This window comes from Bidens hawaiensis, unplaced genomic scaffold (assembly GCF_021521415.1).
Source record: "Bidens hawaiensis isolate Kalapana, Puna unplaced genomic scaffold, B.hawaiensis_p1.1 tig00035875_1, whole genome shotgun sequence".
Taxonomy (NCBI): Eukaryota; Viridiplantae; Streptophyta; class Magnoliopsida; order Asterales; family Asteraceae; genus Bidens; species Bidens hawaiensis.
This window is the reverse complement of record NW_027496236.1, coordinates 51,388-112,335: the sequence shown is the minus strand read 5'-3', so window position 1 is coordinate 112,335 and position 60,948 is coordinate 51,388. Positions and strand designations below refer to the sequence as shown.

The window sequence follows — 60,948 nt, the reverse complement described above, 5'->3', positions numbered from 1 at the left end:
TTAGCATTCAAGAATTTGCACATAATCATGTAAAGCATATAACACCAAATCGAGCATTTATTTAAGTAAACATATACAATAAGTGTTGTGGTTTAAGACTCAAGTATAAATCATTTGAATTTGAATAAGTATGCAATGCCACCCCCAAAACGAAAGATGGAAAACGGGGGATGAAAACGTACTCACATTAACAAGTAACTTGAAAGATAGTGTCGTGAATAATCGGAGAGATCGGATTAACGAGCAAGACCTATATTAAACGGGTCTTGTGTTAGTAGGTAGTCTTGGAAGGGTTTAAAATAAAATACATGACAAATAAAGTAAATAAATAAAGTTTAGGATTTAAAATGTAAATATTTGAGAAAATAAAGAAACGAGTTTTGTAAAATAAGTTTACTCGAAACCGGGTCTCGGTATTCTATTCATTAGTTTTTTTTTTCTTTTTTTACTCAACCTATGTTAAGTAATAATGTGGGTTAAAATGCAATATTGCAAAACCCTTGGTTATAAGAATACCAAAACGAGGTTTAAACGAGTGTTCGGGCTTGTCGGTTTGAGACTTGATAATTGACCAAGCTCAAAGTTAACTTTCCAAAATAATAAATGTTATGAGATAACTCAATAAAATCAAAATAGACTTAACCAAGTATGTAGTTCTATTGTGAATAACCTTAACGTTCGTTAAGCGAGTATACGACTTTATCGGTCCGAACTTGTTATAAGATCAAGTTGGTTACCGACATGCCAAGTATGTTTAGAAATTAACTAAAATTGATTTAAAATATAATCTTGAAGAAATATATGAGTTTTGGTGGCTAAAAACACACTTGTGTGTCTTAAGCGAGTGAACTCGGTTTAGTTCGGTTTTTGGTTCGGTCCTTGACTCGGAATAAGACCGAGGATGGTTACCACATACCCAATTACCATGGAACTTGTAAAATAACTTATAAATAATAATACTCAAGTTTTACATTCAAAAAGTTAACAATAAAGCTTTTAAACGAAAGTTCGGTTTTTGGTTCGGTTCTCAACTCGGGATGAAACCGAGGCTAGTCACCACATACCCAATACCATGGAACTTGGAAAATATGAACAATAAACTAAAATATGCAGAAGTTAAGCAAGTATAACAAGTTATATGGTTAGATTTGTTAAATATATAAACAAGGACTACAAAGTCCTCCATGTAACCTTGCCTTACTAACCCGACATTTCAACCGGTCGAGACCGGAGAAATGAAAGACCGAAGGTAAACAAGGAGTATATATTATATATATGTTGTAACATCAAGCTTTAAGTATCGAGAAGTTAGTTAAAATGAAATATTAGCTTAGTTTGACCTTGAGAGTCAAACTATGAAGAACAACCTTAGAATTCAAGAATTTGAGAGAGAAATGAGAAAATGAGCAAGCATAAATGAAGAAGATGGGTGTGTATATATAGGGTAAATTGAATGAGTCTTTCATAAAGGGTGTTTCATGAAAATGGGTTGGTTATAGAACCAAGAAAGCACAAACTACAAATGGGTCTTTCAAGTTTTCATTTTGGTAGTTTTAGTCCATGAAGTTCGTTTTTGAGCGTTTTCGGGGCATTTTAAGAACCGAAAAGGGTGTTTTTTTTTTGAGATCCGACAACTATAAAACAAATATATAACATAAAATTCATCATTTTGATAATATCGAAAGGTTCGGGATACAAAATGGGTCGGGTTTACATTAAGAATACAAGTATAAATAACCCGAAATTGACAAATGTCACAACCAACATAGGTGGAGGTGTAACTGCCCAATAACCCGTTACATGTGAGGGGTACCCGAAGGCGCCCATAGTGGCCTTACACAAATTATAAATTATTCATAGAGAAGAAAAATAAAATGTTAGAGCATTGATATCCCATACTTTATAAATACTATATCTTTATATTTAAGTAGACACTCAAATTCGCATCTCCATCCTGTTATCTAGTTTATAAACGAGCTTTTTAGAATGGACTTTAACCCTTTATTTTTGGAGGACTGCTATATTCATCCTCTATAAAAATTTTATGAAAAATAATAAAATAAGTGTTTGCAAATGTTGTAGATATATAGATGAAAAATAAGACGTGGCAATTGACAAGTTTTTTTTAAAAATATATAGAATTTAGAAAAAAAAATATGATTTTTTTTATTAAATTTTATAGACAAGAACAAATAAAGCCAATGAGTTTTTGTTCAATTGATATTGGAAGGGATGAAACCCCCAAAGTCGTAAGTTAAAATCTGATCCTAACCAGATTGTACCATCATGGGGGCGGATTTTCCCCAAAATAAAGGATAGTAAGCTTAAACTACCCTGACGAAAAATGAAAAAAAAAAAAAAAAACGAGAAAACAAAGTGTGAAAATGTTTATATATATTCAACATTGAGAGGTCACCTAACACCTCCGTGACCGTTCATATCTTTCAATAATTAGGTTACATATCTTAATCCACAAAACAAACAAGTTATTGTTTTTGAAATTGAAAGTGGTTAAAAATCGAAATGAAGCAGCCGATGATGCCGAATCATCCCATGATGTCTTCTTCGTTTCCTCCTACAAACATCACCACCGATCAGATCCAAAAGGTTTCCTTTTTATATTCTATTTCTTCTAATTCGTCTTTCATTTTGACGTTTACCCCCTTATATTTTTGTTTGATTATTATTTAAACTAGTTAGAATTCCAATTTCTGAGTTGAACCAGTTGTTGTTTGCTGCTAGAACCCTAATTTTAAGATATTGTGACTGACCCATTATCAGTTTGTGATATATAGGTTGCATTTTTTACCCATTTACTTACAAACGGGTCGGGTCGGGTCGATTTGGGTTTTGTTTTCTACTAAATGGGTTTAATTATTTTTTTTTCTTTCCTGACATTTTATCTGGTTTTGTAAATATAATAAGATTTGTTTTTCTTGGTATTTGAGGTAATTAAACAATTGAATTTTAAGGAGAAAGGAAATACATTCTTGCAATAGGGGTTTTGCACTTTTATTAATACAATAGTAAAATGCAAGGGGTGTTCATGGTTCGGTTTTGAAGGTTTTTAGGTCAAAATACGAGTCAAACCGTTAGTAAAGGATTTTTGATTATTGAAACTTAAAGCATAGTTGTCAAAGGGGCAAGGTGCACTCAAGGTGTTAGGGTGAGAGCCTTTAGCCTAGGCACAAGGTGCTTAAAAAGTGAGGCCCCGGGATAAGCAAGGTGCATAGCATAAACGTATTATTAGTTGGGGTTTTTGACATGTTTTAGGCTTGTTTAGGGCTAATTTAGGCTGGTTCAAAGCCATTTTTGAATCTTTCAGACTAGTTTGTTCAGGAACATAATATAAAGATAAGTATGTTGATAATGAATATTGTAAGGAACATAAATAAAGATAATTTTATTAACTCTTGCTGTGAGTAGCGAGTACATAAAATGAAGATTAAATCTCTGAATCACATAAAAGAGTCACATAGATTTATGAGATCATTACTCACGATTAATACTTGTCGTATGAAGATTGAGAATTTAACATACGAACAATAAATGTTTAAAACATATCTAACATAGAAACCAACTTCTTTGTAATAATACCCAAGTAAATTGCAGGGTTATGAGTTAAAACAATATTGATTACCTAGAAACTAGTGCAAAAATTACCACGACCCTGACGAACAACATATTCCTAGTTTGAATTACCGGAAACAATTTTGATTAGCCTAGCTTGAATCAAGCTTAACCAGGCTAAGTAAAACTGTTTAAAGCTATTTTTATGTTACTAGTTTAAATTTACCGGAAACAGTTTTAGTTAGCCTAGCTGAGCTTGATTCAAGCTTGGGCTAATCAACTGGTTTCCGGTTATTCAATCTAGGAATATGTTATGTTTATGGTGGTGATTTGTAATCAAAGTTGTTTCAAACCATAAACATTTAATTCACTTGGGAAGTATTACCAAGAAGTTGGTTTTTATGTTTAATTTCATTCAAACCTTTAATGCTTGTAAGTTAAATGCTCCAGATTCGTCTTACAAATATTAATAGTGAGTCCTGTTCGTGTAAATATTTATGATGCTTTTAGTCATGAATTAATCTTTATATTATGTGTTCACAAGTCACAACAAGAGGTAATGAATTAATCGTTATAGTATGTTTCTTGCAATGCTACTTTTCAACAAATATCTCTGCATTTTCAGTTGTTTCTATACCTGCATATGCATTCTGATGCAAATCAACAGCTTATGCGTGACCACCATGACATCATCTTTAATGTTTCTTAAATCTTATCAAATGATCCTTTCTTATATGTTACATATTGATACATCGTTATTGTTCTAAATCCATATTTGTTTACAGTTTCTTGACGAGAACAAGCAGTTAATTTTAGCAATAATGACCAACCAAAACCTTGGAAAGCTTGCTGAATGTGCCCAGTGAGTAGAACTCTACAATCACACTACTAAATATTTATATATCATGCACCCAGTGTTTTAAACATCTAAAATAAATTTGGTATATATGTTATAGGTATCAGGCTCTATTGCAGAAGAATTTGATGTATCTGGCAGCCATTGCTGATGCTCAACCACCTACACCAACACCTGCACCGGCAATCTCATCTCAGGTCCCTTTCTATAATTATCTAAGGGAGAATTACATATATACCCTTACAAACTTGTGAAATATCATATATACCCAATCTAAGTTATTGAATATTAAAGCCATATATGCCCTTCAGAAACCGATTGAAATATCATATTTATCAATTTTGTTAACATCGTTCAAAAACGACTATTTTACATTTTTACTTTTATCTTTTGTAAAAACTTTGAAGTTTCATGTTTACTAATTTTTAACCTAAAAGTTAAAGAAAGAATTATAAAAGGAAGTAGAAAGGTTAAAAAAGTTTGTTTTAAATAAAATAAAAAATTTGCATAGTTTTGAGAGAAATGTCGTTGATTGGTAAATATAAAAGGCTGAAAATGGGTATATATGGAATTTGTAATCTTTAGAGGAATAAGTGTCAAATATAATTTTTATAATTGTTTTTACAAAATGGGTTAATATGATACTTTGAACTGGTTTTAAAGGAAATGTGGGATAAACTATTATATTTACTCATTATTGTTTCATTAAAAACAATGCAAAAGTGACTATTTTAGCTTATTTTTCTAAGACTAACCTGAAATTTTAGAAAAGGATTATAAAAAGGTAAAAACTTCAAAAATGACTTGTTTTAATAGAATAGATAAATTTCATAGTTTGAGAACAATATTGTTGATAGGTGAATATAAAATTTTGAGGTTAAATACTTGAAAATGGGTGTATATGATTTTTTTAAACTGTAGGGGAATAGGGGTAAAATGGTCATTCTTATATGGGTAAATGTGATATTTTAACTAGTTTTAAGAGTATATTTATAAAGCTGATATTTCACAAGTTTTTAAGGGTATATATATGGAATTCTCCCCTTGTATAAATGTGTGTTTAGATTTTCATGTTTGGAGTTGCGATTATGAATTTTCATACACTATGCAGATGGGCCCACTTGGACACGCTGGTATCCCGCAACAAGCAGGATTTTTCATGCAGCAGCATCCTCAGGCAGCTGTCATGGCTCAACAACCTTCTAGTTTTCCACAACAAATGCCAGCCATGCAGTTTAATAGCCCACAAGTTATCCCACCTCAGATGGGCATTAGGCCCGGTGGGCCAAGCGGTGTGCCGCCAAACTCAGCCGCTAGTGATATCTGGAGAGGAGGTATGCAAGACGGTGCTGCCGCCGACGGTGGTGCTGGTAAAGATGGTCATGGTGCTACCGCTGGTGGATCAGACGAAGCAAAGTAATAAAACCGAGTGGGTTGTTAGTCGAATGGGTGTGGATAGATGGTCGGTCCCTTACGGTAGGACTAGAAGCTTAATATGTGACATTATGTTTGTGTGTGTGTTGTGTTCTTTAGAAATAACTAGTTTTGTGTTTGTTTTTATAGAATTAGTGAGATTTTAATGAAAGACTGCATGACACTTTCATGTCCTTCTAAGCTAATAATACTATGCAAGGCAATTGTGGTAAATTGGTCTTTTCTTGTTCCGTTTACATATACCATATGAAATGATTTATTAGTGTGTAAACAAGTTGAGTTAAGCCAAGTTCGAACTCGTTTAAGCTTGAACTGAAGCTTGGCTTATTTTGGGTTGTCAGATTTAGACGTATCGATTTGGACTTGGCTAATTGTCAATTATGTGATGGGACGTATAAAAATGCTATCACTTATTTATAGAGTGTTCGATCGCAAATCAGATTTGGTCTTTAATTAGCTCATGGTGCAAAGTTCCACCTAGTTTCGATGCGGGATCTTCTTACTTTACACACTCGGTTCCGCTTTGCAACCCAAAGAAAAAGGTTCTTGAAGGCATTATGGTGACTTGTTGGAATATCAGGAAGTTGATAGATGGTGCTATATTCGAAAATATAAGTCGATGGTGGTTTCCAAAATAATAGAGGATACCAAGTCTTTGGATAAAAAATAGGTTGCCTTTTAAAACTATATGTTGGAAAGATTGGTGTAATTTCTCTTTATAAGTTTGTTGGTTCTAGCTTTTCGCTAGTTTTGTCATTTTAATGAAAGTTAATGTTTGAAAAGAAATTGACTTGTTAGATTCTGATAAAAGAATTATATAAATTTATGACTATCAGTCACAAACCGTTAACACGCAAAGTTAAGCGTTTTGGTGTTTGCTTCAAGCACTAAAGAAAAAAAAAGATAAGACTGTGTAGTGGAGATGCTTTAACCAACAAAATAACATTCTCGTATCACTATCATTAGGCGGAGGAGAATTCACTAACTAATTTTTTCCTCGTACACCCAAAATGGTTTGGAAACGTCCTCTCTATCCTCATGGGTAGAGGCACCTACATCACACCTCCCGGATCCCTGCCAATGGCTTTTACTATTTGTGGACTTTATTAGGTCCTCTTGTATTCAACCGAAATGATTTTTTTCTAAATAACATTATTTTTTAGAGAAAATTATAATTTGTACCCTCATACTTCATGGGCAGGTGCACTTTGTAGGTTTAATTCTTGATTGAGTTGTACCCTCGTGGTTCTCGGGCACATAAAAGCATGCCCTTCCGTCAGTTGACCGTACGCAAACCAGCCGATGACAAGGGTAAAACGATAATTCTCTCTAACTAATAATAATAATAACAAGTGTATTACCCGGCGCGTTGCACCGGGACAGGTCGGTAAAACTCGGACGGTAGTAAAATTCAACCGTTGTCGGTCCTTGTTTTGAGACGGTAAGTCGATGCGAATTCAGTCAGTTTTGGTTAAGTGCATTATGGTACCAAAACTAAAACAAACAATATAAAAACCGAGGTGGAGCAATGGGGTGACGTCAATCACTAAAACATGGGTGTTGGTAGAACCGAGCGTTGAGGCGATGGGTCTACGCAAATTTGGCCGGTCCCCGTCACGTTCGTTACGGTACCGAAACTAAAACAAAACGATAAAAACAAAATTTGAATTCGGTCGGTTTTTATTATGTTCGTTACGGTACCGAAACTAAAACAAAATCGGATGATCGAATTCGGTCGGTGTCACTTAACAACACAACCATCCAGCCCACATCAAAGTTAATGTTGAAAGAGAACCATTCTCACATACAAAGAAAAAACATAAAAACAAACTTAAGAAAAAAAAAAACTAAAATGAGACACCCAATATTTGCACCATCAAAGATTTGAACTTGGTCCCAAAAAGACCAAACACTTAACCTTATCAACACAACAATCCAACGAACACCAAGAGTTACGCAAAAAGACAAAACCTTTACAATATATACAAAAACAAAATTAACATACTTTATGGCACCAAAGTTCTCATTTATACTAATTAGATAATGATAATAATAATAATAATATTTAATTCTCAATGCATTATTTCAGAAAAAAAAATTAATTATCAAGATTTGAGTGGATTTAAGAACCAAATGAATATAAGAATATATCCCAATTTATAACCAAGAAATTTAAAAAATAAAAATAAAGAAACAATAAATGAGAAGATGATTGGAATTCGTCGTTGTGGTTGCAAATTTTGAAGATGATTTTGGTGAAAAAATAGGTGGATTTGGATTTGATAAAATCTATTAAAGGATAAGGTGGTCTTTTTCTCTCTTGAATCAGAATTGATTTTCTCTATTTTTTTAATAATTAAATACGAAATGGGCATTTATTTATATATAAAGAAATTGTCGGCGTCAACAGTCGTTAAATGTAAGTCATGGTTATCCTGAAGCAAAATTCCAATCAGTGAATTATTGGTTTACTTTGACCGGAGCTGTGGATGATGACTCTGTTCATCAAGCAGCAACTTGTTCGAATCTAACTTCAAGCTGGTAACAAACAAACAATCTCATCTTTACTTTATATTAACTTTTAAAACCTTTCCAAAAAACACAATCATCATAACTTGTGCCTTGTCCATTCAACCTATATATAATATATAGTACAATCTTACCATCACCATGCTCTTTCTGAATTCATTTTGTTACTTCTTGTGGATTTTCGCTTTTGAGGAAGTTTGTTTTCAGTAGAATTCGGTGTACGACAGCTTATTTATTTATAATCAGTTTGTTCTTATAATAACAACCAAATATTTTACTTACCTTAGTAGGTGCTTTCATTCATAGTTTTTAAGGGAGGCAGCATGGACATTGTTTCAAGTAGCCTAACGGCTATATCGTTGCTATGGACGCCTATCGAGGCATGCTTCTTTTATTCAAGAAAATTGGAAGAGAGAGTAAGAACACTACGGTGTGAGATGGAAAGACTAACCAGTAAAGAAAATGATTTCAAAGCGGAAATAAATAGTGCCGTGGTAAACCAAAGAAAGAAACTAAGAAGTGAGATGCAATTGTGGCTTGAAAATGTTGAGAAGCTTGTAGCTGAAGTTAAGCAAATGGAGACGGAAATCGAGAAATGTATGAAAGGATGCTTCCCTAATTATCTTTCGCGATACAGATTAGGTAAAATGATGGTGAAGAGAATTAATGATATGAGTAAGCTTCATGCTGAAGGCGTATTTCCAAACGGACTGTTTATTGATTCTTCTCAAGATTCCGGGAGAATCTTACCAACAAGTGGATTGGTGGGTGATAAAACTTTTAATAGAGTTTCGAAGGCGATTTGGAAACTATTGACCGATACGAATACTAGTATGATCGGTGTTCATGGTATGGGGGGTGTTGGCAAGACGTCTGTCATGATGCATATTTATAACCAGCTAATTGAATGCAAGATTTTTGATCGGGTCGTTTGGGTGAATGTTTCAAAAACTTACAATGTGGAGAAATTGCAGCTAGATATCGCAGACGCAACAAACTTGGAGCTGTCAAAAGATGAAAATGTGATATGGAGATCAACGCGGTTGCTTGAGCATTTGAAAGGAAAAAAGTTTGTTCTCATCTTAGATGACATATGGCATAAGTTTTCCATAGAAGAGGTAGGTATCCCACAGCCAGGCATAGACAATGGTTGCAAGGTTGTATTTGTAACTCGCCTTATGGAAGTTTGTCGTGGAATGGAAACTCAACGGGAAGTTAAAGTCGACCTGTTGACCAAGAACGAAGCATGGGATTTATTCACCACCAAATCAGGTCCAATTCAGAGTGATGAAATAGAACCCATTGCAAAGGCGGTGTGTGAAAACTGTGGTGGATTGCCACTTGCGATTATCACAGTGGGTCGGGCCATGAGGAAAATTAAAGATAAAAGATTATGGAAGAATGCACTGGAAGAATTACAAACCTCAACATCAGAACTTGTTGGCATGGAAGACGACGTGTTTGACCGTCTCAAGTTTAGCTATCTTCACTTAAAAGATGACCATATCAAAGCTTGTTTTCTGTATTGTGCTTTGTATCCCGAGGACCATAAAATTGATGCTGCAGAACTTATAGAGTACTGGATGGCAGAGGATTTGATAGCTGAAGTGGGAGACCGAGAGAAAGAGATCAACAAAGGGTACATGGTGCTTGAAATGCTTAAAGACGCTTGCTTGTTGGAAGACATCGGGTCAGATTATGTCAAGATGCATGATTTAGTTAGGGATATGGCTATCCGGATCGCTAGAGAGGGGCCGAGGTTGATAAATAAATCCGCAATGAAACTGAACCGATTGGCACGGGAATGGATCGAAAATGTTGAGTGGGTTTCTGCAATGGATAACAATATTACTATCCTACCGGATTATCCAAACTGTCAAAAACTGTCAACTTTGCTTCTTCAGCAGAACCCTCTTCCTGAACTCATTCCCGATTCATTCTTTATGCAGATGCAGTCTCTTAAAGTACTTGATCTCTCTAAAACTGATATCCGTTCATTACCGGAGTCAGTCTCGACTTTATGTAGCCTGCGTGCACTCCTTTTAAGCTTTAGTAAGTTAAAGGAGATTCCTTCACTAACTATGTTAACGGATCTTAGAGTGTTGGACTTGTCGCATAGTCTTTTGAGAAAGCTACCAAACGATATAGGCGAGTTGAAAAATCTAAGGCGTTTTGATTTATCATACACTGAGAAACTGAAGGCATTCCCATACCGCGATGTCCTAAAGCTTTCTTGTCTAGAGAACTTTTCTATGTTTAGAAGCAAATGGAGATGGTCATCGGCTAGGGGAGTTGGATTTGATCAAATTTCAAGCTTAACCAGTCTTGGCCTTTCTTTCGAGGACCGAACCAGCTTCATAGAGTATGTGAGATCTAAGCACTGGCAAGATTTGCAAAGTTATCATCTTGGTATCGGTCAGCTATCCATTTTTCTACCCATTTCTAAGGGAACGCGCAGTATTGAAATTCAAGGTTATGATCTTGTTTTCCAAGATGCGGCAATTGAGTTTCCAGACAACATCCAGCAGTTGGCTCTACACGGTTGCCATGATATTACATCTATATCAAAGTTATCTGACACAATGAACTTGGAAAATCTGAGACAATGTTACCTCTCAAACTGCAAACGTATAGAATTCATAACAACTTCTGGTAACCGTTTTCCAAGTCTTGAGCTGCTAGTCCTACGAAAGCTACCCAAATTGAAGGCCGTATCTGACGGCATTGCAGAAAGTCAGATTTTCACAAAGCTAAGAAGGCTTGAAATCCATAGCTGCAATAGCATGCAATATTTGTTTTCATCTGGTATGCTGCAAGACTTGCAGAACCTTGAAGAAATTGAAGTATGGAACTCAAGCTTGATCCAAGAGATGATAGAGGACAAAATCGGACTCTTTTCAACTGTTGTACTTCCAAAGCTACGTCGTTTGTCATTTTCCGCATTACCAGAACTAAAATGCATCACAAAAGGGATTCTGATCTGTGATTCCCTTGAAACACTTGAGGTATGGGATTGTGAGAAATTGAGGGCTCTTCCATTCTCCGTTAACTATTTTCCGTCAACTCTTGAGCACATTAAGGGAAGCAGAAGTTGGTGGGATGCGTTGGAATGGGATGAAACTGGTTGCAAGAATTTTCTCCAACCATTTTTTGGCCAAGGTACATAAAGCAAACACTTATGTATCATGGGCATTTCTTTTGGACCAGTCAGGCTCCTGCAGATGACATATGTAAGCCAACTTCCTGATATTATGAAGATCCCACTTACACGTGATTCTCCGCCCTTCGCTTGCACATGTGTCGGGCGTATCCGACTAGATGTATGAATTGCCATAGTTATTCATGCTTTAATGGATGAAAACGACGTTTTTGATCACTAATCATGTTACATTTGTTTTTCAAGTCAGATTATCAATAAACACTTTGTTATCGCAAAAGGAAAACCGACTCAAAAACTCATTACAATAATTTTATATTGATCACTCATCCAAAACCTCTACCCAAGCCCCATATTTATACATCTAGCCTTAATTTTGTGAACACAATATTACCACGCTTATCCTATTACAATTAGAAACTAAACCAACTTGCCAATTTAGGTCCTTCCTTATTCACCGGCTTGTGAATAAGGTCTGGGATTACCCACAGTTTTACATGCCCAGTTTCCACAAAACAACAAACTGGAAGAGAAAGATGGGTTTCAAGATTAAAGAACAAGAAGCAAGTCAAACCAAAGGCCATGGGCTCTCATATAGAAAAAATATCAACTTGTTCATTAGCTTTTGCACATATAAAATATGCATAAACAAGTATTTAAGATCCGCTCAGCATCGGGCACATAATCATATCCGTAATCTGGGTAAACCCATTACAGTAGATTAAAAAACCCATTACAGTATATCCGGAAATCACGAAAACGTTAGGTTGTAAAAACGCATGTGTTAAATTAAAAAATGAAAGTAATCTTTAAAAGTTGTTTAACGAAAAGCTAAACCGAGCTCAAGCTCGACTCAGGAGTAACTATGTAAAACGATTTTTATTTAACCCAGTGGATCAAAAACTAGGCAACATACTTCAAATCATTTAGTAATTTTAAAAAATCATTTAGACGATTTTTATTTAAACATTCATAATCATAGCTAATGCAATATAGTAATTCACTAATAGATATTAAGATACTTTGTAATCAAACATTAATATTTATTTAATCCAGTGGATCAAAACTAGCCAACATACTTCAATTCATAATGTAGCAAGATCAAACGTGACCAAGCCGAAGGAAACAACACTTATGAACTAGCCAACATACTTCAATAGACACTAAAACCAAACACCAACCAAATTAAAATATAAATTGAAACGAAACTAAATTGAAAAAAAAAAAACTAAAACTAAACCAAAACCGAAAACCTAAATAAAACCAAATACCAATACAACTAAAAGTCTAAAACAAAAATTGAAATGAAATTGAAAAACTAAAACCGAACCAAAAACAAAACCGTAAAACCCGAAACGAAAAACTGAATAAAGTTAAACCCACCTAAAAGGAAACTAAAAAAAATCAAACAGAAACGAAACGAATTAATAAAAACTAAAACCGAACAAAAACCAAAAAACCAAAATAAAACCAAAATAAAAAATAACTATCATGAAACTTTGGAAAGAATAACCCAAACTCATTAAGTAACACATGCATTATTAATAGTATATAGTAGATTAGAATATGTTGAATGTAATTAATTTAGATGTAATTTAATATAATTTTAAATTATTTTATTAAAAATTTTATAAGAATGCATATCATTTATGAAAAAAGTTATTGATTTTAATAGTATAGTAAATAGATTTCATATATCATTCAAGAATACTAAACGTTACCTAAAATACATTATATTTCCATTGTTAGGAAAGGAAAACAAACGTTCGCAATCATAGCTAATGTATAAAATAGTATACTTCATTAATAGATCGTAAGGCATTAAATAAACAAAACACCAACATTTGTTATTCAACTTAGTACATAAAAGCCAACATGCTTCGATTCACTCCAGATGATCAACAATTATGCTAGGAAACAAATAGCCAATAAATAAACCACAATGTAACAAGATCAAATGTTAACAAATTAACACACAAAAGGAAAAAAAACAAACTTGAACTGGATTATGATCCAGCCATTAGTATCGATAGTTTCGATTACGATGCAAACCGTGATTTTCTACCAGTATGGTATCAACCATCATTTGATGAAGCTTCATCTGATTCCGTAGCTTGAACATTTCCAGTTGAAACGCCTCCGACAACTTGGCGGGAACACACTTAACATGCATCCCATAATCACAGCCGGACGTACAATAATACATGCAATCGCGCCACTACAAAGATCACATGTAAACGCCAAGAATGGATTCGCATGGAGTAATTTAAGTTCGTGTGCGTGGTCTTCCCGGCGTGCAATTTCTGGCAATGACGCGCATTCTAAATGCGCATCATAGTCACAAATATCACAATGGTACAATGCGCCGTTGGGATCACATCCAGTACCACACACATCACATATACGCACGCCTTTAGCCTGAGGTGCCTTTGGGAAATGTTTCAATGGGTGGTTCGGGTGTGATTTGAGTTTAATTTGATTTGGTGGAGGGTTTGGGTTCGGGCTCGGCTTAGGGTTTAGGGTATTGTAAGCACAATGGATGTGGAGATCAAAATCACAATTGGAACAACAAAAACAAAACCCCAAACCGGTTTTGTTACACGAGCTACAAATAAAAGAGCCCGATGTGTATGTCGGGGATGGGAATAAGGAGAGAGGGTGATCGGGGTGCAACGGATGGGTCAGTGATCGTGATGCATTGAAACATCGGTCGTGAAGGAAGAATTTGCATTTGCGACATGCGTAGACCGCGGTGCCGGTACAAGGAAAGTTGCAGCCTGTACAAGTGAGTTGTGCAGCTTCTAAGCTTTTGTGGAAAGAAAGAGTGTGTGGGTGGCTAAAGTGTTTGTGGCCTTCCATATTTGTTAAGTCGAAAAATGGCAATAATCACAATTTATAAGTTGTATATAACCAAAAGATAACATTAAAAAATCATTCAGTTGCAAAGTCGGCGAAGACTTTGTTTGTGTGTCCACCTCCACGCTCCACCGGTGTCGCACTATAGTTCATAAAAGTCAAACTCAAATAAGAACTAGCTTGTAAAATAACTAGGGAATATAGCCTTTAAACTTTATAAAATTAAACACAACGAAAAGCCAAATATGAGATTAATCATTAACCAAATTTCTGTACCTTTACTTCTCCGCTTTCACCTTGCAAAGCTCTTGGTAGATCGACGAAACAACATCCATCTCAAGTTTAACTTTCAGTCCCTAAAAGAGACGTATTAAGGATTGAAATCGAGTAGTACCAGGAACTAATTCTCAGTCCTTAAAGCAATTCATTAGAGACTGGTTTGATATGGAATCATGAACCACAAAACGTATTAGGGACTATATTGTTTTGTTTAGAGGACTGATTTTTAGTCCTTAAAAATCATACATTAGCGACTGAAATATTATAGTCTCCGAGACTAATTTATAGTCTCTGAAGAAATGTTTTAGGGACTGAAAGGACGTGGTATCGGGGAATATATTGAGGACTGAAAGTTTATGTTTCAGAGACTGACTTTTGGTTCTTGTTTGTGTCACACAACGGGACTGACTTTCAGTCGCTAAAGCTAGTATCAAGTACTAGGCATCCATCAATGGTTGGGGACTAGCAAATCGGTCGCCGATAACCATTAGGTACTGATTAGGGAGCATCAAAGACTAATTTTTCAGTCTCAAATAGTAATCTTTTTTGTAGTGCCCCCCCCCCCCCCCCCAAGTTAAAGATATGTGGGGTGGTGATCAGCGACGATCCAGGAATTTTTTTCAGATGGTGCACTACTTTTCGATGTTTCAATTCATATAATCGGATATAACTATTTTGGGTTGGTTTAATGGTTTGGGTCGGTTCATCACATAATAAAAATACGATAAAATAATAAAAAAAAGACATCAGCATTCGAAATTAAAAACACATAATATAAATACAATGGTCTTTACGAATTAAAAAAAATACTTATACTTACTACGACTACGAGTCTTCATCTTTTGAATACATAATATATATATAGAATCGTTCGGCCAGATGCCAGGACAATCGAAGGAAGGAGGCGTGGCGTTTGCGTAATCATGGTGGAGAGGGGAGAGGGGCAGAAAGCGGCGTTTATAATTGTATCTTTGTTTAAGACTTTTGGTTTATAAAACTATAAAAAGCTGCATAGGAAAAAAATTAATTTAAAAACGGATTGAACTATAAAAGGCTGCATAGAAAAAAAAAATTAAAAACAATTGTGTAAAACAGAGTTGAACCATTGACCTTCATTTAACCAACTCGGAGACTTATCAACTAGACCAGCAACTTATATTATAATTAAGATGACTTATTTCTAATTTACAAAGTGGTTTACTCTATTATTTTCTATATACCAATACACTATTATTTCAAAACTCGGGTGATTTCTAAAAACCACCCATTTACTAGTTTGATCCGACCATGATGGTGATGATGGATTCGACTGGGATGGGACTTGTTGAAGTCTTTCCTTAATGTACATCAACCACACCTTCCCCTAGTTATGCAACAATCAAAAACTCCCAAGGATGATTATGACAATCTATCAGAACTTTACAACCAACTGAATCTCAACTATTGATGAGAAGACTTTTTTAGTGGCCTATCGGAAGACAATTTTCGAATCAGATGGTCCATAGGAAAGAGAGTACGAGGAGTCTTTAGGAGTGTAACCACATTCTTTTCACAAAAAGAACATGGTCACGTCTGAAAGTTAAAGTTGTGATTTGTAGGACGTTTGTTGTGGTACGTTTTGGCCTAATAGGTTTCATGCCCTTTCCCCAAACTCTCTAGGTAAGCAACTGGGTCCCGCGTCTGATTGGGATTTATACGCATTGCTTATCCTTAGGTTTTAATAACCTTGGTGTCAAGAGTTCGGAAGACATGCACGTCTCCCTTCCAGTTACTACATACCTGCCACGTGAATCTATCTTTATGAAGAAGAAATATCGAAAACCGAAAATCGTTTGTTGAAAATACTTGAATCATTTGCTTTAGGCATGAGCATTGGAATTTGTGTGTGAATAAGTGTACATGCGACGTTATAAATATTATAAATATATACTTGAAACATATGAACAATCTTAAAAGATGCGAGCACATAGCACATAGGGTATACACGCAGTTGGAGCCCTAAAAAATAAACTATAACTATACTAGGTCGTTACGTCTAACCACCTATCTTATAGTTATGGCTTTGATACCGATCTACAACACCTCGGCTTTAAGCGGAATACGCACGGGTGCAACGTACAAATCACTTATAAGCTCGTAACACTATTAATAGTGACAATATATTTATTTTATTCCATAATTTCGCAAGTACACTAACAATTCAATAATAAGACAAATAACATTTGTCAACCTGCAGCACGTTTTTTTGTCCTTGCACTTCATTGTATCAACCTGCAGCACGTTTAAAATAATAACATTTGTCAACAACACATGCTGGTGAGCTTTCATAAGTTTTGCGTGTATATATATATATATATATAGGATCAGGATCATGTGAGAACTTTTTGGGAATTGAGAACTATGAGAATAATTTTGAACCACACAAAACCCGAAAATAAAAAAAATCATAAAACAAAAAAAAACACAAAAATAAAAAAAAAGTAAAAAAAACCAAAATTCTTATTTATCATCCCGCTTTCTAAAAAAACGAAAAAATAAATTTCTCGGTTTAGCGAAATTATATATATATATACACATATGTTTTTTATACACATATTTATAATTTAAGGTAAATGATAATGTACATATGTGAACATTACGTAAACTAGAGATTAAATTAAAGTATACATATGTGTATAAGTATAATACGAATTAAAAAAAACTTTATTTTCGGTTTTATTTATTTGTTTATTTATTTATATATTATTATTATTTTTTTAATGAAACCGGAATGAATATATAAGAATTTTGGTTTTACTTTTTTAAAATTTTTGTGTTTTTTTGTTTTATAATTTTTAAATATTTTTGTAGAGATTTTTTTTAGTGGTACAAAATAGTTCTCAATTTGCCAAGGGTTCTCTTAGGATCCTTACCCTATTTATATATATATTATATGAAACCTTGCTCGATTCACTTGTCATATGTAACATATTTAAACATAAAGTAAACAGAGTGCAACCAAGAATAGCACCCCAACCTAGGGGAATGATAATGATACCACCATTCTCTATAACCGAAGTCGAAGGATAAGTAGCGCAGGTACGTCCCGTCGGACCCTCCCACTTTGATGTTTGGTGTTTGATGTACCAACCATAAAGCGATAAATACATTGCACATTATTCACGTATAGTCATCATAAATAATATGAAAGAAATAGTATTAACATGTATGACATAGTTGCGAATCGGTTTGTAAACAAGATCAGGAAATAACGTGAAAACATGGTAACGTGCTACACCCCAAACACTACAAAAAAACAGGTATTTGTTACGGCCAAATTTGTAGCAAATCCGTAGCTAACTGGGTGTTAGCTACGGACTTGCTACGGATTAGGTCCGTAGTACAAGTCCCGCAGCTAACTCATTTGCTATGGATTTTTGCTACAGAATCCGATGTTTGCTACGATTTTAGCTACCAAAAGAAAGGTCGCTATTTTAGCTACATTAGCCACGGATTTTGCTACAAAATTGTTGGCTACGCATTTTTAGCTATGAATTGTTAGGTACGGAATTTTTGCTACGAATTTATAACTGCGTAATTTTGCTACGGATTTTTAGTTACGGAGTTTGCTATCGAGTTTCAGCTACAACTTTAGCTATGAATTTCATCTAAAGATTTGCTATGGTTTTTGCTATGAATTTAGCTACAAATTTTAGATGTTTTTTGCTACAAATGTAGCTACAAAAATTCGCAAATTTCGCTACAGATTATGTACGATTTTGGTTACATATTTAGCTATACATTTTGTGTATTTTTCTGAAAGTTTTCCTGTTTTTATTTTTTTTTCCTACTTTTGTCATGTAAGCATTATATTCAAAATTTATAAAACATCAAAACAAAGTTAAATATCCAAACCAAATAACATAAAATATCCAAATGTACTACAAGAACAATCTAAATCATCCAAAAAGTAACACAATAAAAACTGAAATTTTCTTGTCTTAACTTGGTGGAATGTTTTGTAGCTGATTTTGTGACAATAAGTGAAGTTCTCATTCATTTCAGCAAACAATCTTGCATTTTCTTCAATTTTCTCCAACATAGCCTGCTTTTCTATTTTTCCTCGTTCTAGCTCCGCTATTTTTTCCCTTTCTAACTCAGCTATTTTTTCCTCCAACTTTTGCACCTGTAATTGAATTAAATCCATTAATCACTCTTAAGAACACATAAGCGTTCAATGTTTTATACAAAATAAAAAAAGCTTCTCGTACATAAAAAATGTACTAGTTTGTAAATGCATGTAACCAGTTTGTAAGCAAGCAATTTTGTTTAATATTAAAACTAATATAAGTTATATAATCCTCTATGTTGTGGCCCGATTTTACGTCCGGTTTCCAATATAAACCGCAAACAAAACAGTTCATCACGGTGTAAAGTTTTTAACAACACAGTGAAACCCATGTACTCGTCCCATAAAATGTGTTTCAAAACCTGGACCAACACATGTGTAATTGGTCCAGTTTCGGATTGTACTCGGTGCATGCTCCTAATTAGAGCGAAAAGAAAACAAAATCTATGTATTGTAATAGAGAATACAAACCTTATTGTTTCTGCCCGATGGAAAGGAATTACCGGTACTCGGCATTGATGGTGCACCTGTCAACACACCATAAGGGTCGGTGACATTGCTAGTCCCATATAGCTGACGCTTTTTCTTCCCCCCTGCAATGCTTGACCATAATTCCATATCAAATTCTGGATGTAAGCTAGTGTCTTCTCCATACTTCTTTACAACCAGTTTGTTATATGATTCCTACAATGAGAACATTAAAATTAGTACATTAATTTTATAAAAATCAAGCAGTTAAAACATGCATTTACAAAATAATGAAACTTACATAAGCTTCACCAGCCCTTGGGTCTACCCAATCTACATTTTTCTCTTGAATAATATCTTCCACGTCATCAGCTTCTTCTAAATCCACATCTACCAACTCGCTATGAAGTGGTAACTTATCCAGGGGTCTTGACCCTTTTCTTTGCATGTGTTTGTAACCAAAATTCACCAAACTTAGCCCGCCGCTTCAACGTGTTGTCCTACGAAGTACGTATTTATAAGTTAGTAAGAATACACTATTGGTGATGTATTAAATAAGCATGTGTGTGTATATATTTCGAATTATAACATGTTAAACCAAACCGTTAGTAACAGTTCAATTTCAGTTTTTGATGTTTAAAAACCGTTACTAACAGACCGTGAACATACCTAATATTAAAGATTTATAATTAGCATTTCTTGCCATATCTTTTCTAACCGTAACAAAGCTCTTTGAGCCAACAGTATGTCTACCACCTGTTTCCTTCTCTCTGTTTTTGCTGTTTTGAGAAGAATTGTCTTGCCATGAGCTGGTATTCCAAACCTTAATTAGTTCTTTGCAAGAATCTCGACTAATCCATTGTGGCTTAAACGGAATAGTGACACTCCAATCTTTCCCAACTTTTATACCCTTCTGAAGCGCACAGGTCTTAGCAAATTTCCGATCCTTACCCAACAAATTAGGAAACTTTCCCTTAATGCACCTCTCCCAGCAAGAGTGAATTGAGTCTTTTTCCGCAGCTTCCCACCGGTAGTATTTCTAAAAAGAGAAAACAACTGATCATTAATGTGTATACTCTTTATTAAGTTATATGCATTATTATAATATACACAAATGCAAATAGTCGGTCCAACAGTTTCGGTGACCTAAAGCAAATAAAAAATCCGATGCCTTTTTTTGAAAAATATATTGCTCATACTTTACAAATTCTTATTTCTTCTACTTCACATTCAAATGATAAATAAGTTAAATATAGAAACAGAATCAAAATTAGTTCCCATTTTATATAATGTTGAATTTTGATCATCTAAACTTAAAACTGTAACACCGTGAAAATACCCCATCTAATTTTGGGCCAAAAATGTCAAACAAAGGATTGAAAATGAAAATTTTGGGTTTTTAGACCCATCGCTCTACGCGATGGTCTCCTGATGAACTTCGTCGCACTACGCGACAGAGAATCACACAATTCAAGAAAAAGGGGGGCCGTGTTACGCGACGGCCAAACTCAACTGGTCCATCGCGCTACGCGATGACCAAGTTAAGTAACCCGGGACACGTGGACAACCACGTGGCAGCTTCTGATTAATTGCGGCGTCGCGCTACGCGACGGTCTTGGGGAAAAGGCCATCGCGCTACGCGATGGTCTGCAAAACTCGCCTATAAAAGGGAAGCTATGGGTTCAAGCCAATGCATCTCATTTTCACCTTAGTTTTCACATAGTTAACCTTGGTTAGCGTGCAAGAGAGTTCCTAGGTGCCGAGGGCTGTTTTTGCGAAGAAACGAGGAGTCGTTACGCTGTTTAATAAGCCGTTGATCACATAAATGAAGTACAAGCTGAATTGCTGCTGATTTTTTTTAAAGTTCTTAAGTTCCGTCAAGCCGATTAAGGTAGGAATAGGGTTAAGTTACTTTAAATATCTAGTTACAACTTAGTTAAGAGTATAGTCGTTAAACTGTTAATATTTTCCAAGCAATGTTTTATAAAGTAAAGACGTTGCTTCCATGTGAAGTAATGTTATCAAAACTATTAGTTTGACGGGCATGTAGTAACTGGAAAGGGGGTATCATTAGTAGACTCTTCTTGCCTAAGGAAAGCAAGTCATACAAATCCCAATCAACCGCGGGACCCGTTTGCTTACCTGGAGAAGTTTGCCAACGTGATATCCTTTATTAGGCCAAAGCGTGCTATTTCAAACGTCATATGTAAATTCAAAGACGACTATAACTATACTAAGGTTAGGTCAGACCTAAGAGTCTGCTGATCAGACCTCGAGTCTGTTGAACTGAATCAGACATCAAGTCTGCTGAACTGGATCAGACCTCAAGTCTGCTGAAACTGAAACAGACTTAAAGTCTGCTGAATAATACCAACTAGGTACTTATGCATACCTATTATGAATATAGGTTAATAGCATACTGAAGCCAAGGAGGTTGATATTTCCTACTCATAACATAAGGTGAACACGTTAACCTTTTATTGTCTGAACTGATCTTACTACTGATAAATGTTTGCATGAGATATAATCTCTAAAATCGTTATAATACAAAATAGATAATAAAAAGCAACTCAGACCGAATACACATGTGTCTGGATCAAAACATAACTGATAATTGGCATACAAAACCAAGTCAGTCATAACCGATTCTCCAACAGGGTTACATAGCCTAGGGGAAGGTTGTCTCCGAACAGGGGCTATGTACTCGGGGGACCTTTGAATTGTGTGTGTAGGGCAGTGGTACAAATCCCGGGAATGGACAGGCATTCCTGCTGAGATTGTGAACAGAAAACTATGTTTGCATTTAACGACTGTTATAAACTGTTTTATCGAGTCAACGTTTCACCAGCATATAGCTGACGTGTTTTTCCCACCCTTGCAGGTAACTAGATGATAATAGATGATATACAAGGATTGGAGTCATAGAAGATCGCTCGAGATGGCTCGTTTTTTAATATTACAAATCCTTGTATTATTAATATCACCGTTTTGTAAATCTGAAACTCGGGTGTTTAATTCCCGAGTATTTTTGACAATGTAAATTAATATTTTAATATTTAAAGACTTCCGCTAAAATAAACCCGCTACTCTGATATATTTACAAAACAGGTACCAACTGATGGTCACACTCCTAGGCCCTGGTTTGGGGTGTGACAGGTTGGTATCAGAGCCATCGGTTTCAGCGAATTAGGTATTAAAATTAGTACCTAAGCTTTAACCATTTATCTGATAAGTAGGGATAGGTTATGATTCGTAGTCTGCCTATCCCTAAATTATTATATATACATGTCTTACACTAATTACTACGGACAAAAACGTCGGGTCGCAAGGCGATCTAATCCTGCCCCCGATGCTGAGCCGTCTGACCGAGTTAGCACAAACTTTGGTCCTAGGTGGCCAACTGTTTCGGTAAATCCGACTGAACCGGTACACGTGAACCCGGCTGATCTGAATCCGATGAATCCAAACCAATCAAACCCTGTTGATCAAATCGATCCTTACTTGGCTTACTAAAGCCAACCAATTTATGCTCCGAGAAGTCCAGAAATGCCAATCGAAATATCCAGCGACACTTCCGAAAGTGTTCCAATGACTGGTACTCCGAACTATTATCCATATGATCTGGAAGTTCAAAGTAGAGTCAAACAAGAAACCTGTACTGAATCTTCGAGTTGGATGAACTGTCATTCCAACCAGAGTTTATGGCATTTTGGATCACCCCCACCAGGTGCTCAAACTTTAGCTGAACCAAGTCGAAGAACGGTTTATTATTCTGATAATCCTAATTTTCCACCGTATCACGGACCTGTACCAACCATAGATGAACAAGCAAACGAGATACGGGAAGAAGCCCGCCTGATTGAAGAATTTTATACAACCAATCTTCCTGATGAGGAAATGCAGACTTATATAGCTAATTCTCACCTGTATCCGAGAGAAAACGCTTATCTTTTTCCTTCGGCATCCGCACCGGTAGGGTATCCCAACCCACCCAACTCGGTGATTGATGAATTAAGAAACGAAAGGATCAAGAAGAAAAGGATGGGTGATAAGATCATAAAAAAATGTGATAAGATGAAGAAGATGGTTAAGAAATGGGCCAAAGATTAGGATTATAACTACTGTTGTTGTATTTCTATCTTTTGTAATATTATGAATAAAAGTTTGCGTTTTGTGTTTTAAATTCATGTATTCATATGATTTACAGAATGTCTGAACAACGAGAAACCCGAGTCAGTCAAGGGAGTCAAGCTGATAAAGCGAAGACCCCTGAAAATAATAATTCACTGCCTGAAGAATACATTGGAGGAATTCGTGATATGATAAAAGAAACAGTTTCTCCGTTAATCGAAGAAGCTGTGACTCCTCTAATAAAAATTGTTCAAGACCACACCGCGAATTCAAAAAGTGTGGCTAGGTCAAAATCAAGATCAATTAAACAACCAAGTCATAGCATATATGTTCATTCTAAACCAAAAGATTCCAAAAGGACGAGGGATGATAAAACAAAAGAACCAAAAAATAAGGGTTACGAGAGTTCTACAGCTGATTATGAGCCAAGACAGACAAAGAAAAGGAAAGTCAATACGGGATGTACGTTTAAGGACTTCCAATTATATAAACCGAAAGAATTCTATGGGGATAAGAGCGCGATTGTTACTCTTTGTTGGCTCGAGGAAATGGAGTCAATAATTATTATTAGTAAGTGTACCGAAGAGGAAAGTATCCTGTTTCGTCCCAGATGTTTAAAGGAGAGGCGCTGGAATGGCGGAATACGTTGATAGACGTGAAAGGAAGAAGCAATTTGTATAATCTCGAATGGGAAACTTTTAAAGAACTGATCAAACAAAGATTCTGTCCTATCCACGAGGTTGATCAGATTCAAACCAAGCTTTGGAACCACAAGGTTATTGGCACCAATATCAAGGAATACAAACACTAAATTCCTTGAGTACTGCAGGCTTGTCCCACATCTTGTTACTCCCGAATATAACAAGGTGACTCGATATATTTATGGTTTGCCAAAGGAAATCCGTGATCATGTAAGATCACACATGCCTGCAACGATCGAGTCTGCTATTGAGCTGGCTGGATATTTGATGGATAGTATGATTAGAAATCGACAGGAGCAAAGGAAGATGATGACTGAAAAGAAGCGTGAAGTTGATGAGAAAAGAAAGTTTGAAAAAGGGAAGGAGAGGTCGGCTGCATTTAACCAATCGATGTGTAAAAACTGTGGTAAGCGACATGACGGGAGGTGTTTGAAGTCTACACCCAAAGTTGATGTTCGCAAGTTTGATCCGTATTCAACTTGCAACTTTTGTAAACGACCGAGACACAAGGAGGAGGATTGTAGGAAGAAGTTAATCGTCTGTTTTGATTGTGGTGAAAAAGGGCACTTTAGTGCGGAATGTACTAAGAGGAAATCGGCAGTTGGAGGCACCAGTAGTAGTGGTGTCAGGAATGAAGCCAAGAGGGGAAATGCCCGTGCATTCATGCGTAACACTCAGAAGGCGAGAGAATTACCAGACGTAATTACTGGTACGTTTCCTATTAATAATGTTTATGCTAGGGTTTTATTTGACTCAGGAGCCAACCAAAGTTTTATAGATTATAAGTTTTGTAGTATATTGAACGAACCTCTATCTAAATTGAATAATCAATATGAAGTAGAAACGGCTAATGGAAACTTAATCCGAATATTTGAGGTATTAAATAGTTATATTATCTTAGCCAGATATGAAATGCCAGTGCAATTGTTACCAATAGAGTTAGCTGGATTTGATGTTATTTTAGGGATGGACTGGTTAGCTGCCAACCAAGCCCGAATACTATGTAACGAAAAGGCTATTGAAATTCTAACTCCAAATAATAAAATGATGCGAATAGCTGGCGATAAAGAATTTGGTAAGATAGGAATCATTTCAAAAATAAAAGCTAGTCATTGTTTGGGAAAATGTTGCTTAGCATTTATGGCTTATGTAACCAAGGAGCCCAAACCTAAGAAACTAGAAGAGGTCCCAATTGTCGCCGAATTCAATGATGTATTTCCTGATGAATTGCCTGGAATTCCGCCCGATCGAGAAGTTGAGTTTAGAATCGATTTAGTTCCGGGAACAGCTCCAATTGCTAAATCGCCTTACCGACTAGCACCAACTAAGATGAAAGAGCTAAAGAAGCAATTAGATGAGTTATTGGAAAAAGGATTCATACGACCAAGTTCTTCACCCTGGGGAGCTCCAATATTGTCTGTTAAGAAGAAAGACGGATCAATGAGGATGTGTATTGATTACCGAGAATTGAATAAAGTCACGATCAAGAATCGATATCTGCTTCCGAGGATTGATGATCTTTTCGATCAATTACAAGGTGCAAGTTGTTTTTCTAAAAATTGATCTAAGATCCGGGTATCATCAACTGAAGGTTCAGGAAGAAGATATATTAAAGACTGCATTTAGAACCCGATACGGACACTATGAGTTCACTGTTATGCCTTTTGGACTCACTAATGCTCTGGCAGCTTTTATGGATATGATGAATCGAATCTGCAAACCTAACTTGGATAAGTTTGTTATTGTTTTTATTGATGACATTCTTATTTATTCCAAGACGAAAGAATAACACAAAGCTCATTTGAAAACCATACTCGAAACATTGAGGAAAGAGAAGCTTTATGCCAAATTCTCGAAATGCGAATTCTGGTTATCCGAAGTACAATTTCTTAGGCATATTGTTAATGAGAAAGGTATTCAAGTTGATCCAGCAAAGATTGAAGCTATTACCAAATAGGAGAAACCCAATACTCCGACTCAAGTAAGTTTTCTAGGGTTAGAAGGTTATTATAGAAGGTTTATCCAGAATTTCTCAAGGATAGCGGTTCCCTTAACTTCACTTACTCGGAAGTCTGTGAAATTTGAATGGGGACCGAAGCAAGAAGAGGCATTTGAAACTCTTAAACAGAAACTAACAAATGCACCTGTCTTAGCCTTGCCTGAAGGACAAGATAACTTCATTATATATTGTGATGCTTCACATACAGGAATGGGATGTGTTTTGATGCAAGGGAAAAAGGTAATTGCTTATGCTTCATGACAATTAAAGGTTCATGAGAAAAATTACACCACCCATGATCTGGAATTGGGAGCTATAATTTTTGCGTTGAAATTATAGCGACATTATTTATATGGTGTAAAATTTACCGTTTATACTGATCACAAAAGTCTAAAGCACACATTTGATCATAAAGAATTGAACATGAGACAGAGACGATGGATGGAGACGTTGAATGATTATGATTGTGAAATAGTTTACCATGAAGGTAAAGCTAATATGGTAGCTGATGCTTTAAGCAGAAAAGAACATGAAAAGCCAAAAAGAGTACGAGCTTTGAGGTTAAAACTCAAAATTGATCTATTAACTGAAATCAAGAAACCTCAGAAGTTGGCATTAGAAGAAAATAACATAAAGGCTGAAAAAGAAAATGAAACAATAGATCAATTAGTTAAGGGTGACGACGATATACTCAGATTAGGGAAAAGAATCTGGGTACCAATGGTAGGGAGTTTGCGGGAGAAAATATTGGAAGAAGCTCACAAATCTAAGTATATGATGCATCCGGGAAGCGATAAGATGTATTATAATCTCAAAGATGATTATTGATGGATCGGAATGAAGTAAGAAATTGCGCTGTATGTGGCAAAATGCTTAACATGTTCAAAGGTTAAAGCCGAGCATCAAAAGCCGTTGGGTTTGTTAACACAACCTGAGATCCCGATTTGGAAATGGGATATGATTACCATGGATTTTATTATGAAATTACCTAAGACGTCCCGACAAAATGATGCTGCCTGGGTCATTGTTGATAGACTGACCAAATCAGCTCATTTCATTCCAATTCAAGAAACATATAACATAGATAAATTGGCGCAAATATATGTGGAAAACATTGTATCATTGCATGGTGTGCCGTTGTCAATCATATCCGATAGAGATAATCGCTTCACTTCCAACTTCTGGAGAAGTTTTCAAAAAGCGATGGGTACGCGGTTAAATTTGAGTACTGCTTATCATCCACAGACGGATGGACAAAGTGAGAACAATTCAAACATTGGAAGATATGCTTCACGCTTGTGTTATAGATCTAGGTGGAAGCTGGGATACTCACCTAGAATTGATAGAATTTTCGTATAGCAATAGCTATCACACAAGCATACAAATGGCTCCATATGAAGCTCTATACGGACGGAAATGTAGAACACCTGTATGTTGGTATGAAATTTGTGATAATCAGTTATCAGGTCTCGAGATTGTTCAAAGAACAACTGACCAAGTAATACAAATCCGAGAAAGATTAAAAGCAGCACGTGACAGACAGAAAAGTTATGCTGATGTAAGACGAAAACTGTTAGAATTCAAAGAAGGAAACAAAGTGCTCAAAGTATCACCTTGGAAAGGTGTGGTTCGTTTTGGAAAGAAAGGGAAGTTAAGTCCGCGTTTTGTTGGACCATTTAAAATTGTTGAAAGAATAGGTCCTGTAGCTTATCGACTTGAGTTACCCGAAGAATGCAAGGAATCCATGATGTATTTCACGTATCGAATCTACGGAAATGTTTAGCTGATGAGACACTTGCTATGCCTTTAAAAGATGTACAAGTGAATGAGAAACTCAAGTTTGTAGAAGAGCCTATACAGATTGAAGATAGTCAAATCAAGTTCTTAAAGCGCAAAAGGTTGAAATTGGTAAAAGTAAGATGGAATTCCCAACATGGTCCGGAATTCACTTGGGAACTTGAGTCCGAAATGAAGCGAAAATATCCACATCTGTTTGCATAAATCTCGAGGACGGGATTTTTCTAAAGGTGGGGAGGATGTAACACCATGAAAATACCTCATCTAATTTTGGGCCAAAAATGTCAAATCTGAAAATTAAAGGACTAAAAATGAAAATTTTGGGTTTTTAAACCCATCGCGCTACGTGATGGTCTCCTGATGAAATTCGTCGCGCTACGCGACAGAGAATCACACAATTCAAGAAAAAGGGGGGCGCCGCGCTACGCGACGGCCAAACTCAACTGGTCCATACGCGATGGACCAGGTTAAGTAACCCGGGACACATGGACAACCACGTGTCAACACGTGGCAGCTTCTGATTAATTTCCGCATCGCGCTACGCGATGGTCTGCAAAACTCGCCTATAAAAGGGCAGTTACGGGTTCAAGCCAATGCATCTCATTTTCACCTTAGTTTTCACATAGTTAACCTTGGTTAGCGTGCAAGAGAGTTCCTAGGTGTCGAGGACTGTTTTTGAGAAGAAACGAGGAGTCGTTACGCTGTTTAACGAGCTGTTGATCACATAAACGAAGTACAAGCTGAATTGCTGCTGATTTTTTTTAAAGTTCTTAAGTTCCGTCAAGCCGATTAAGGTAGGAATAGGGTTAAGTTACTTTATTAGTTACTTTAAATATCTAGTTACAACTTAGTTAAGAGTATAGTCGTTAAACTGTTAATATTTTCCAAGCAATGTTTTATAAAGTAAAGACGTTGCTTCCATGTGAAGTAATGTTATCAAAACTATTATTTTGACGGGCATGTAGTAACTAAAAAGGGGGTATCATTAGTAGACTCTTCTTGCCTAAGGAAAGCAAGTCATACAAATCCCAATCAACCGCAGGACCCGTTTGCTTACCTGGAGAAGTTTGCCAACGTGATATCCTTTATTAGGCCAAAGCGTGCTATTCCAAACGTCATATGTAAATTCAAAGACGACTATAACTATACTAAGGTTAGGTCAGACCTAAGAGTCTGCTGATCAGACCTCAAGTCTGTTGAACTGAATCAGACATCAAGTCTGCTGAACTGGATCAGACCTCGAGTCTGCTGAAACTGAAACAGACTTAAAGTCTGCTGAATAATACCAACTAGGTACTTATGCATACCTATTATGAATATAAGTTAATAGCATACTTCAGCCAAGGAGTTTGATATTTCCTACTGATAACATAAGGTGAACACGTTAACCTTTTATTGTCTGAACTGATCTTACTACTGATAAATGTTTGCATGAGATATAATCTCTAAATTTCGTTATAATACAAAATAGATAATAAAAAGCAACTCAGACCGAATACACATGTCTGGATCAAAACATAACTGATAATTGGCATACAAAACCAAGTCAGTCATAACCGGTTCTCCAACAGGGTTACATAGCCTTGGGGAAGGTTGTCTCCGAACAGGGGCTATGTACTCGGGGGACCTTTGAATTGTGTGTGTAGGGCAGTGGTACAAATCCCGGGAATGGACAGGCATTCCTGCTGAGATTGTGAACAGAAAACTATGTTTGCATTTAACGACTGTTATAAACTGTTTTATCGAGTCAACGTTTCACCAGCATATAGCTGACGTGTTTTTCCCACCCTTGCAGGTAACTAGATGATAATAGATGATATACAAGGATTGGAGTCATAGAAGATCGCTCGAGATGGCTCGTTTTTTAATATTACAAATCCTTGTATTATTAATATCACCGTTTTGTAAATCTGAAACTCGGGTGTTTAATTCCCGAGTATTTTTGACAATGTAAATTAATATTTTAATATTTAAAAACTTCCGCTAAAATAAACCCGCTACTCTGATATATTTACAAAACAGGTACCAACTGATGGTCACACTCCTAGGCCCTGGTTTGGGGTGTGACAGGTTGGTATCAGAGCCATCGGTTTCAGCGAATTAGGTATTAAAATTAGTACCTAAGCTTTAACCATTTATCTGATAAGTAGGGATAGGTTATGATTCGTAGTCTGCCTATCCCTAAATTATTATATATACAGATGTCTTACACTAATTACTACGGACAAAAACGCCAGGTCGCAAGGCGATCTAATCCCGCCCCCGATGCTGAGCCGTCTGACCGAGTTAGCACAAACTTTGGTCCTAGGTGGCCAACTGTTTCGGTAAATCCGACTGAACCGGTGCACGTGAACCCGGCTGATCTGAATCCGATGAATCAGCCGGTCCTACAAATGTCCCTATCCTTCATCGCGAACGCATGTTTCGGGAGCCTAAAGCCCTAGCCTTACCTTACAATACATTAGGGCTAGTCCTACAAATGTGTCATAGGCATACCTGAAAACGCTCAAACTTGCGTTCGCGATGAAGGACAGGGACATTTTTCCATCCTTGCCATCCACCCGACCACATCAACTTCAAAATGCTACCAATAATTCGGGAAACCGGGTTTTGAATATTAAATCTAGAAAATGGAAACAATGAACCACAATCAACAATAATAATACTTTTCTAGCCACCTAAATAGAAAATATCAATATACACACACATATGTCTCACACTTACTCGTCATTTTCAACCCAAATCCAAATGCGATTTTCAGGTGTAGGTATCGGAGGTGGGACAACCGGTCCCCGGCCTATAACAACCGGCTAATCCTCGTAATCACTAGGTTCATAAAGAAGCTGATATGCATCTATAGTTGGTTGTCCACTATAGTCTGTACTACCATGACTGTTAACTTGCTCGCTACCTTGACCACCATCTCCTGCTGAACTGGGTGTCATAATTTCTAAAAAAACAAGTCTATTAAAATTAAAAGAAATGTAAAACTAATTTATGAACTAGTTAAAGGCCTTACTAAAAGAATTCACCCCTTTAATACTAATTAACATCCGGTAATTAGATAATATTTACATTCATGAAGTCCATGGATTATTATTATTATTACTATTATTATTATTATTATTCTTTTCTATTGGTTTTATGAATAAACAATCTGTAATAAATTATTTCAAACAAAATAAGAATTCAAAAACCAGTCTGGCATATATGGTAGCTTTTTTGTAACTTATATCTAGGGGTGCAAACGAGCTGAGCTACTCGCGAGCTACTCGAGATTGGCTCGATAAAAAGCTTAATCGAGTCGAGCTTAATCGAGCCCGAGCCCGAGCTTCACTTATCGAGCTCATAATCTTATGAAAAATAAATAAAAATAACTTAATAATATACATTATTTTATACATAAAATTATAATAGAAAAAAGTATATAAAAATAATTATAATTATATAAAAAAATAATTGATAAATAATAAACGAGCCGAGCCCGAGCTTGAAAATCTACTCACGAGCCGAGCTCGAGCTTTGAAAATATAGCTCGAAACTATAAAGTACTCATTTTTTGTTATTAAACAATAAAGTACTCATTTATTTGAACATTCTTAATGATTAAGTTTTAGTTCAACAAATAGAATTAAAAAAAAAGTATTTTTTTCTCAACTTAAACAATTAAAATAAAATTACTCATCAATTAACCCTACTCACACATGTATAAAAGCTTATAGTTTTGAGTTGTTATCCAAACTGTCTTACCAGCTCATTTTAAACTTACAATTTATATTTAGGATTTATGACAAAAATTATGTAAAAGTATGAGAACTAATAGTAATTCTATTCTAATTTATACTACTGGTGAGGTACAAATATAATAAAAGCATATGGCAATAACTATTTTTCACACAAAAGTAATTATTAATTGGTTTAATAATACTCACAACAGCTATACTTTGGATTTCATATTATAAGGGGGTGTTTAGGATTCCTTATTTTGGCCTCCTTATGACTTATGGAAAAGTCATAAGTTACAAAGTCGTAACTTATCCAACTTCTCCATTTACACCATAAGGACTCCCAAACATCATTTAACTTTTTAAAAAGTTAAAAAGTCATAAGGAGAACAAAATAAGGAATCCCAAACACCCCCTAAATAAGAATACAAATCAAATTTATATTATTCTTAAATATAGATATAAAATTTATATTAAACAAATAAGCTTAAGATTATAGGCTGATATTACCATGACCGTTACCTCGCCCGCTACCTCGACCACCACCTCCACCTTGACCTCTACCACCTCCTGATGCATTCCGTGTCACAATTCTTACAACAAAACAAAAGTATTAATACCCACAAGAACTCTTATGTATAAGATGAATAAAAAGCATAACTTAAAAATTTTAAATATAAAGCATACCTTTTTCCTTGGCGTTCTATCAACTCCCTACCTTCTCCGTCACCACCATCACCACCAGCATCATCACCGTCGTCAAAATCCACATTGAAATCATCATCACTGTCATCAAGGATAGCCTTTGACACGTCTCGTATTGTCGTGGTGGTATCTGACGACCCAGCTAAATTAGTCATCGAATCACCACCATACACATGGCTACGACTGCCGGTTCCAGCTCTACGCAATGCGACTCCAGGACCTCTTGCAGGCCGTATCATCACATACGGCCCATGACTCCAAACAGTAGGTTTATCATGTGCACCTCTACCGGGATTAGGCTCCTGAGACTCAATGCCACGATCACTACGTCTCCGTGCAACTTGTTTAGTCTTTCCACCACGAAGACCATTACGAGCACCACCACTACCAGGATTAGATTTACTACCATTCATGATGTATACACCCTACATACAAATATAATTAAAACATATGTCAGCTATAGGTTAAAAATTAGCATATATTCAATAATATACAAACATCTAAACGATCAACATATATATGTATCCAAAAATACCAAATATATAAACACTCAAACATGGAATTTTTTACAAAGTTTATCATCACAAAAATATGAAGCTGAAAAAAATACAATTAATTAAATTTGATAAAAATACAAGGATACAACATCATACCTACAAAAAATATCAAGATCTTGAAAGAGTTACTAAAACTAAAATAGCGTCTATCATCTTATGTATACTTATAAATAGATCTTAAGTATATTTGGATGAAGATAATCTATTTAATAGAAATATATCTCTAATATCCCTATGGAACATTGAGCATAATACATAACTAAAAACAATTCTACACAAAAGCGTGAAGATGACATCGACAACTGTTCCAAACATAATTGATTCTTCTACTTTAGAATTAAGGTATATTAAAAAAATAAGCAATTAAAAGAATAAGAGAAAATACCTTTGAATGATGATTCTGATTAGGGCTGTATTCTTTCAGTTGGATAAGTCCAATTGAGGAGAGAATGAGAGGGGAAGAATCTTCTTAGTTCGATTATGGCTAAGTTAGAGCTTCATCATCGATGGTGGGGGCGATTGAGGAGTGATTGAAGGGGAAGAAGAATGGGCAGTTAGGGTTTTTATTAGATAATAAATGAGCGGGGACTTAAGGATAAACTCAATTTGAGCAGGTTTACAAGAATAGTTTTGGCGATCAAATATTTTTTGTGGGGCAGTCACCACCACCTGAAAGCTCCTAAAAAATCCACATCTTATCCTGAAAGCTCCTAAAAAATCCACATCTTTTTGTGGGGCAGTCACCCCCCCCCCCCCAATCCCTTCACCATTTCTTCCCAAAATACACACACACTCCCTAGAACACACACATACTCTCTCCAGACCCGAATCTGAATCTGGGCTAAGGTAAGGAAGATCTTGGTGATCAAGTGTCTTCAAACAACAAAACACGTCCAGATCCTCGTATTGTCCGGATCTGAACTCGAACCCGAAGCAAAAGGTAGGTTTTGGTTTAAATGGTTAAGTTTTATGGTTAGAATCGGCATGCAAACAGATATAATGGTAGATCGGGTTGTGAAATGTAAGAAAAATATAAACTTGGTAAGTTATAACCTCTTGGGTGCACTTTAAGGTAAAAAGGTGGCGTTTAGACTTTGAGAGATATGGGTTCAGGATCAGGTGCATGGGGTCAGAATGTGTCGAAAGTTGAGAAAGAGTAAAAATCAGGTCCTGAGGAAGAGCCATGAAGTAAAATGGCTTTAAAATGGTAAAAACGAAGAAAGGAAGACATTTCGCTTCGCTCAGCCATGAAAACCAAAACAGGCTTCGCTCAGCCTTGAGAAGCGAAACAGGTTATGCGAAGCGAAATTCTATGCGAAATTCCTCCCATGCGAAATTGTTTAAGTTGTTATTAAAATGTGACCCGATTAATTTTCGGATGCGTTTTTGTTAAAGGACTGTTAATGAAAATAAATTTTTTTCCGAGCTGACCAGGTCAGCTCAACCCCAGCCAGGGGCTCTGCCCCTTGGACCCTGCTAAGGGCTGCCACCCCTAGACCCCGATACCAGGGGCGCTGCCCCCGGACCCCCATTAGGTGAGGGTCTCATTCACCTAAATGTAAGAAGTAGATGTGATAGATAATTGATACCCGTGCCTTGTTATATAGTTAGTCGTGCGCAGCTAAGGAAGGGCATTACACTTAACTCAGAGAGAAACAGGACCCAGGTGAGTTTCTAGCCCCATTTCTGCGTTATGTTTTGAGGCTGTGTGCATACTCAATGTGATTAGTTAATACAGTTACCTTAACTGGTAAGTGTACACCACATGAATGTTTATAAATATACCTAATTAGTATAGAAAGAGTTAAACGTATGTGTGAAGAGGTATATGAGAATAGATACAACTAATGAAAGGATGGTAAGTATGAGGTGTATAATGTGTGGATGGTATGTATGATATGTATAGTTTAATATATAAAGGGTTGCATACCATAATAATATATGCGAAGAATGAAGGGGTTGCATACCCTAATAATATATGCGAAAAATGAAAGAGTTGCATACCTTAATAATATATGCGAAGAATGAAAGGGTTGCAGACCCTAATAATATCTGCGAAGGTTATAGGGTGAAAGGCTCTTTAAAACGTAGAACGATATGTACGTGAAGTATGAATGTATGGAAATAAGAACGTAAGAGCGAATGTAATATGTGTCTTCGGATATATATATATATATAAATGTGTAAGAATGAGAATGAGATGTATGTTACCTGCTTAACTAGAACTCACTCAGCGTGGCTGACTTTTAGTATGCACGCAGGTAAATAGATTGAAGAAGCTGGCTTGAGGATGGCACGTGGCAGGGACTGGAAGACTGGCATCTTGGAAAGGAATGTCATGAATTAATATGATATGTTTTAAGACAAGTGTACTTTTGTTAAGACAATATTCGATGATGTGTAATGTAAAGTTTTAACGATTCCGCGAAATGTTTTAACGAACTCTGATTTTAGAACTATATTTATGAGTAAATCCAACGCTAAAGTAGCGTTCCAGGATCGGGGCCTTACACTTGTTTGATGGTTATCTTTTTGAATCAAAATATTCATTTATTCTTTAATGTTTTAAATCAAAATAATTTATTTAACACAAAATATATATTAGAATCCATTGAGCCTTTAGAGGACACAAAATAATTCGTTTTGAGGTTCAACTTAAATGTTTATTATTATTGTTCCAAACATAAGCTCACACTAATACAAAATATTCTATTTTAATTGTTTTACGTTTTAACCAGTAAGACGGCGGGTTTTATGATCGGTTTAGTTTTAAAACATTAAATGCAACATAATATAAAATATAAACTAATAAAGATCCAAGCTATCCAAATGTAGCACAATAAACATCCAAAATGTCAAAAATAACATAATAAATATTCAAATCCAGTTTTTATACCAATATATACCCATATCTTGATCATTTTATAAAGCGTTAAATACTTTTCACTTTATCTTGTTCATATTTTCTGTGTCCCTTTAATCATTGCGCCGAATGTTGAGTCGTGAGCCATATTTCTGCAACATAAACACATCTATTATTATTAGTATTATTATTGTTAGTAATAATATTATAATTATTCAAAAGAACCGTTACAAATAAAAATTAGTAAAAACCATTAACCATTGTATTATACCTTATATATGCGATTTCAACAATAAGCCAACTAATTTTCATCTTCAAATTCTTCTGTGTCATCATCAACTAAATCAGTGTCTTCAAACACCACTTGTTCACAATCATCATTTATAACTTCATGATCATCATCACTTATATCTTCAACTTCTTCTATTATATTTCCTTGTACATGATTAATAGGGAGCAAATCATCAGTTGATGTACATACTAACCTTTCACTATCTTGAAAGAAATGCTCTTCGTCTTCATTATCCTCATCACCTACTTCACTAGCATCTTCGGCTAGTGCATAAACTCCCCTTGGCGTTGTCTTAACAACAGCCCACCAATCTTTTAATCCTTTTTCCTTTGACGGTTATGGTGTATAATACACTTGTTGTGCTTGTGACGCTAGGATAAACGAATCGTCAACACATCCTACTGCTTTGGGTTTAACATCAACCATATTAGTCTTTGGGTCCACCCTTACCCCTTCACAGGATCAAACCATGTACATTTGAACAAAACAACAACCCAACTTCCTAGCTTACTGTGATACTCCACCTCTAGGATTTCATCCAACAACCCATAGTAGTCACTTTCATTTTCATCATAAGAAGCCCCTTTCACGCACACACCAGAATTCTGGGTAACCCGCCCATTATAAGATGTTTGCGTGTGAAACTTGTAACCATTAACCAAATAGCCCTTGTGTGATTAAACATAAAGGAGAGGCCCTTGTGCTATATCTCTCAAATGTTCTTTTCCAGGGCAATTCATAACCTACATTCATAAAAAATTATATTAGCATGCATGGAGTGATATAAATCTGTTAACTACTATGGTAGGATATCAAATAGTTTTAGTCTTATGCTTACATGTTCTTGCAACCACTTAGCAAATGAACGTTCTTTCTTTTTATCGAGTGTTGCTTGATCAGAGTTTGGGAACGAAGCTCTCAAATGTTCATCGTATAACAATATGGTTTCATGAAGCTCTTGACAGTTAAGCAATATATAAGTGTGTGCCTGGTGTTTGTCTTTATCAGTAAGAACTATGTTTTTTCCACCCTTCTCAAATAATCTTCGAGATGGGTGTTTGAATATACTCAATTGGGAATCAGCACTCAAAGAACAAGGTATATCAGGGGCAAAATTTGCTAGGCTCACGATTCCATCGTGTCTTAATTGTCGGCTCAAAGTACAACGTGCAAAAGTTACAAAGTTCATCTACGAGATATGACTCAACAATAGAACCTTCGACCCTTGCCTTGTTTCGAATCGTTCTTTTCAGTCTCCCAAACTTCCTAAAAGTTGAAGTGAAAATAATGTAAACAATTAATTATATAAAATTTCGTATATCTAAAGATTAATTCATTTAAGTTAAAATGGCTACCTCTCATATGGATACATCCATCTGAACTGCACAGGACCACCAAGAAGTGCTTCATTGGTCAAATGTATAACGAGGTGTTCCATTGAGTCAAAGAAACCAGGTGAATATTTTTTCTAACTTACAAATGGTTATGACAATACTTTTTCCCAGTTTTTCTAAATCCTCAACATGTAAAACATTTGAACATATTACACGAAAGAATGTGCACAACTCTGTTATCGGTTCAAATATTTGTTTTGGTAGCATGCCTCTTAATATGATAGGGAATAGTCGTTGCATAAACACATGACCGTCATGACTTTTAAAGCTGTAAAAAGTACCTTGTTTAACGTTTACACTACTTCCAATATTTGAAGCATATCCGTCAGGGAACTTTACTGTTTTCAACCATTTACATACTTCGTTCACTTGATCTTTTGTTAGAGTATATGATGCTTTCGGTTTCTTGTGTTTATTATTGTCCCCCTCCTAAGTATGCAATGATGGTCGATTGCAAATTTCTTTTAAATCCACCCTTGCCTTGATATTATCTTTTGTTTTTTCAGTATCCATGATTGTTTGAAATAGATTCTCAAAAACATTTTTCTAATGTGCATTACATCAAGGTTATGTCGAATTAATAGCATGGGCCAATACTCAAGCTCCCAAAAAATGCTTCTCTTTACCCAATTATGGGTTTTACCAAATTCTGGAAGTTTCTTCTTTGGGTCATACGTTACACCCTCGTAGACACTTGGAAGGTCACATACTTGTTCATACATTTTCCAACCATCTAACGCAACCGGAGGTCCAAATGATGTTGGTATAGATTTATTAGCCCGAAATCCATTTTTATCTCTTCGAAAAGGGTTTGATTGAGCTAAAAATCTCCAGTGACAGTCAAACCAACTTGCTTTGCGTCCGGCATGCAACTGAAAAGCTTCTGTGTCTCCCATACAGTGTGGACAAGCCAAGTGACCATGCATGCTCCAGCCAGATAACATTGCATATGCAGGGAAGTCACTAACTGTCCATAGAATGATAGCTTTCATAGTGAAATTTTTTTTACGATAAGCGTCATAAACTTCAATATCATCCTCATACAATTCTTTCAACTCATCTATTGGCGGCCTTAGAAACACGTCTAAGTTTTGACTCGGGCTCTTTCGCCCAGGAATAACCAAACACAGTTTAATAAATGAGTCTTTCATACACATCCATGGAGGTAAGTTATATATTGTAAGAAAGACAGGCCATAATGAGTAAGGGCTAGAGTTCATGTTATTTGGGTTAAAGCCATCGGTACATAAACCGAGACGAACATTACGGATCTCATTCGCAAAGTCAGGATTCTGTGAGTCAAAATGCTTCCAAGCCTTACTATCACTTGGATGTGCCATGACACCATCCTTTTTTTGTGATCATGGTGCCAGGTCATATCTTTTGCGGTCTTCATAGTCATATACAACTTCTTAAGTCTAGGACCAATCGGCATATATGTCATCACCAAATGAGGTGCCTTGTTTTGCCCAGTCTTGTAACGAGATTCCCCGCACCATTTACATTGTGTCAATGCCGTGTCTTCATTATAAAATAGCATGCAGTGATTTTTGCATACATCAATCCTTTCTTTAGGAAGACAAAGCTTTTCTAAACTTTTCTTTGTATCATAAAAGTTTTCGGGTAGTTTATTCCCCTTAGGCAACAATGCTTTAACCATGGAAATATTGTGGTTGTAACTTGTAGCGGATACATTGTAAAGTGATTTCCAATTCAAAAAACTTGTGATGGATTGTAACTTTGAACAATCTGCCCCCTCCCACAAAGGCTCATCAACAGCTTGTAACATTTCATAGAATTCCTTTGCTTCTGAATTTGGTACTTCCCCTTCAAAAGTATTTGAATCTATATTTGAGTGTGTTGTTGGATCAAAACCAGACGAATACATACTATCTAGCACCATCTGTCTACAACCATCATTACCATCACCAACAACTTCCTTACTGGTAGACGACTGTCCTACATTGTGGGTTGAAGTTTCACCATGTTCACACCATGTGTAGTAGAGAGGCATGAAACCCTTCGCAAGCAAGTGTTTTTGAACAGTTTCTCTATCTATATAGATGTCGTTTTGACATCTTAAACAAGGACATTTGATGTCAAGTACTATCTTACGACGCTTAGTCACCCTTCGATCCACAACATTTTCATTAGAATAGACAAAGTCTAACCACTTGTTCAAGTTGTTATAGTACTCTAAGTTAGAAGATCCGTCACTATTGGTTCTTTTATACATCCATGTTAGATCAGTGAACCACTCCATGACCTATAAAGTCAATGTCAGACCTAAAATTCAAATTAATTACAAAATTCTACTTAGCAACCAACAAGTAACCAGATTTGTAACAAAAAGCAATCATATTTAGCATAAAAAATAGACATGGTGGTATAGTAATACCCGAAGTTTGATGATTATCGAATATGCTTGAACTTTTCCATTGATCAAAATTTCTCTACTATTACAATCAAATTTGCAAGAACTTTAGTGGTCTGCAAAAATAAACTTATATACTTTAACACAATTTAAAGATATATTTCAGAACTCGCTATAAAGCACGTGTAATTAATAAATCTATACACAAATCAAAGTTTTAATTCAAGAATTATATGGACCCAGAAAACCGCAATGGGTTAACAAATAGTTATTGTTGGCACAAAATAATAATTCTATTTGTTTATATATATATATATAACACACACATATATATACTAGTCCACATATATACTAGTCAGGTGTCTGCCCGATGGCTTCGGGAAAAATTTATATTGAAACGTCAAATAATATAAGCCTGTTTAAATATGTATGTTCGGATTTCTTATCATATTTTTGTAAAAAATTGCAAAAGAAAGCCAAAAAAAATAATAACAATAAGTTGATTAAAAAGTGGGTGAAAACGAGGGATTAAAGTTGTAAGTATTTGTTAAATCAACTAAATTGGACTAAAGTTGGGGTACCATACATGTAATTAATTTTATATAAATCAAATGAATGTGAGTAATATATGTGTAAAGGACAATTTTCCCGCTACTTAAATATGTACCCTATGCGTTACAAGTTGTAACACTATTAAAATCTATCGTCTTAATGTGCACATTACTTGTGTGTGTGTTTGTATATAAATCTTACGGTCTATCCCGGTTTTATACGACTGATTTTTTTGTATAAACCATAAACAGTAAACCAAACATTTCCCTCAGTTTCGAACCGTTTAAAACCGACCGACCGAAGGTATTAAAAAAACATATCGCAAAACCGAACCGATAATCAGTTTGGATGATTTGATGATTTTAAACCAAACTGCAAACACACCTATCCACATGAATAAACCTATAGTCATTGTAAAAAACAATTTGCTTACGATCATAAGTTGCATTCATTCAAGCATCATTAGCATAATTCACAATGACAACACGCACAATAAAAATAGCGAATGAGACGAAATTTGTAACTCGGGTTACGAGAGGTAATAACGAGTAAGGGAACGAAAAAAGAAAACAATGATCAAACAACCGGCAAACTTTGTAAAATAAACTTGAACAAAGTAACAAATCAAACCAATAAAGATCAAATAAACAAAGAACTGAAACAGAGAGCAAAGAACCTGGATATATTGATTCTTTATGAATAACTGCAATCTCAATTTGACGGCTCTGAATTTTAATCCAAGATTGTATGATTTTTTTTGTGAAGACGGCATACAATTACAATTGTGTATCTTGGGTGTGAATTACCTATGCATATATAATTGTGTATATGTCGGATGTGAATTATATATGTATATATAATTGTGATATAATTGTACGTAGGGACATTAGGCAATTCAAATAGAAATTAACACAATAAAGAAACAATATGATAATATAGATTATCTTGTACGTTAATTTAAATTTGAATATATATAATAATCTTTTTTTTTTAATTCAAATTATATGTATAGATAAATCTTGATATATTATATGTAGTTATAGTTAATAAGTTATAGTTATTTAGATATTTTGTATCTAATTTAAAAATAAAATTTGTGTATTCCCTTGTACGTGTGTGATACATATCTTGAAAATTTCCAACCCTGTGTGTTTAATATGGTATCTTAAGATCTTTAAAAATAAACCAAATTCAAAACAAGTTTGCAAAAATCATGTTTACAAAGCTCTTTATTATTTTGCAACGAACTTGCTACGGATTTTGGAAAATTAGGTTTAATTTTTTTTTCACTACTCATTTTGTTACGGATTTTGCTACCAATTTCTAGAAATTATGTTTATGATACGTATTGTCTCAAGTTTGCTACGGAGCTTGCTACCGATTTTATGAAGCCATTATTAAAATGCTTATTTTCCCAGGTTTGCTACGGATTTTGCTACGAATGTTTTTTTGCTACGGAATATTCATAGCAACATTGTAGCAAAATTAGTCCCTAGCTAAACCGTAGCTAATTCGTAGCAAAAATTGCGACCGATTTTTTCCGTAGCAAAAATTCGTGGCAAATGCCTATTTATGTAGTAGTGAAATAATTGTAAAATATTATAAAAAGGTGCTATGAAACTCAGTTGATAAAATTAAGCTAGCAAAAGACAAACTAAATAAATAAGTGAGATGAACCAGACGAGTTCAGTTCGAGACGGGATTTTAGAAAATAATTTTAAGATCAAAATAATGTTCAAGGAAAAATAGAATAATGAGTTAAAAACAAGGATTTGGTTCAAAGTTTAGAGTTTGGAAGGCTTAAAAGAAAATTATATTATTATAATTAGTGTAGTTGCCTAAAAGAATAGTTTTTAGATATGTTAGCTTAATATATTTTGGAATGTGAACAGAAAAATATTTTAATTATGTAAAAGAAGGTGGACGCTTTAAAAAAAATCCAAATGAGCCAAAATATAGAAAATCGAGTTTTTAGCAAGTGGCTCGGTTTTGGTCGGATGCAAATTTGACAAAATATCAAATTTGTTTTCAACATGTTAGTTTTATGTTTTTAGAGTTATAAAGATGAAATAGATATGTTATGCATGTTAAAATATTAAAAAGTTCCAAACTTGACCGAAACTACAACATAAGCTAACCGGGTTCGTTTTTGACGACTAACACCATTGTCAAATTACGGCATCATATTCTAACGATGGTATCAAACATAAAATAATTTGAACATACCCGAGGAAATGCCAAGAAAATAATAAGGAAAAGACTTGAACTTCAACAATTGACTTTTGAAAATCAAACTAGCAAGAAGATGCGGTTAGAAATAATATTTCTTGTGAATTGTGTTGGGGCAAAGCTGAATGCTAGGGAAGGCTCACTATTTATAGGAGAATTCTTCCAAGATGTTTCAATTGGAATAATTGGGTCAAATGTGATTAATATGTTTGAATAGCTTTACAATTTGTTAATGGTTCATAATTAGTAAAGTTGTAACATATAAAACATGGTCATGAATGATTAATCATCATAAAATATCCATACGAATCATCAATCGATTAAAATGGCCTTGAGTTTGCCTAATTGCACGATTTTGAATAAATAAAAAAACACAATTAAAGTTTGTAACATGAAATGGAACATACGATCGATTGAGAAATAAAAGTATAGAAATGCATAAGAGAAATAAATGTATAAAATGAAATTTACGATCAAGTTTGTAGCACCATAAACATAAATGTAAAATAATATATATATCATGAATAAACAACTTTTATGAATGCTCGAAAATTAAACGGGTCGGTTTTGAAAAATGACGAATGTCATAATTAGAAGGGTAAATTAGGCTAGAAATGAATGTGGGCTTAACACCTAAGCCTCATTATTTTATTTTATTAGAAGAGTAAGATAAAATAATATAAAATTTAATTTCACATTAAAATGTATTTTTTAACATACGTGCGTTAAAAAAAAAACTTCGAAACAAATCATGGTAAAAACGTCTATCATGTTGTTACCAACTTAAATGAAGCATATATCAAATGGTAAAAATGTCTATCCTATTGCCAAGTTAAATCAGTCAATTGGTTGTAGTATATTAACCAAAAGAAAAAAAATTGGAGTAAATTGTTGTTTTCGTCTCTGTGGTTTGTCCGAATCTGTGGTTTTTGTCCAGTAGTTTTAAATCTGTGATTTTCGTTCCTGTGGTTTCATTTCGCTTGCAATTAAACCCGACCCCACTAACCCCGTTAAGTCTGATCGTTAAACCCATTAGCGTGCCCCTCACGTGAGGGGCAGTTTTGTCCTTTTTCTTCCCAAATAAACCTCAACCCTAATTCGCAAGCCCCTTCGTGTGAGGGGCTGAGGTATATTTGAGGGTAAAAAAAGACAAAATTGCCCCTCATGTGAGTGGCACGCTGATGGGTTTAACAATCAGACTTAACGGAGTTAGTGAGTCGGATTTAATTGCAAGTGAAATGAAACCATAAGAACGAAAATCGCAAATTTAAAACTATTTGACTAAAATCGCATATTTCGACAAATCATAGGGACGAAAACCACAGTTTACTCAAAAATTTAATATGCACTTGTATATGTAAGAATTACAATATGACCCCACAACATAAACGTCTAGTTCCGCCTCTAGAGAGAAAGAAAATGAAGATGGCCCTTGGTGGTTAAGGTACAAAGTGGACGTTGGTTTGTATTTGACCCGGCCTATTTTTCACCCGATTTAGTGCCTCCACTAATGAGAATTCTTGGATTCGTCTGTGAGGTCAAGATTTAAGAATGCGCATTGAGGCAGCGGGTTCATAATAATCCATTGATTCGATACATTGCATATAGTTCTGATATTTCCTAGCATGTTTACGTATTACCTGGGTCACAACACATGGTTCAACAACAAACAACCGTATGTTTAGTAACTATACTTTTTGTAACAGGATTTGCAACGGACGTACTACTCCTTAGAAACTTAACGATACATGTAACAATCGTTGGTGGAGTATCCTTTACCGAAACAAGGACTGCTTGATCGGTGTGTTTTAGCAATCATAGCTAAGGCATTAAATAGCATACTTCGATCATTAATAGATCGTAAGGCATTAATAAACAAAACACCGACATTTATTTATTATTCAATTTAGTACATAAAACCCAACATGCTTCAATTCACACCAGATGATCAACAATTATGCTAGGAAACAAATAGCCAATAAACCACAATGTAACATGATCAAATGTAAACAAACACACAAAAGGGAAACACACAAACTTGAACTTGATTATGATCCAGCCAATATTAGTATCGATTACGATGCAAACCATGATTTCCTAACAGCATGGTATCAATCATCATTTGATGCACTTTCATCTGATTCTGTAGCTTGAACATTTCCACTTGAAACGTCATTTCGTTCATCGGCTGCGCATTCTCCGCCACCTTAGCCGGAACACACTTAACATGCATACCATAGTCGCAACCGGACGTGCAATAATACATGCAGTGGTTTTATGCAATCGCGCCACTACAAACATCACATGTGAACGATGAGAACGGATTCACATGAAGTAATTTAAGCTCGTGTGCATGGTCTTCCCGGCGTACTATTTCTGGCAATGACGTGCATCCCAGGTGCACGTCATAGTCACAGGTATCACAACGGTACAATGCACCGTTGGGATCACACCCAGTACCACACATGTCACATGAACGTGTGCCACTTGGAGGTGGCTTTGGGAAATGTTTCAACGGGTGGTTCGGGTGTGATTTGAGTTTAATTTGGTTTGGTGGAGGGTTTGGGTTCGGGCTCGGTTTAGGGTTTAGAGTGTTGTAAGCACAATTGATGTGGAGATCAAAATCACAATTGGAACAACAAAAGCAAAACCCCGAACCGGTTTTGTTACACGAGCTACAAATGAAAGAGCCGGATGTGTATGTCGGGGATGGGAATAGGGAGAGAGGGTGTTCAGGGTGTAACGGATGGGTCAGTGATCGTGATGTGTTGAAGCATCGGTCGTGAAGGAAGAATTTGCATTTGCGACATGCGTAGACCGCGGTGCCGGTACAAGGAAAGTTGCAGCCTGCACAAGTGAGTTGTGCAGCTTCTAAGCTTTTGTGGAAAGAAAGAGTGTGAGGGTGGCTAAAGTGTTTGTAGCCTTCCATATTTGCTAAGTTGAAGTATGGTAATCACAAGTTGTAATTTATATATAAGCAGAAGATCTCAATCAAAAAAGATTCCGTAGCAAAGTCGTCGAAGACTTTGTGAGTTTTTGTATGTAGACTCACGTTCACGGTCCTCTGGTGTCGCGTTAGTTCTAAAAGTCCAAAGTCAAATCAGAAGTTGTAAATAACAACGGAATATAATCTTTTGGCCAAGTATAAAATAACATCCTACTTAAGAAAACCCTTGAAAACTCAACTTGTGGGTCCACAATCCTTCACATCCTTATATTCATCTTCTTCCTATATTATCTAGAAAGGACATATATGTCATTCTATATTTGTAATTTATATAAATAACCTTTGTAACCTTTATTTTACAAATGTGAATTTATATAAGCATATTATATAATATTGTAATTTATACAATTAATATTTGTAACCATTATTTAACGTAAATTCATTCTTGTAAATAAATTAGTAACATTTGTAACCATTATTTATAAATGTAAATTTATATGAAACAAATTTATATAATATAGATTGTAATTTATATAATTAGTAACATTTGTAATCTTTATTTTACAAAAGTAAATTTATGCAAGTAATTAATATAATAATGTAATTTATATAAGTATTATTTTGTAACCTTTATTTTAAAAATGTAAATTCACTCTTATGGATTAATTCTTACATTTGGTATTTAATAAATATTCTCATTTGGTATTAAACAAATTTTTATAGCATTGTAAGATTGTAATTTATATAAGTAACATGTGTAACCACAAACGTAAATTTGTATAATATTGCAATTTATGTAAATTTATATAATATTATAATTTATACAAGTAGTAATCATTTCTAGTGAATAATGGTTAAGATAATCAAATTTAAAGCAAATGAATAATTTGAATTTGTACTTGATTTGTTAGTACATGACACGTGAAGTCTACTGAGAAAAAGAGAGGAAAGAAAGACAAAAGTCAAATTACAACTCTACCCATATTGTACTTTATTTGGTGTTTTAAACTCTCAAAATAATTCCATTATATCTCAGCCGTTGCTTTAACAGATCAACGGACATCTTAGAGTTTTCAAGGTTTTTACATCCTAAATGGGTTTTTAATTTAACTATACCCCTCAAAAATGGGTTTTCAATTTAACTATACCCCTCAAAAATTATCTAGAGTGAAATTGAGCTCCAAAATCTTTAAAAAGTTTATGTTAAAACTAATTTTATATTTAAAATCGCACTTTATATCATTTTTTTACATGTAAAAGACATGGTTTTTCAATTCTTAACTTCCATGATTCTCTTTTAAACATGGCACTATATACATATATATATATGTGTGTGTGTATAGGATCAGGATCATATGAGAACTTTTTGAGAATTAAGAACTGTGAGAACTATTTTAGACCACAAAAAAACCCAAAAATAAAAAAAAATCATAAAACAAAAAAAACACAAAAATAAAAAACTAAAAAAACCAAAGTTCTTATTTATCATCCCGGTTTCTAAAAAAAATCTCGGTTTAGTTAAATTATACATATATGTATAATATGTACATATATGTACACACATGTTTTTTTCCTATACACATATGTATAATTTAAGGTAAATGATAATATACATGTGTGTACATTACGTAACTAGAGATTAAATGAAAGTATACATATGTGTATAGGTATAATACGATTAAAAAGAAAAAAATTGTTTTTTTTATTATACATGTGTGTATAATAAGTACACACATGTTTTTTCCTATATACATATGTATAATTTAAGGTAAATGATAATGTACATATGTGTACATTGCATAACTAGAGATTAAATGAAAATATACATATGTGTATATGTATAATACGAATTAAAAGAAAAAAAATTCGGTTTTTTTAATGAAACCGGAATGAAATATAAGAATTTTGGTTTTTTTACTTTTTTAAAATTTTCGTTTTTTTTTGTTTTATAATTTTTTAAATATTTTTTAAGAGGTTTTTTTAGTGGTTCAAAATGGTTCTCAAAGTTCTCAATTTGTCAATAGTTCTCTTAGGATCCTTACCCTATATATATATATGAGAATATAGGAGAAGTATAGTTTGAAAACCCTATTGAGTTGAGAAAACCCGTGAAAACCCTATGTAACATCGTTTTTTTTTTGTTACATGTAATATATGTTGTTACATTTAATACAAAACATCGAAAACATAAAAAAAATGTTTTGCTATTTTTTTTACATTTTTTTAGTAATTTTTATATATGTTTTTAGGAGAGAGAAAATGTAAATAAACTTTAATTGTGGACCACAAGATTTAATCTTTAATTAAAAACATATGGTTGAAAATGGGTTTCTAGAGTTTTCACAACTCAAATGGGTTTTTATTCTAACCTAACCCTATCTATAATATATATAAACGAAACCCCTAAAATCTTATGTGTCGCAATGTGGTCGCTCCCCCATTTTATGAAGCCACCAGATTTCTTGATTTTTAAATGGAGGTTTCTCATTGATTTAACCCAAATTCATGGGTATGGGTCTTACCAAAGCTAGATAGCTGTTAAATGGGTTATAACATCTCATTAAATTAAAAATTAATCTTACCAATTATTTGATATGAAACTCCTATAAAATAGGGATATATTAAAATTTAATATCCAATTTAAAAAGAAAATGATATTATTTATAATTAATAAACAATTTTATAGCAAAAAAATTAAGCGGATCATGGGTCACCAAATCCAGATAGCTTTTAAACGGGTTATAACATATCATTTATTTATTAAACCCTTTCATCATCAAACGCTAAGTATATTATTAACTTTCTTACAATAAAGAAAATTAAAATCCAACAAATAAATATTAAAAAACGAAAAATGTAAAACAACCATTCTCTCAAACCATTAGATTGTTTTATTTGTAAATAAAGGTTTCTCATGCATTTGACCAGAATTCACGGGTATAGGTCTCACCAAACACAGGTAGCTCTTAAATGGGTTATAATATCTCATTATATTAAAAATTAATCTCATCAAATATTTGATATGAAAATCTTATAAGATAGGGATATACTAAAATTTAATATCCTATTTTATTTAAAAAAAGATATTATTTATAATTAAGAAGCAATTTTACAATAAAGAAAATAAGCGGGTAATGAGTATCACCAAACCCAGATAACTTTTAAACCGAATTATAACATCTCATTTATTTGTGAAACCATTTTATAATCAAACCTCAAGTATATTAATTATTAACTTTCTTACAATAAATAAAATTAAAATCCAAATATACATATATAAATATTCAAAACGAATAATGTAAAACAACCCCCGTAATACGGGGATAAAACCTAGTATGCATGTGTGTGTGTATTATTAAAAAGGTTGCCGATTAATCGCTAATCCTTACCCGTCACCCAACTAACGAATTCTACATCACTATATTATGATTTTTCAAGAAGGTATGAAATAAACTTCTTGGGCTGATAGGTTCGATAATGAATAATCCCAAAGCCAACCTACATATAATTTTTGTTTTTAGAATTCAAAAGCCATAGGAAAGTCGAAGCCCAAAACACTCCTCGTGAACTGTCCTAGAATACTTTTACTCATATACGTTCCAAATCTCTCACTTTTAAGTTTCAGTAGTTTTATATTGGAAAAATCTCATAGAATAGTAACCAACTTTTAAAAGTGTTTCAATTAGGTCACTGATGCATATTTTTCCCAAATCGGGTCACTAAATTTTCAAATCAAGTCTCACCAATTTTTGTGTACGTCAAGAAAGAAATGGATGATAAGATGTGGGTGTCGGAATTTGCAATATATGTACTTAAATTTAAAAATTTTTAAAAAACGTTAATTATATTAAAATTTAAAAATAAAAAATAAAATTCACGTCGCCACTCAACGTCAACTTAAAAAAAAAAGATAAAAAGATTTCCTATGTGAAACAGAAAAGAAATTGGCTAAAAAAACATGTTAAAAACTTTTAATTTAATCAAACATGAAAGTTGAGTGACCTAATTGGAACACTTTTTAAAATTAAGTGACCTAATTGGAACACTTTTGAAAGTTGGTTACTATTCTATGAAGTTGCCCCTTCCATATTTTAGTATACAGATAAGGAATTGATTAGTATTAACATAATATAAAAATAAGATGTATTTATTAAAATACAATAAAAAATATTGTTAATGATATACTAATAATATTGAAAGACGAATTTCTGTCATGTGAGGATTTAAACCAAAGACCTCACAACCATTTAATGTTTGAAGGACTTTGTTTTTGTCAATGAACCACCAACACCATAAATAACTATCCATCCTTTTTCTTTTCACATCTCTAATTTCACATTTCTTTACATGCAATACGAAAATTATGGGAAAATTCCCAAAATAGGTATTTATGAAAACAAATTTTTGTTTTAGGTATTATTTGTAAAAAATTTCAGAAATAGGTATTATAAACTAGTCGTGGTGAGTAGTTTGCAGAAACCAATTAGAATTTGTCACGTGTTCTTAAACTAACCGTAACGAGCATGTTCACTAATAATCTACTTCTTACGACGAAATAAGTTTCATGTCTCGTAATCAACATCCACGAGTAATTCATAAGGCATTTAGTCGCGACGAGTAGATTATAAGGTTAAACTAGTCGTGACGAGTTAACTACTAATACACTACTCGTGTAGGAATGTAAACCGGGTAAACTAGTCGTCACGACTAAAGGACTTATGAATTACTCTTGGGCGTTGATTACGAGACATGAAACTTATTTAGTCGTGACGAGTAAATGATTAGTGAACGTACTCGTTACTGTTAGTTTAAGGACTCGTGACGAGTAAATGATTAGTGAACGTACTCGTTATGTTCGGTTAAAGTTTAGAGGCATAAAATGCCTCATAACGGCCATACCTAACAACATTACTATTATTGGTGTCCATATTAAAGATTGTACCATTTATTTTATATTTATCTTATTTGAAAACCGATAGAGGTTTCTGTATCGTATACCTATGATTGATTCATTACGTGGATTTGTTTTTTCCTTTCTTCTATTTGATTTTTCTTTGAAGGCCAATATTGTTTAAACAAAACCAGAAACCAATTACAAAAGACAAACAACCCAAACAATACAAAGGAAAATATAATAACATCGATCAATAAAACATACAATCGTTTATACTGGGAAATTAAAAACATTGAACCTGCACCACCTTTTCCAATCTAGACCCGCTCTTTTACTTTTTTGTTTCACCCATAATGAAACTGACTTAATGTCATTCACTAATTTCGTCATCACTAAAGGAGCGTTACTAAAAATAACGTCATTCATCGTCAACCACATTATCCAGCAGGTCACCACCATTATAGATTGAGCCGCATGATCCATTTCTTTACAAATAATCAATGGCTGATCTTATAAAGGGCCAAAGGGGGCCTCGGCTCACCCATTTTTTTCGCTCAGTAAGGTAAATTTTTTTGAAAAAAAATTTATATGTACTGAGTACAGCCCATCCATATTATTTGTGCCCAACACATCCATATTATTTGTGTCCAGGCAACGATTGATTTTCTTTTTTAAGCAAGTTCTGTTTAAAAATGAAGCCCGATCCCAATAATATTTTAAACAAAAAAGAAAAGCACTAAAAATGAACTCCATCCCTAATCGTACAAGGCAACAAGGCCCAATGTGTGAAAACTGAAAATTGAACACTCCTCAGTCCTCTCATAATCCCTAGACCAGGCCGTTCGAGCATAAGAAGAAGAAGTAGGCTCACAAATCATAATTCAGAGCTAAGACATTAGGCAACACAGGTTCTTTTTGTTTGTTTGTTTTCCAATTTAGTATGTTAGGGTTTGAAATTATTGGAAGAATTGATGCTTGAATTTGGTATATGTGCTTTTTGATTATAGATTAAAAACTTAATTGCAATGGGTTATTTATTTTTTTAATTTGCGGTGCTAAAAATGTGTGAAATTTATAAGAAATTTGGGTGTGTAACAATGATAATTTGAATAATTGAATTGGAGTAATTTGAATCATTGAATTTAGAGTTGAATGATTGAATATAGAGTTTTTATTATTTGACCCGATTCAAACAGGAGTTGCTAACTTGAAACATATAAGTAGGAAAAAAAAATTGGGTCTCGTGAATTTCAGCTTATCCATGCTAGATGTTTAAGATCCACCACTACAAATAATATTATTACTTGGGTATGCAAAAATCTCTTCTACCGACTCAAAATTGGTTTGTCTCAGAATTTTGACTCAATATATTAAACATTATTATTGATGAGTATCTTAATTAATATATTGAACAATATTGAAAATTTATATACCTATTTTCAATATATATATATATATATAGGGTAAGGTTAAAATGAAAACCCGCGAAAACCCGCGAAAACCCTATGTAACATCGTCTTTTTTTTTTGTTACATGCAATATAAGTTGTAACATTTAATACAAAACATCGAAACATCAAAAAAAAATGTTTTGCTATTTTTTACATTTTTTTACTTATTTTTATATATGTTTTCAGGAGAGAGAAAAAGTTATATTTATATTTTTTATTCATTTTAATTGTGGACCACAAGATTTAAACATTAATTAAAAACATGTGGTTGAGAATGAGTTTCTATAGTTTTCACAACTTAAATGGGTTTTCATTTTATAGTTAGCCTATATATATATATAGAGAGAGAGAGAGAGAGAGAGAGAAATGAGTTATAACACCCCATTCATATAATTTGATGTCAGGAGATTGAGAGTCTAGGGCATTTCAAGTTGAGTCTGAACATTTTCACTTTTTTAATTTGATGATTAAGAGATTGGTGTTTGTAAATGTGTGAAAGTATTTTGTATATCAATTACGATGAATTCATAGTTTTTTTAATCGGTTTCACTAAGCTTAATGTTCGGTGTTTGTCAACTTAAGTTTAATGGCGGTTGTAGCGACGAGTTAGTTGGTATGGTATGGTAGTGGTAACTGTGGTGGTCGGGTCGTGTGGGTAGTGGTCCGCTGAGGAAGGAGGCAGTCTGGGTCAGGTGTCAAAAGCAACAAATGTGAGTGGTCAGAGATTTTATTCATTTTGGAAAGATTATTGGATTCTCTTTAATGGACGAATTTGATGGAGTTAATTTCACGAAATTATCTAATTTCACTGATGTTTATGAACCAAATGTCATCCTAACATATACATTCGTAGCGTTGGCTCTTCACAGATGCCACTCTCTCCCCTGTAGGTGAGACTGTCCTCATGGCCTGCTTATATGGATTTCAGCTGGCACCTCCTCTTTCACAATTCCATACAGACGTCTCACGGATTCCTTCCAATAGGAGCGTTGAAGATGGTCTAGTAGGGTTTTTTAAACATAATATTTGTGTTTTCACTTTGTTGGTTAAATTCTTGTTACCCTAGAAGTTTACTTCATTAATTGAGGTTACGATTGTCTCATAAAAAAGGAAAGAAAAAAAAACACACCTAGGCTTTAGATAGATATTCATAATTGGTTTACTTATGATGCTGATGGTTAAACCTTTAATCAGTACTTTACTAATAGCTTTCACTTTTTAAAATTCTTATTCTAGTCGTGTGAATTGACCAGATAAAAAGAAGGTTATTTTGATTTGTGACTTGTCAAACAGCACCACGTGATTTTAAATCTTTTATGTTACTTGTCACACGTATTCTTAATTTCTTATACGATCAAGGTAAAGGTAACGGTAGCGTACTTAATGTTTTTAAATAACTTGATAGACTTTATTTGAAATTTGTGCAAACAACATCTAAACAAGTTTATTAACTTCTTAAAAGTAATCCAATAAACAATTTATAATTGAGAAAAATGGTAAATATATATTTCCTTGATGATTCATAGTTGATAAAAAAAAAGTAATTAAACATAAGCGGAGTGGCGGCACAACCCGATTTACCAACTACCAAAATGCAACCAACTAATCAATGACAAACACCTTACTTTTACCCAATTTCATAAAATGGTATCTAAATCATAGGGATGGTTTTAGTGGAGTACCCAAAGCCTTTAGCCGAGACCGCCTCCACCGCACTAACACCTATGTTAATTAACTTGTTAAGTATCTAATATTAATATTTTATTGAGTTGGCCGTCTAGTTATGAATTCGTGATATTGCCCAGAATAGATAGTGACATATGAAAGTAGAAGGAAAGGAAATTATATGAAAATTGACCACATGACTTAAATGCGCTAAACATATTTATAAAACAGTTTGTATACAACCTAACTTGCATGCGTGGGTCATTGTGACACGACGGTCATACTTGAAAAGGTTAGATATCAACGAATATATATTGAAAGACAACTTACACCAATTTATTTATATGTAATATTAGGTAGATACCATATAGTTGTTAATTAAAAAAAATTAATAATTTTACACCATAGATGGTCTACAATTGTTTTGTATGTCAACTTCTTTAGTAATTTTCTCTTAATTTGATCACTATATTTTTTAATCAGTGGTAGATCAAGAGTTTTGGTCAGCAAGAACAAAAACAATAAATATTTAAAAAAATACGTTAACTAATAATAACAATAATAATTTATTCAGCCAAATATACTAAAACTAATAACAATCTAAAGCAATGAAATTAACACGTCCAGGACATTTAAATTGTGCAAACGAACTAAAACAATGGAGCATCAAGAAAATTAATACGTCCAAGACATATATACTGTGCAAAAGGCTCATTGCCTTGTGAGATTTAAGGAGATAAGTTTTTATTTAGTTTGACCAAAGATCTCATGATATAATCATTAGAGTGAATGTAGTGGGTGACGAGTTGTTGGTTTTTTGGGCGATAAGGGGTTACAACACCCCCCCCCCCCCTCCCCCCAAATATTCCTGTCGAACGGTTAACGAACAATTCACTGAACGATCGGTTCGTTTACAGGCCTAATCGAGATTGCTCTTGATAACAAAAGTGAAACTTAGGAATATTATGGCCAAAAGTGTAAATATGAATTATTATTATTATTAGCAAGCTGATAGTTTGAATTATTAAAATCTAATTTAATATTTAATATTTTTGAATTATTATTATTAGCCGGCTGATAGTTTGAATTATTAAAATCTAATTTAATATTTAATATTTTGGTTTTGTATAATCTATGAGTCGAGTTGATGTGTAAATGTGAATGATATAAGTAACCTCTTTTAATTAAAACTATTTACGACCCAAATCAAGTGGGGCCTAGGTCAGCTCAAGCTCGAGCTTCACTCGACTCAACTAAAGTTGTTGACATTATGGAAGAGAAATGATTTCGGATACCGGCATCAAGTTTTTAAGAAAATCGGGATCTGTACTGGTATAGGTATTTACTGAATTTTTGACTATGGTATGATACCGAACCGAGAATTTCTATACCAACACCGATAACAAGTTTTAAAAAAAAATCAAAAATTCAGGATCGATACCGCATACCGAAAAATTGAAAAATTTGGGATCTGTACCACATACCGAGCTTATACCAAGTTGACATTCTTAAGGTATGTTCGAGAAGAAAATATGTTGGTGTAATTTGGGTAGGCTAATTTTGATGGGTTAATTGGGTTAGTGGGCTAGATATTTGGGGTTTTGACTTTAATATTTGGTTAAACTTAAAGATATAAAACTTAAATTAGTCAACTGAGCTGACGCTAGCTAGAGCGTAACTCTTTCATAAAACGAGCTTTTTCAATGAGTTTTGAGATACGAGACGCAAGCCGTATGGATAGTGCTACTTGGTAAGAATTGAACCAAACACGGTTTATAGTTTTGATGTATTTATTTTTATAAACATTGATAATAGAACTAGAGTTTTAGCAACCAATAGTTGGTTACCCTTTGACAGTTTTACATGTTAGCTTCATTATTTCAAAATACTTGTCTTTTAAACGGCAGCTGGATGATGACCAAATTTGGTGGGTGAAGAGTGAAGGCGAGTCATTTGAGTAGGGGTTGTGAATAGAGCTGTTATTACATAAGTCAAATTATAGAAAATTACACAACAAACACAACGACGCTTTGGCCGAGTGGTTAAGGCGTGTGCCTGCTAAGTACATGGGGTTTCCCCGCGAGAGTTCGAATCTCTCAGGCGTCGTTTCGTTTTTCAACTAAATTGAAATTTAATTATTCTGACGTAAACTTGTGATAAAGCCAGTTCTGTGTCTGAGGATTTTTGTATGGCAAATTGGTTTTCGCATGTTGGAGATTATAATGAAGCTAACTTTGTTCATATTATATTGTAATAACACTTATATATTAATCTCACTTTTTTGTGTGAATATAAATTTGCATGTTTGCTTATATAACAAAACTGAATGTCTGAATCTATAATTGTTATTTTGATATTTTTGGTTTTAAAATTTACATGATCATCGACTGGTTTCAGTTATAAACGATTCAGTCAATTCAATCATCAGAATAGATAATTTGTAACTTTAGTCAATTGTCGAGCAATGGAGGTATGCGAATTCAAACTAGTTTCAAAACACAAATCATATCTTGATTCGCCATGTTTTTAATTTACAAAGGATAATAAGTCGTCGCTTATTTCTTATCCATAAATAGTCATAACAAAAGTTTAGAAATCTATTTATAAAAATACTAAATGATGGTTTCAATGTCGCGGTACAATTATTCCTTAACTAAGCCATTAAGGAATTTAATAAATGTGTCATATACATACATACTGTTAAAAGTTGGTTATAAGGCTTCATACAATTCAATATTTAGATAATAATATTTTCTTGGTTTTATTTGTGTATGTGTCGGCTGTTTAAACGAACCGATGGATATGGGTTTTTTAACCACTACTTCTGGGCTTGGAGTTCTGGCCCATTATTGGCCCATCTGATGTTATGGTTACATAAGGGTTAATCAGGTAATATTGAAAGAGATACTGGAGATACGTTTTCATTTTCCACTTTCCACGGTCTCTCTCGTTTTCCTCTCTGATTAAACATCTACTTCATTAGTAATTAGATCTGTTCTCTTGAGAGTTTTGTAGCTTCGTTAAGATCATTATGATGATCTAAGTTTGTGTAGTTGGTTCAATCGGTGGTGTAAAACTTTCTGTTAATAAATTTCGCTTAAATCTTTGTTGATTGTTCTGATTTGCTATCAAATCAAGGAGATATTGTTTGTGACACATAAATACAATACAAAAACTCTTAAAACATTGGGTTAGGTCATAAATATACGTGTTTATAACATAATTTAAATAGTTCGGTTATTGGCTTTTTAAACCGGTTTCAACCAAAACCCGTTTTGAGTTTTAAACCGGTTTGTGCATCTCTACCACGCCTGACTTCGTTTTCCTACACGAGCTCTCTCTCATAAACTATAGTGTAACTTTAAACTTGGGGCATTTTACAAGTGGGGCGGTGTACCTGAGTGTTTTAGGGCATTTTGCAAGTGGAGAAATGGCCACTTACGTATGGTCTAATAATCAAACCCATACTCACACAACTAATATTGTCATTATACAAATTAAATCGAAATGCATCATATAGGGATGAGCTCAATCATACCAATACGGATCTTATCTTATTAAAAACTCAGTGCAGGTACTGTAAACAAAAATTTGATAAATACCAATACTGATCCCAAACTTCCCGAACCCAATTTTCTTAAAAACTTGGTACTGGTTCTAAAAGAGCTAGCTAAAGTACAGGTAGGGATTAGCTCCTCCTAACAAATACACCAAACTTCTAACTTGCAAGTAGAGGTGCACAAAATACCTAAACCCGGAATCGGGTTTTTTTTATACCCGAACCCAACCCGGAACCGGGCTTTTTATACCCATACCAAAACCTATACCCGAAACTGGACCCGATTTGTATCCGGTAATACATACGTGGATGCAGGTTTTTCCAATACCCTAAATAAGTTCATATACCCCATCTATACCCAAAATTACCGAAAAATACCTAAAAATACCCAAAAAATACCTCATTACAAAACTCAATTTATACGCGGAAAAAAGCCCAAAAAAGTCAAAAATAGGGCCTTTCCAATATCCGAAAATACCCTGTCTTAGAATATCATATTCTATACCCAACCCAAACTCGGTGCATAGGACATGGTTTTTAAAGGCAATACCCGAACCTGGACCTGACGCCCCAGGAATTGTTACGGCCATACCCAACCCCGGTTCCATACCCGATACTGGGTTTCAGAAAAACCCAATTTGTGCACCTCTACATGCAAGTAGTGATATTCCAAGCCCATACAACTAATGCTGTCACTTATCATCATATAAACCGAACCAAAACACATCAAGTACACCAAATTTCCACTTATTTGCGGTTTAACCCTTACACTTTAGTAGAAACAAAAACAATACCATACAAGTTATTAACCACTACCGTCCGATCAAGAACTACTCCCGGCGATCTTGGCCGCCTCAAGATCCGCCGCCTTCTTCAAGAAACTCTGATCATCATCCTCCACCGCCATCTGAATCGGCGACGACCCCAGCCCATCAGCCACCGCCAACATAATCTTCTTCATCTCCGATCTAAACTCCTCCGGGTCAACCGTACCATTCTGATCCTCGTCAAACCCTGAGAACACAGCATCATAAACCCGAGTGAGTTCCTCCGGCGGCAAGGCCGCGTCAACGCCGAAGTGGGTTTCCAATAGCCTCATGGATTCAAAGGCTTTACGCATCTCGGATCTGGATAAGACGCCGTCGTTGTTGACGTCGAGTGAGAGGAACTGAGCGTCGACGCTGGTTTTGAACTGAGCGTCGTCGTTTACGAAGTCGCGGACGGTGGAACCGTCGATTATTATTACGCCCATGTTTGGTGAGACTGTGGGTTGACTGACTGACTGACTGACTGCAGGCGGTGTTATTTATGCTTGGGAGATAAGATCGGTGTTGTTTATGTTTTAACTTATGAAAATTCTCATAATAAGTATATGTAAAAACATATTTCTAGTTTTACGTAATATTTGTAAAAAATTTTAAAAATAGGTATTATATGATAGTCATGACGAGTAATTTATAGAAAACAATCCGAACTTGCCACACGTCCTTAAACTAACTGTAACGAGCATATTTATTAATCAATTACTCATCACGACTAAATAAGTTTCATGCCTCGTAATCAACACCCGCGAGCAATTCATAAGTCCTTTAGTCGCGACGAGTAGATTATAAGGTTAAACTAGTCGTCACGAGTTGACTACTAATAAACTACTCGTGTAAAGAATGTAAACCGAGTAAACTAGTTGTCGAGACTAAAGGACTTTTAAATAACTCGTGGACGTTGATTACGAGGCATTAAACTTATTTAGTCGTGACGAGTAGATGATTAGTGAACGTGCTCGTTACAGTTAGTTTAAGGACACGTGACAATTTTTAATTAGTTCTACAAACTACTGTTAAAAACTCAAAAAGAATTCTTTTATTTCTTAGATATGATCCGAAATTATACAAACTGCAACACAATTGTTCTTGATAACAAATCAAAGAACAGAAAACAAACTAGAGTAATTGAGAATAAGAAGAACTCAATTACTAACCATAAAAGATGTACACAATAACGGATTTTACTAAGATGAATATAACCCTAGGAATCGTCTTTTGAGAGAGATCAGATCGTGAGAATGAATAATATTTCTATATACTCACACAAAACTCAAACGCCTCTTTTATTCTCTAACCGGCCAAGCCCACAAAGCCTTCCTTTAGCCCATCCAGTTGCCAAGCCCAGTCCAGCCTCAAAAGCTAGGCCCATTCAGCTCTCACCATTTATTTATGCAAAATAAGAAACGTTTAACAATAAAAATATTAAACTATTATTTGGATATAAAATTGTAAACAATTATACATTCATTTTAACAACTACTCGTCACGACTAGTTTATAATACCTATTTCTAGAATTTTTTGCGAATGATACCAAAAATTAGAAATTTGTTTTCATAAATGCTTATTTTGGGAATTTTCCCTTTTAACTTATAAAATATCTTTTGAATATAAAATATGTCCACGATAAAAACGACGATAATATTTTGGAGATATTTGTAAACTTTTATCAGGCTAAAATATGTGTACTACATTTTTATATACGTTTATGTTTCCTTTTGAGGGCATGCTTCTCTTTAAGGTTAATCTAGTATTTCAAGGTTTTGTAGTTGAGGATGGGAGATGCTTTAGTGGGGCTATGGTTGTAAAATTCGCTGCGCGCTAGTCGAACGATTGGTAGAGAATAACGATTAATCGAAATTAATAGAGATCAACCGGATTTGAATTTATATATGACTTGTGAAATTTACAAATAGATGCAAAACTTTTTTTTATATATAATTATCAATTTTGAATAAGTCTGATCAAATAGCGATTAATCGGCAACTAATCAGTATGGTAGAAACTAACGATTAATTAGAGCCTAGGCGAGATTTTTACAACCAAGGCCGGTGACCCTTTAATGATCAAAATTGCATTAAAAAGAAAAAAAAAGGTAATATTGCAAACATGTATTATTAAAATATAGAATATATGCCGTTTTTTATTATAGCCTTGGTCATGCTGTCACTTTCAATTAACCCGTTTGTTAAATGGGATTGGCTAATCCGTTAAATGAACGAGTTATGTTTGAGTTGATACGTGTAATAAATGGAATGTATTAGCCAACTCAAAAGATGTTATTTTCCTTTTGCGTTCATGTCGTGTTTCATTATCATCCATCCTCTGATTCTTCAGTTGTGTGCACGCCCAATTAAAAAGGTTAAGACGAATTAAAATGAATTGATACAACTTATATTTAATCACCATCATTTTTTGGTGTTGTATTATAGTTTAAACAATAGTATTTAAGTGAGATTGCTTTATTGTATATAGCATGATCTTATTGATTAGGAAGGGGAGCCCAGTCGAGCTCACTTGTATTTTTTATTGGAGTTCAACTGCTCAAGTTTAGAGTTTAGGCATTGAAACCATAAATATTTTTAACAATAACATTTATCAATTTTTGAAGTAAAAGATATTCTTGTTTACATATCAAGCAAATACAATAACAGAATGATGCTTTTTCAATCTCGTTAACTAATAACTGAGTGAAAATATACCATATGATAGTTACTAGCGCATTTATTTTAGTCGTTATAATTTCTGACAGAACATGAAATAATAAAAAATACAATCATATCCATTTACTTTTACTTAAAACAATGAGCAATATAGCATAAATGATCGGTATATCTCATATAAGAGAGGGTAAGTTTAGTCGTTAAGAGACCCATCAAAAGATACTTTTTACTCTCTTAGTATTAATAAATTTTGAAGTAAAAGAAATTCTAGACATATCAAACAATTAGAACGGCAATTCCAAATGCGTTAACTAATAACCGAGTCAGAAATATTAGCCGATATCTTTGTATATATGTTTTATATTTAGATAA

General features: G+C 34.4%; 4 protein-coding genes and 1 non-coding gene across 5 annotated transcripts; 3 read left to right on the top strand and 2 right to left on the bottom strand.

Annotated features, from left to right (window-relative positions):
• Nucleotides 1-2,481: 2,481 nt before the first annotated feature.
• On the top strand, nt 2,482-6,049 carry LOC143587785 (GRF1-interacting factor 3-like). Its single transcript, XM_077068972.1, has 4 exons — nt 2,482-2,607; nt 4,356-4,432; nt 4,527-4,623; nt 5,538-6,049. Exons 1-4 carry the CDS (start codon nt 2,524-2,526, stop codon nt 5,844-5,846), a joined length of 567 nt encoding a protein of 188 aa, XP_076925087.1. The 5' UTR covers nt 2,482-2,523; the 3' UTR covers nt 5,847-6,049.
• A 2,332-nt stretch (nt 6,050-8,381) lies between these two features.
• LOC143587774 (disease resistance protein At4g27190-like) lies at nt 8,382-11,620 on the top strand. Its single transcript, XM_077068960.1, has 2 exons — nt 8,382-8,401; nt 8,704-11,620. Exon 2 carries the CDS (start codon nt 8,713-8,715, stop codon nt 11,554-11,556), a length of 2,844 nt encoding a protein of 947 aa, XP_076925075.1. The 5' UTR covers nt 8,382-8,401; nt 8,704-8,712; the 3' UTR covers nt 11,557-11,620.
• An 18,818-nt stretch (nt 11,621-30,438) lies between these two features.
• LOC143587784 (uncharacterized) lies at nt 30,439-33,339 on the bottom strand. The gene is made up of 4 exons (XM_077068969.1): nt 33,258-33,339; nt 32,298-32,740; nt 32,133-32,203; nt 30,439-30,835 (listed from the first exon to the last, which is right to left on the bottom strand). Exons 2-4 carry the CDS (start codon nt 32,726-32,728, stop codon nt 30,696-30,698), a joined length of 642 nt encoding a protein of 213 aa, XP_076925084.1. The 5' UTR covers nt 32,729-32,740; nt 33,258-33,339; the 3' UTR covers nt 30,439-30,695.
• A 22,217-nt stretch (nt 33,340-55,556) lies between these two features.
• On the top strand, nt 55,557-55,638 carry TRNAS-GCU (transfer RNA serine (anticodon GCU)). The gene has a single exon. It is a non-coding gene; the product is annotated as a tRNA-Ser (tRNA).
• A 2,266-nt stretch (nt 55,639-57,904) lies between these two features.
• LOC143587783 (uncharacterized) lies at nt 57,905-58,357 on the bottom strand. Its single transcript, XM_077068968.1, has one exon. The coding sequence runs from the start codon at nt 58,341-58,343 to the stop codon at nt 57,915-57,917; it is 429 nt and encodes a 142-aa protein (XP_076925083.1). The 5' UTR covers nt 58,344-58,357; the 3' UTR covers nt 57,905-57,914.
• Nucleotides 58,358-60,948: the final 2,591 nt, after the last annotated feature.

Bases quoted from the DNA above. Each gene is read 5' to 3' on its own strand.
- LOC143587785 (XM_077068972.1), top strand. From the start codon at position 2,524: ATGAAGCAGCCGATGATGCCGAATCATCCCATGATGTCTTCTTCGTTT. The intron at 2,608-4,355 runs GTTTCCTTTTTA...ATTTGTTTACAG, and splicing joins CCACCGATCAGATCCAAAAG to TTTCTTGACGAGAACAAGCA. The intron at 4,624-5,537 runs GTCCCTTTCTAT...TACACTATGCAG, and splicing joins CACCGGCAATCTCATCTCAG to ATGGGCCCACTTGGACACGC.
- LOC143587774 (XM_077068960.1), top strand. From the start codon at position 8,713: ATGGACATTGTTTCAAGTAGCCTAACGGCTATATCGTTGCTATGGACG.
- LOC143587784 (XM_077068969.1), bottom strand. From the start codon at position 32,728: ATGAATGGTAGTAAATCTAATCCTGGTAGTGGTGGTGCTCGTAATGGT. The intron at 32,204-32,297 runs GTATGCTTTATA...TTTTGTTGTAAG, and splicing joins ATAGAACGCCAAGGAAAAAG to AATTGTGACACGGAATGCAT. The intron at 30,836-32,132 runs GTAACGGTCATG...TTGTTTTTTTAG, and splicing joins TGGTCGAGGTAGCGGGCGAG to AAATTATGACACCCAGTTCA.
- LOC143587783 (XM_077068968.1), bottom strand. From the start codon at position 58,343: ATGGGCGTAATAATAATCGACGGTTCCACCGTCCGCGACTTCGTAAAC.